At 44.3% G+C, this 71877-nt stretch overlaps 1 protein-coding gene and 1 pseudogene across 1 annotated transcript; one reads left to right on the forward strand and one right to left on the reverse strand.

Annotated features, from left to right (window-relative positions):
• Positions 1 to 7307: 7307 nt before the first annotated feature.
• Rab22a (RAB22A, member RAS oncogene family) lies at positions 7308 to 57887 on the forward strand. The gene is made up of 7 exons (XM_048349659.1): positions 7308 to 7643; positions 8518 to 8597; positions 37908 to 37989; positions 46623 to 46694; positions 46780 to 46886; positions 47477 to 47586; positions 55329 to 57887. Exons 1-7 carry the CDS (start codon positions 7608 to 7610, stop codon positions 55424 to 55426), a joined length of 585 nt encoding a protein of 194 aa, XP_048205616.1. The 5' UTR covers positions 7308 to 7607; the 3' UTR covers positions 55427 to 57887.
• Positions 48957 to 49067, reverse strand: LOC125354036 (annotated as a pseudogene).
• Positions 57888 to 71877: the final 13990 nt, after the last annotated feature.

Below are 71877 nucleotides of genomic sequence, written 5' to 3' on the forward strand. Positions count from 1 at the left end.
AGGAAATTCTATTTTTCTATTGTTGAAAATATCTCAAATAATCAAGCAAGGTTGACCAGTGACGTTGCTTGTCAGCTGACCACCCTGGCTGACCACGCTACTTAGGTGGTCACATTCCTCCCTGGAGGAGTGAACTGTAACACGGACCACAGAGCCCCTTTGTGGTTTCTGTGGCCACCCCACACCTATTCCCCTCTCCTCTTCCCTGCTGTCATTTTTCCCTGTCTGACTCCTGTCCCTCATCTACACTCTTATTTTTTTTTCCAATGAAAGCATAAGGCACAGAAAGCATACAGGTATGAATACGACCTGATAAATATATACACACTGAACCTGCCTGCAAAAGCAGCATTCAAAAAAAAGAAAACATTCGCCCAGCCTCTCCAAACGACCTGAGGGTCCCCTACTGCCCGTGCCAGCCTCGGGAGCCGTGCTCCCACACAGCCTTGGCCAGCTCTGCCAGACATACGCTGGGTACGGACAGAGTCACCCGTGTGTGCCCTTTTCAGTCTGGCTTTCTCCATGATTGTGACTGTCATTCATCTTGCTGAGTAGAACTGTAGACCGCTCATGCTATAGCTATAGCTATAGCGGCATGGTTTTCGGTTGTGATTACACATACGATGTTTGGGAACACTCCATTTCCTGATTCTAAGAAGGGAGCTACCATACGCGTCTCATTTTGAGGATGTATGTTCTCATTTTGTGGGGGATGGAAGCACAAGTGGGGCTGCTGGGCCATTGGAATCCTAAGTGCTTTGTTGTTGGTTCATTTTTGTTTTCTAGAGGCTTTCAGGATAAACGCAAAGAATACAGATGTGTTCTAGAATCTTCCATCCCTGCAGGGAAGCTTCTAACCCTGCTCCTCCCTCTTGAAAAGGATATGCTTTCTCCTCCTAAGCTGTGAGGCTCGCCCAGGAGGCAGTAACCTTCCCCAAAGTGCCGGATGCCCAGCCAGTGCCTGGTCAGTAAAGGACTCTTGAGAAAATGGACGAGGGCTACATCCCCTCGCCGCCCGGGAGGCCGCACTGAGCCAAGGCTTGCTGACCTCACCGCTTACTGACCCCTCGCTGTCCCAGGCTGTGGCTTCCATGTGGTCTGCAGGGCAGCCTTGGCTTCAAAAGCTGTGTGTCACCCCCCCCCACCCAGTCTCCTCCTCCTCTGATAAAAGACCAACAGGACCTCTGAAGGTCAAAACCATTTTCTCTTTCATTAGCTAGGTTTTGTTATGAATATTCTGTTTACGGGGATTTTTTTTTTGGTTAATTTTATATGATTTTATATTGTGATGAGGAGAGCCAATTACAACGTTTTCCCTGGGGACAGTATCAGGGAATGAGGCTCATCTGTTGGGCTCTCAGGACATGGACAATATTGGGCAACCAAAGTAAAAAGCAGCAGGTGGGAAGAGGGTAAGATTGACTGGGCCCAGGGCTGATGTTTGCCAGTAATCCTAGCTAATCAGGAGGCTAAGATTAGAGGATGGAGACGGAACGCCAGCAAGGCAGAAACGTCCCTGAAATTCTCATCTCCAGTTAACCACCAAAAAGCTGCAAGTGGAGCTGTGGCTCAAGTGCTACCGTGCTAGCTTTGAGCACAAAAGCTCAGAGACAGTGCCCAAGGCCCGAGTTCAAGTCCCAGTACCAGCACAAGAAAGAAAAAAAGCGAGAGAAGGAAGGAGGGAAGGAGGGAGGGAAAAGAAAGACTGGATGACTCTGCTCAGGCTTCTCCCAGTCTGGCTCTCTGCCTCGTCATTCTGCCTGAAGGAAACAGGTGCAAGGTTCTGGTCCCCAGTAACTATAGGAAAGATGAGCCACCAGGAGTGAGCAGTTGGCCTACGGTCATTAAACAAAGCAGGGGCAGCTCCTGCACAGCACTAAGCTCTGCTCACTAAACCTAGTGAGAGCTGCCTCATGGTGGCCTGTGGATCATGTTCAACCCACCACCTGTATCTGTAAACAAAGTTTTACCAGGACATGGCCATGCCCATCCCTTTCTGTGCCTGGCAGCAGCTTCCAGACAATGACTACAGAAAGAACAACTGTATCAGAGACCTTCAAGCCACTGTAACTATCTCATCCTTTCCAGAAAAACCTTCTGCCCATCTCTTATTGAGAGGAGTTTCCTATCTATGTCTTCAGTCTGTTTCTTAGGTATTAAAACCCCCCTCTAATTCCTATTCCTACTCAAAATTATTTCACTTGGACAGACAGATGCTTATAAAAAATATAATTGACATTCTTGGATTCAAATTTATATAATTCAAAAAAAAGTGCAATGAGCTAGGGGTGTGGCTCAAATTAGTAGAGTACCTGTCTAGCAAGCACAAGACCCTGAATTCAACCCCAACACAGACTGGGAAAAAAAAATAAAAAGTTCAATGCTTTTGTTTAGAGCTTAAACCAGTCTGGTTTCTGCTTTGGGAGTACGGAACGTGATTGTAGCCCTTGATAAGAACGTGGAACAAAGGCAGGTGAGATGGAAGGTGTCTTTCACTCAAGGTGGGCAGTCTCAGCACTAGGACAGGAAGAGCCTATCTGTATTCACAGGCTGAGCTCATCCTCTCTCCCCCAAATGCCCAGGCATCATTTGTTGGCACCTTGCTTTTCTCATAAATAGAAGCATGCCCCCTTCCAACTTTCTGTATAGATAGCTCTTGAAAACTAAGCATTTGAAAGAAATACTGTCCCCAAAATACTAATGTATTCCAGGAGTCAGTCTTTTGAAGCTAAATGTATCTTACAATAACTCTGCAACCAATTCAGAATTGAAATCTAGCCTTCCAAATGTTTCATCATATATGACACTTTCATCTCCTTCTTGAAAGCCTTTTACCGCAGGAATTTTCAGACATGCTAAAATGGAATGGTCCCTGGTAACTAGGTTCTACAAGGGTCAGCGTTCGGCTGCCCTTTCCCCACAGGCCTCTCCTTGAAACTTTTTGTTTATTATTCATTGGAGCATTTGAAAATACACTTAGCATCTCAAGTCATTTCACTCATGAATGCTTGTTTCTATTAGTTCTTCCTTTTTTTTCGGGGGGTGGGGTGGGGTACCAGTATCAGGGCTTGAACTTGGGGCCTCACACACTGATTTCTGTCTCAACTTTCTTGCTCAAGGCTGGTGCTCCACCAGCTTGGCCATAGCTCCACTTTGGGCACTTCGCTGGTTAACTGGGGAGAGAGTCTCATAGACTTCTCTGCCTGGGCTGACTTCGAACCTTGGTCCTCAGATCTCAGCTTCCTGAGTAGCTAGGATTATGGGTATGAGCCATAGGTGCCGGGCTTCTACTAGTCCTTTCCATTTGTACTAAAAAGCAACAACAACTGTGACACCATTATCACATCCAATACAATTAATAATTCATTTTTTAATACCCAGCTCATTATTTCCAACTGTTGAAATGTCTTTTTTCAGTACTAAGCTGAATGGATTCAGATACAACCATGATTCTATTTTGCTGACAGTCTCTTTGGTCTCATTATATTTGCATAGAGATTCCTCTCATTTTTCGTTCACCCATCACTAGCATCCATTAGATTCTAATTGGCCAAGCAAATCTTCCTGGCAGTAAACACCTCCTCCACCTCTACACGCTGTAAGCAAACCCTGACCTTCTACATGTAGTCCCACATGGAAACCAATAGCCAGACCTCCCACTCCCCCATACTCTGCTCTCAAGAGGAGGGATTTAGATTGCTTCAGCCAGCCAATTCTATAAAATTAAATCACTTCTGTACTGCAAAGGCCCGGAGACTCTGTGTGATTTAAAAACAAGGCATCGGTTTGTTATGGCTTCTTTTTGAAATTAGCCAAACTTAATCAACGATCACAAAGTCAATCAGACAAGCCTTGGAATCTGTTATGGTTAACAGTAACAACGTTTATTGAGCACCAAGATCGCATATGACATTGAGTTATAAAAAAAAAAAAATGGCCTGAGTCCCTGCCCAAGAAACCTAACAGTCTAAACCAAGAAACACTGCATCATTTAGATGAAATTGCCACAGAGACAAAAAACACAGTACCAGTCAAACTATCCCCCATGCCCCCACCACTGGGTTGAAAGTACTGAAGTCAATCTGAGTGTGAGATAAAAAGCAGAAGAGTCAGAGAAATGGATTCTGACTGTCAGTTCAACCTGATGAAGTCTTAGCATTTGTGACATGCAATAATACAATCTACCCCCACAGAGTAGCAGCTGTTAACACTGAATTAGAAGATTTTCTATGAAGATTCAGCAATGATAATGAGTAAGATGAAATTACTGAATGTAATACTGTGCCAGGCACTGGGCTCAAATGGTTTCCTTATGCTAGCTCACCTCCATACCAGTCCTATGATGTAGCTCCTATTCTTAGGCCAGTTTGTAGGTAAAGAAATTGAACTGTCAGTGAGTGAACCCCCCCACCCCGTCCTGCACTTATCTTAACACAGCAAGTACAATGATAAAGCCAAGGAATGGGGGGGAGGGGGTCAGAACTTTAGAGGACTTGATGTGAATGATGGTACAGTATTGCCTCCCAAATATCACTAGGGTGATACATGAGGTAAGGGATAGGTGGCATAAACTGAGGAGGGGGGAAGCTTCCCTCTATGGCTTCCCCATCAAGGGTATTTGTAACCTTGTAAAGCACAGCATCCTGTGCCTGCGCCTTCTGCCCACCCAAGAAGCCCAAGGCATGATTGCATTCACAGCTATACTGGTCACCTCCTTTCTTACTGGGGCAAGTCTTCAGCTGTCCACTAAAAAGCAAGCCCTGTTTTATTACAAGTCTCAAACGCTCAACATTTGTACAACTGGAGCCAAAACTGAAATCTTAAACTTTCCGGCACGCAATCTCTTACTTGCGTTTGGTACATATTCCCCAAAAGACTGACAGAGCTAGCTGCTAGCAAGGAGGTTCACCTCCTCTGTGGCCGCCATGATGTGAGAAGGCTGACAAGCCAAGAGGCCCTGGCAGACAGCTGAGGCCCTGACCAGCAGCTCCAGCAGATGTCATGGCAAACAGCCAGAACCGGGGCCTCCAGTGAAGAGGCACCGCGGACCTTCCACCTCCCAAAGGCCCAGCTGAAACCACAGAAGCAGGAGTGCCATCTCGTCAACCCACAGAACTGTGTGAAACAATAAAGTGCTGCTGTTTAAGCCACTGCGCTTAGGTTAGATAACAACAACAACAACAAAAACCAGATAACTTAGAGATAGCTTTTCCACCTAGGCCAAAGAGAGAGTCCACAAAGACAGGTACTTTGGTGGTAGATAAAGGTTATCAAAGAAGATGGCACATTTCACTGATTGGAAGATGACTGTCGACTGAAAGATTCAGCTTCATGAATTTGGGTATACACTATCTGGCTTAAGAATATCAAATATGCCAGGCACCAGCAGCTCACGCCTGTAATCCTAACTACTCAGGAGGCTGAGACTGAGGATCAAGGTTTAAAGTCAGCTGAGGCAGAAGTCTGTAAGATTCTTATCACCAATTAACCACCAGAAAAAAAAAAAACAAAACCCAGAAGTAGAGCTGTAGCTTAAATGGCAAAGCACCAGCCTTGAACAAAAATGCTAAGAGAGTTCAAGCCCCAGGACCAGCACACAGCACATACCACACATACACACACCCTCAACACATACAAATCCAAATACATATCAATAACCGTCCTATTGATAATAGCATCCAATACTTGAGGACGCTTCGTATTACACACTTTGTTCATTTAATTCTCACAAAAGTGTTTTGAGGGCTGGGGATATAGCCTAGTGGCAAGAGTGCCTGCCTCGAATATATGAGGCCCTAGGTTCGATTCCCCAGCACCACATATACAGAAAACGGCCAGAAGCAGCGCTGTGGCTCAAGTGGCAGAGTGCTAGCCTTGAGCGGGAAGAAGCCAGGGACAGTGCTCAGGCCCTGAGTCCAAGGCCCAGGACTGGCAAAAAAAAAAAAAGTGTTTTGAAGTGGGCTATCATTAGGTCACGAGGGCTTAGTGTGGCCCAGAACCACACCTTGTGATAAATAGCGGGCCAGGATTTCACCTGCCTGCCATTTGACTCCAAGTTGATCTCTAGCATTGACTCCTCCTCACGGGAGTCAAGCGCTCAAAAGAAGAAAAAGTCTATGGCAAGTTTTCAGTAAACACCAATGATTATCACTTGGAAACCTGCAGATGGGGAAAGGAAGACAAGAAGTACCAATAGAAAGGAAACCCTAACTCCCATCAGCCATTACAAGAAGTACCAAGTATGATTGGGACATAGAAAGGAAACCCCAACTCCCATCAGCCATTGTGGCGGTTTATACAGGAAGCACCCCTGCAGTTTGGTAATTCTCTGGGACAGGTCCGTTCTCCCCCGTGGCCTGCCAGATCCTGCTAGATGGTGACTCTTTCTGATTCATCTTTGTAAGCCTACATACAACTCAACACATGGCGGCCTGGGCATTAACAAGTAGGTGCTCAAAAAATGCCTGTTTAACAGAAAAGAAATATTTTATCTGCCACAAATTGGAATTTGCATTTCCAGGATGGCAACTATCCTAGCTATTCGCTCTTAAAATGATTTAAAAAAAAATTGGGGGGGGGGGGGGCTGGAATGGACAAGTAGGAAGAGATTGACCCCCAGAAAGGAGGAAGCAAACCAATGGGCCTTAGCAATGGGCAGCTGGCCCACAGTCCTCGACATCCCTCCAGTCCCAGGGAAAGAAGACAAGGTCCTGAGGTGAGTGGTCACCAATCTCTCTCTCACACACACCCCCCCACCCCACACCCCTCTCCCCGCCCCCCAAGGAGGCCAGGCTTCCTCCACCCCGCAGAGGGCCAGGGCCAGGTCAGTGACAGGAAGGCAAAGTTTCCAACAACAGCCCAAGTCCTGGGCCCGGGGGGGGGGGGGGCACGGTCCCCACGGCCACCAGGGAAAGCAGGCCCCGAGCTGGGGCGGCCCGGGCCGCCTCCGTGCACCCCGCGTCCCGGGCCGGGCACCCAGGGGGCGGGGCGCCCCAACTCGTACTTACAGTCGTCTAAGTCATCCTGCAAGTCCGCCAAGTAAAGGGGGGGGGCCCTCTGAGAACCAAGAGACACACGGGGGCCACGCGGGCGCGCGCGGGCCGGGGCTCCCGCCTCGCGGGGACCGCGGGGAGGGGGAGGCGGCCGCCCGACATCCTCCCACCCGCCCCACCCCCCCGGAGCCCGGCCCCACTCACCCGCCATCTTGGGATGGGCCGGGGCCTGGGCCGGGGCCTGGGCCGGGCCCGGGGGCGGGGCCTCTCGCGGCCCCGCCCCGCCCGCCCGCCTCTCGGCGGCCGCCCCGCCCTCGCAGCGAAGGTGGCTGCCGAGGTGGGCGGGGAGGTCAGCTGACCCGGCCGGCGTCCCAAGATGGCGGCGGCGGCGGCGTCCCGGAGGCCTTGGCGGCTTCCCGGCTGCTGAGGGGCCTCCGCGTGGCCGGCGGCCGACGGGCCCGACCCGGAGCCGGCGGACGAGCGGCTGCCGCCCTGTGACGGCCCGCGCGGCCGAGGCTGGGCCGTGCGGCGGCGCCGGGGGATGCTCCTGCTGGGCCGGGCCTCTCCCTCCTCAAGTTAGGGCGGCGGCGGGCCCGCGCCCCTCACTCCCGGGCCATGGCCTTGAGGGAGCTCAAAGTTTGTCTGCTCGGGGTGAGTGGCGGCGAGCCGGGGCCGGAGGCTGCGGGGCGCAGGGGGCGGGGGAGCCCGGGGACCCGCAGGCCGCCCCGCCCCACCCCGTCCCGCGAAAGCCCCGCGGCGGGGGGCCGTGCCGGGGCTGGGGGGGGGGGCTCCCCGGGCCGAGCGCCTCCCCGCCCCTCCGCCGGGCCGGCCGGGTGGGAACCCGCGGGCACCCCGGGCCGGTGGCGCCCGCCCGACTCCTCCAGGTACCCATTACTTTGGGAGTTGCCCAAGTCGCCCAAAGTGAAGCCGGCGCCGGGCTCGGGGGTTCCAGGGCAGCCTCGGGCCCCCCACACACACCCCCCCAGCCGTCGAGGGGACGTCTCTGAACTTCGGGGACGCCCCCCCACAGCTGTTGGCCCGACTTTGGGAAGTGGAGGCGGAGCAGGAGGTGGGGTGGGAGCCCGGAAGCCCCGAGGCTCCGAAGTCTGAAGCTTCCTGCCGTCTAGTCTGGGCGGTTTGGCCGTCTCGGGCCCTTCCCCAGTGTGGGTCTCCGAGGTGGGGAGGAATGCCTGTGACTGGAGGGCGTGGCTAGAGCTCCCCGGGGCTCCACCAAGTCCTGGAGTTGACTTGAGTGAGTTTGTAACTTCCCACTGGAAGCAGAAACTTGGGGTCATTCAAAACAAGGTCCTGGGGTCTCTTCACCTTAACAACTGCAGAACCCCATCCCCTTTGCTACTGGTTGAATCCCATCACCCCACCGAATGTCTTCTGAATCCACCTTTGCCCCCTGCACACGTGAGGCTGACTTTTTCTAAAATCTCAAACTTTAGGCCATAAAGTGTAGTGCTTGCTTGTGTGTCGACACAGTAGCTTTTCCTCAGTCACCCATCTCATTCTTTTTCAGGACACAGGTGTAGGTAAATCGAGCATCGTGTGGCGGTTTGTGGAAGACAGTTTTGATCCGAACATCAACCCAACCATAGGGTGAGAAATGAAGTTTATTTACCATCCTCCCAAGGCACACTGAAAGTCCTTCCAAGCAAAAAAGTGTTACAGGTGTTAGCCTGTGCACCTTGCACTCTGCCTTCAGAATGGTTGGTGCTTGGCATCCCCAGAAAGAACAAATACAGTAGGGTTTGGTGAATTACAGCTAATGAAGTAGGCTAGATACAGAAGCTTCATCTATAAATAGTTACGTCTTAAAGGAAGGCAGATGTACCCAGGTCCTGGTACTGTTTTTAAGGTGTGTCAATGAAAAGATATTCAGATGGTTTTAATCCTTCCTAAAAAGAAATAGAATGGGATCCAAACCCTTCCCATGCTCACATTAGTGTTAATAATGAATTTACGTTTTTATGTTGAAATGTAAAGGTTCTTTTCTGGTCTCTGGGATAATTGGAATGGGCAATCTATAGATTTTTTTTTAATTTTCTAAAACACTTTTCAGGGGATTTGCGTGTCTTTACTAACTCATGTCTCTAGTGTATATTAATAAGTTGAGCTTTATAGTTTGAAATACATTAAGCTGGTAAACACTAAGAAACTTATGCTCAGTTTTTAATTCTGAAACCCTCACGAATCAAATGGATTCCTCCTCTTGGTTCTTTTCTTTTGGTTTTTTTTGCCAGTCCTAGGGCTTGAACTCAGGGCCTGAGCACTATCCCTGGCTTCTTTTTTGCTCAAGGCTAGCACTCTACCACTTTAGCCACAGCGCCACTTCCAGCTTTTTCTGTATATGTGGTGCTAAGGAATCGAACCCAGGGCTTCATGTATATGAGGCAACTACTTTACCACTAGGCCATATTACCGCCCCCTTTTTGTTCTCTTTTTCTTCTTTTTTTGTGCTGATACTGAGGCCTGAATTCAGGGCCTGTGCACTGTTCTTGGCCTTGTCTGTTCAAGGCTGCCACTTAAGCCACAGCTCAGCTATATTTTTTTGCTGGTTAATTGAATTTTGTGAACTTTTCTGCCTGGGATTACTTTGAACCATTATACTCAGATTTCAGCCTTCTGAGTAGGATTACAAACATGAGCCAATGCTACCTGGTTGGATTCCTCCATTTATAGGAAAGTTCTGTGCTGTCCCTCATTAAGAAAAAATAAGACTTGTGCTTTGAATACACTACTTTTCATCTCATTGAGAATTGCTTTGCAGCCTGTGAAGGAATTCCATTATATTGTCTACTGAGAAATTATAAGTTGTTGTTAGCACCTGTGCTTAATTTGTTTGATACCAACTTTGGTAAACTGTGGGTTTTCTATGCATTGGAGGGCTTGGGAATGAAATCCACAACTATTTCTTGCAATTAAGATGTCTTTATTAAGCCGGCCACTGGTGGCTCCTCTCTGTAATTCTAGCTACTCAGGAAGCTGAGATCTGAGGATTATGGTTCAAAGCCAGCCCAGAGAGGAAACTCCATGAGACTTATCTCCAGTTAACCAAGAACCGGGAAGTGGCACTGTGATTCAAAGTGGTAGAGAGTTAGCCATGAGCATAAAAAGGTCAGACACAGTGCCCAGGCCCTGAGTTCAAGGCCCAGGACCACCATCAACAACAAAATGCCTTTTAATATCCTTCCAGCAGAAGGTAGGCGGGCCACATGTTTAAGTCATGGCCTCACTCTGCTCTGGTCTGCCTGTCTACTTGCTCAGGAAAGTGAAGTGGTAGGAAGTGACAGAAAGTAGTGCTAGTTATTCAGTGAGTGATATACTCACACTGAGTCAGAGCTGAAACTCCAGAACCCGCAGATAATGCAAATACCACTTTAAGTAGTCTTGGAAGAGGAGAGAGAAAAATGGATGGGACAGCATCTTGGGTCTCCGTAAGGCTTGTGGTGGTGCCCTGAGCTCTCATTCCATTGTTGTCGGTGGCTCCCAGCATGCCATGGGCTTGTGATCTGAGCTGGCCAGTTCCATCTGTACTCCACCAAGAATGTATCTTGGCTCAAACTGCACAAGAAAGAAGAGTACAAGGCTTTCTCATTTCCTTCCTGTCACCTACCCTTGGTTTTTTATTTTGTTTTGTTGGTTGGTTGTTTTTGGCAGTAATGAAATTTGATCTCAGGGCCCTATTGTTCACTTAGGTTTGCTTTCAACCTGTGCTTTACTGCTAGAACCACACTGTCAGCCAAATTTAGTGGTTATTTTGGAGATGGCATCTAGTGGTCTTTTCTGCTTAGGCTGTTCTCCAACCATGGTCCTCTGGATCTCAGCCTCTTAAGCAGCTAGAGTATAAGCATGAGCCACCAACATCCAGCCTATCCTTCTCCTTGTCTTTTTCCTTGACTTAGAAAGTGGCCTCTTCCCTCAGGACCAACTCCACACTTCGTCTCCAGACTCTGATGTCCCCTCCCGCTACCTTTATATTTATTTTCATGGGGCTTGAACTCAGGGCCTAGGTGCTGTCCCTGGGCTTTCTTGCTCAAGGGCTAGCCCTCTATCACTTTGAGCCACAGGCCACTTCTGGTTTTCCGGCGATTAAGTGGAGATAAGAGTCTCATGGACTTTCCTGCCCAGGCTGGCTTTTGAACCTCAGTCCTCAAATCTCAGTCTCCTGAGTAGCTGTGATTAATTACAGGCATGAGCCATGGGTGCCTTGCAGAACCCTCCACCTCTTTTTTTAAATCACTTCCCCACCCTTCAAACTTGTTCCCACTCTGCCAAACTACAAGTGAACTAGCCCTACTACTAAAAATCCTGGAATAAATTATTTTTCTTTCTCAACTGCTGCTCTCTCTCATCCCAATGTCATATCACTTCCACCCTTGATGCCTCAAAATTAATCTTTTTGGATATTTTGACCATCTCATGATCGACCCCAGCAGCATTTTTTCCTTAAGGTTCTTCAAGTGCTGGTGACTTAGGCTAGGTATTGGCAAATGATAGCCCTTTGTTCCACTCTGCCTCTGATGTTTGTAAATAAAGCTCCATTGGAAGTCACACCCACTTGTTTACATGTTGTCTATGTTGTGTTTAGACTACATAAGCAATTTAAATAGTTGTGATTAAGATCCTTTGGTCCTCTTGGCACTTCTCAAAATAAGTTTGCTGGACTCTGATGATTTAGACAAACAAAATCTCATGGAATTTGCCTGTAGACAAGGAGAATCATATTCTGTAACTAGTGTGCAATAAATGGCTATTCGGCCATACGGGGGCTATTGAGTGCAGAGTACAGACTGGCCTCATCCTGGGAATAACTGATTGCTATAGGGACCTGGGGAGAAGCCCTGATGTTTGAATATTGAAAATCAGCAGCTTATATACTTCCATAAATACTTAAAGACACAAGTATTTGAAGAGGAGAAGTATACAGGTTGTTGGTAGTTGCATGAAGGTGAGAAGAGGCCTGGAACAACCCTGGGGGTGCCAGGGACCACACTATAGAAAGGCAAGGCAGGAGGGAGGAGGGGCCAGGGTGAAGTGGACAGAGGACAGACCGCAAGCCTGTAGGGTGGCTAAGAAGGCTGCTGAAACAGCAAATGACCAGGCCATGGACCCCGTAAGATGAGAGAAGATCTAACTTGAGGGTGACATATTCTGCTGTTTAGAGTGAAGCTCCTCTGTCTTCCTTAGTTCCTCTTTATACCTGTGGCTGTGCCGCCTCCCTGTTGTCTTCTAGCCTCTCCTGCTAATGAGGTAAAATGTTGATGTACTTTAAGCTGTGTCCTTCGTTGTGTTCCTCAAATGTTCTCTCCTAGAGCTTACCTGTGAAGCTCACCTTTACCTCCAGGTCATATGACTCAAAATCAGCTTCCCCAGCCCTTCTCCTGGGGTACTTAGCTTATATCCCAACCCATGATTTAGATCTAACTTCCTGCAGAATTCCAAGTCAGTGATTTCTTGGCTCCTAAATGCTTCTTCACTTTGCAATTCAGCTTCTTTCCTAGTGTGCCAGTATGGTGTACAGTGGAGAAGAGCCTGAGCACAGGAAGAATCCACAGCTAAAATCAGGCCTCAGCCCTGAGATAGCTAGGAAAGCTTCCATGAAAGCAGCTTAGCTGCCCTGTGGGGAATGAGGTCAGCATCCCTCAGGCCTATGGCCTGATATTCGGAGAATTCATTGACTGGGCAGAGAATGAGTACAGGAAAATTGTGGTAAATGTCCGGTTGTTATTGGTTCTTTAACCACATGCTTTGATTCCATTCCTCTTGAAACACGTAGAACATAAGGCCCAAGCTCTACCTCTTTCTCAAGTATGCTGGGTAAAAGAATGATTCAGTCTGCATAATAATGAGTCACACACCTGGGGCACCAAATTCTGTCCTAAGATCCAACCTATAGATTGCACTCACCATAAGGCCTGTACCCACACATACTTGGGGTCTCAGTGTTGTGAGTAAGCTAGTGAAGAACTGGGAGGCTCGGACCACTCTTTGTAGACTCTGCAGTCTTCATTTAAGTCATTGACATGGGCATCCTTCTCAAGTTCTCCCTAACTCTCTTCTCCCCCAGCCAGTAGCAAGTCACTAGCTCCTGCCTGGTCCATTTCCAAAACCTATGCACCCCACGTGTTGTCTAACATGGAGACCTTCATCTTCTCTTTTTGGGAGTTTCTAGACTGCAGCTAGCCCTTTGCTGGTCATTTGAGTCCCTAGCAAAGTATGGTTCACCAGTGGACTGGCTCCATCTTGTCGGGAAAATTCTTTAATATAACTCTTTTAAATGCTTCGCCACAGGCCAGGGGTATGGCTGCTCAATAGATGGTAGGGTTTTTCAAAAAAAAAAAAAGAAAGAAAGAAAGAAAATATTTAAGTCTTAATTTTTTGGAGGGAATCAAGGAAGTGGGAATGTTTGTTTATTTCTGTTTTGTTTTTTGGTACTTATATTGGACTTGAGCACAAGGCCTGGGCAGTGTCCCTGAGCTTTTTAACTCAAGGCTGGCACTCTACCACTTGAGCTATGGCTCCACTTCCAGCTTTGTGGTGGCTAATTGGAGAGAGAGCCTCAGACTTTACTGCCTGAGTTGGCCTTGAAACATGAACCTTAGATGAGCTTCCTCAGTAGCTAGGATTGCAGGTGTGAGCCATGGGTGCTTGGCCTCTTGTGACTTTGTTTGTTGTGGGTTTTTTTTTAGGGGGATCTGGCAATGAAATTTCTGAGTGTGGGGCATATCTGTCTGTAGCATTAGTGGATATCTTCTGAGGTGCTGTTTTACTCCCTCCAGCATTGTGCTGGAGCTCTGACATTGCCTGTACACGGCAGCACTTGAAGAGGGTGTGCAGTGACATCTCATTCTCTGCTCTTTCTAAAACTGCCTAACAGTTTTTTGAGTTCTGTTCCCATTTCTTATTAGCATGTAATAACTGTACAAGAGTTTTGCTGTGATTTTCCATATGAGCATGTATCATACTTCTATCAAGTTAACCCTTGTTATTCTTTCTTATCCCCCTCTTTGTTGTACAGTGTTAGTGGGATTCATTATTCCCTTTTACACATAGATATAATGTGCTTCAGTATTGTCCACATCCCCTAACACTCTTCTTTTCCTTTTGCCCTTTAGTTTATATTTTTAGTCTTGTGCTGACTTTAGCCCAGTTGCTTTGATCATCTGGTCTCTGCCTCCCAAGTAACTGGAATCATAGACATGCACTGGCACAGCTGGCTCTTACAGGACACTTTTCTTACATTTATCCGTCATTTACGTATTAACTTTTGTAAAGTGCTGTGTGTGAATCTTGTATATGTTTTCTGTATTGTAGCCATTTGTTGTTGTTTTTTAAATTTAATTTTATTGTCAAGGTGATGTACCAGAGGGGTTACAGTTATATAATAAGGTAGTGAGTACACTTTTTGTCATACTATTGTAGCCATTTGTATGTTCTGCTTATTGAAAACATTTCCCCCACTCTGCGAAAAGGGTCTTTTAATGAAGGAGAATTCTTATTTTTAATGTAGTCCATTTAGTCAGCCTTCCTTTCTGATTACTGCTTCGCATGTCTTGTTTAAGAAAAATTGGCTTACCAAAATCATGGAAATATTTTCTTGTTACATAGTAGGAATCTTGTTTTGCTCTTAAGATTTTGATCTGTAATCTTAACTATACAGGAGGCTGAGATCTGAGGGTCATGTTTCAAAACTAGCCTAGGCAGACCAATATGGAAGACTTTTCTTACAAGTTAACCAACCCAAAGCTAGAAAGCATGACTCAAATGGTAGAGCACCAGCCTTGAGTGAAAAAAGCCAAGCAAAAGCAAGACGTCCTAAGTTTAAGCCTCAGTGCTACTGAGCACACACACAGATTTCGATCTAAAATTCACCTGGAAATGATGTGTGAATAAAATGTAAAGTATAAATTAGGTTGTAATCAGTTCCCAACATTTTCTTTTTGTAATGATCATTCATAACCCACTGCTCAAAGTCATTCTTGTCCTTAATTGCACAGCCATATTATTAAAGCTGTTTTTGCATCTTATTCTGTGTCTTTGGTCAGAGTTGCTAATTTATTTCACCTAAAGTATAAATTACATACAGTAAAATGCAACCATTTTAAGTTAATATTTCAGTGAAGTTTTACAAATTTGAGACAGATCATCACCATATTCAGTTTTATCACTTTTCTATCAAAGTTGATTCTGTTTGATTCCATACTTGTCCCTAACTCCAGGCAGGCACTGAAAAGTTTTCTGTCACTTTAGATTTGTCCTCTAGATTTCCATTTAAATGCGGCTATTTAGTTCAGTACTTAACTCCTTTTTACTGCTGAGTCTTAGTCCATTGTTTGGTATATTAGAAGTTGATTATTAAATTCACCAGGCGATGAACATTTGAGTTGTTTATAGTGTTTTGCTATTACAATTAAAACAATTATGAATATTCACCAGCATATATTTTCTTTCTGCTATCTAGGAGTACAGTTTATATGAGCTAAGTTGATATTTAATTTTGTAAGAAACTATATTTCAAAGCAGTTGTGCATCTTTATGTTCCATCCAGCAATGTATGAGAATTGCAGTTGAACTGGATGGTTTTTCAATTGATCTGTATCTTTTTCAACTCTATATTGTCAGCTTTTTAATTTTAGCCATTCTATTATTATACAATTATATCTCACTAGTGTGAATCATATTTTTTTAATGACTCCTGATGTTGCTCATTTTTTTCTTATGCATATTTGTATCTACTCAGTAGATACAAACTTAGTAGAGTTGTTTTCTTCCAGTCTATATTATATAGCTTTTCATTTTCTTCACAGTATCTTTTGAAAAACAGAGATGGTGCTTGTTTGTCCCTCCTGCTTTTGGTGGCCTATGTATTCAAAGTCAGAAAGCTTTTCTCCTCGTTCATGAATTGTTCTATTATAGCTTTGTCTTAAATTTGGGCCAGTCTATTTTTGCTAGCTTTTGTTTACTCTATATGGTCAAGGATCACTTTGTTCCACATGTTAATCTAGTTATTCCAACAGTATTTGTTAGTGTTGAATTCAGCAATTATTGTATTAATATGTTATATATTTCTGAATTTTCAGTTTGATCCATTGATCTGCTTATCTAGTGCAAGCCTTTTTTTTTTTTCTTGCCAGTCCTGGGCCTTGAACTCAGGGCCTGAGCACTGTCCCTGGCTTCCTTTTGCTCAAGGCTAGCACTCTGCCACTAGAGCCACAGCGCCACTTCTGGCCGTTTTCTGTATATGTGGTGCTGGGGAATCGAACCCAGTGCCTCATGTATACCAGGCAAGCACTCTTGCCACTAGGCCATATCCCCAGCCCCGCAAGCCTTTTTTGATTGCTGTAGACTTACAATTTTAAAAACTCTTAAAATCTGGTGGTCATCTATCTCATTGTATTTAAATTTTTTCAAGTTTGCTTGGTACCTCTAGGTTCTTTGTTTTTCTATAAAAGTTTTAGGCTCACTATGCTTAATTCCTGGAGTCTACTTGAGGGCTTGGTCAGGAAAATGGACTTGATTAATTTGGGAAAGATTGACATTCTAGCAAGGTGAGCTATAAGCTTAAGTCTATTTCCTTGTTTTTTAGGTCTTCATTGTTATCAAGGTTTTTTGCCCCTATACAGGCTTTGTGTGTATTTTGTTAAATGTGTTTCAAAGTATCTCATGGTTTTTTTCTTGTTATTTTGTTTGCTTGCTGTTGGTAGGGTGGGCTTGGCAGGTGGTGGGGCAGTACTGGAGATTCTTCCATTTGAGCAATGCCCCCAGCACTCATCTGATTGTTTTGTTTTATTTGGTTTTTGTTTTTTTCCATGCTGGTAATGGGGCTTCAACTCAGGGCCTCACACTATTAGCTTTTTGGCCCATGAGTGGCACTATTCTACTTGAACCACACTTCCACTTGTGGCTTTTTGCTGGCTATTTGATGTAAGGGTTACAGATTTATCTGTCCAAGCTGGCTTTGAACTGTGATTCTTTAGCTTTCTGAGTAGCTAGGATTATAAGTGTGTGCCACCAGCACCCTGCCCACTTTCATGATTACTGATGTTACTATAAGTGCTATTTCTATTTCAGTCTTAATTGTTTGCTAATACATAGACTTCAACTTGGTTTGTACCTAGTGAACTTGTTTACTTCACTGTTCTAAATTAATTACTCAGGCAGCTGTTGTTTTGGAGATTCCTTGGGATGTTTGCAGTTATACCATCATGCAACTACTGATTTGATTATTTTAATAGAGACCTATTCAGGCATCTATTTCTTCTTAAGAAAGTTTACATAGTTTGTGTCTTTCAAGAAATTCCTCTGTTGTTTGACCTTCTTTGAAGAGTTACTGTTCTTAAAGTTCATATTCACTCCTGTTGTCTTTTTAATATCATTAAGATCTTACAGGGATAGCTCCTCCTCCATTCTCAATAGCAGTAATTTGCCTTTCTGTCCAGCTATCAGTTTTATTGGTCTTCTTGTCAAAAGTTTTTGCGTGTTACTGAATATTAACCACAGAGCTGTGGGTTTTACTGGGACCATTTCCTACATGTACATGACCTAGTTGGTGATGCCCACTCCGTTTGTCCTTGCTGATCTCCTTCCCTTCTGTGATACTCACTTTCTAGTGTCATGTGTTTATCCTCTCTCTGTCTCTCAGTTCCACATATGCAAGAAAATAAGGAAGGGACTGTGATCATCTCATTTTCTGAGTAGTTAGGATTATGAGCATGAGCTACCAGTGCCCAAGTGTGGTTTTATTTCTTTTCTCTCTCTTTTTAAGGATTTTGACTCTTTCATAGATTTCCTTCCAACATGTTGATATGAAGATGTCAAAATTCTGGAAGTGTGCTGGGCGCTCACGCCCATAATCCTAGTTGATCAGAAGGCTGAGATCTGAGGATCGTGGTTCAAAGCCAGCCCAGGCAGGATAGTCCACGAGACTCTGATCTCCAATTAACCACCAGAAAACTGGAAGTGGTACTGTGGCTCAAGCGGTAGAGCCCTAGCCTTGAGCTGAAGTGCTCAGGGACAGCACTCAGTCCCAGAGTTCAAGTCCCAAGACTGACAAAAAATCTGGAAGTAGAGCTGTGGCTCAACAAAGCCAAGCAAGAACTCAAGGCCCTGAGTTCAAGTCCCAGTACCAGCATAAGAAATAAAAAGCAAGAATTCTTTATTAATACCCCTTTTTCATTTCTGGTAATACTTTTGCTTTTAACCAGCCCTACAGTATGTCTGTTCTCTATTTTGTTAATTTCTACTCCTATCTTTATGGTTCGTGGTCTGTCAGTGTACTGTTCCATTTCTAACTTTTTAAAATAGGTGTTTTGATGACTGGTTGTTTGATCTTTCTCAGCTGTATTTCTTTTTATTTATATTCATCTATTGACTTGGTGGTAGGGAGAGTTGAACTCAGAGTGAATCTGCTTGCTAGGCAGGTGCTCTACCATTTGAGTCAGACACCCAGTTCTATATTCCTCATATTTTAAAACCCTAACAGTAGCTTTTATTGAATCCAGCAAGTTACTAAGTTTAGTCATGTATTATTCAGTTCAAAATATGTTCTAGTTTCTATTATGATTTCATCTTTGACCCAATTGCCATTAAAATAGGTGTGTATTTTTCAATTCCAAATGTAAGAATAACTTTTTCCTAATGATTACTGACATAATAATTGTTCTAAGATAATTTAACTAAATCCTTTGAGACCTAACAGTCAGTTACGTGTTCCACCCTGAGGTCAGTTTTGACCACATTTTATTATTTGAAAATATTACATTGTCTTCACCTGCTCAGTAGTATGTTTAGTATGTTACATAAGTGAAATTAGGTCGCAACTATTAATTACGTTAGTTTTTTTTATATTATCCTTGTTAAGCTTTTGGCCTATCTGATTTTGTCAGTTGCTGATAGAAAAATGGGATAGAATCTACCACTGTGGTTGTGAGTTTCTCTGTTCCTTTTCATCATACTGTCAGTTTCATCTGTTTGCAGCCACATTAGGAAGTAACAAAACTTTGAGTTTTACATGGTACTGTCAACACAGCATTATGAAATGTACTCTTCAGCAATGGAAAAATGTTTTGCATTGCAGTGTAATTTACCTATTTTTGAGGTAACAACACTATATCCTTTGGTCAGTATTTGTATGGTGCATCTTTTTCCCATCCTTTCATTTTTATCCTTTGTATGTCTTTATTTAAGGTGGGTCTTGTAAGCAACTTATGATTTGATTTTGATAAGTAGACTATTATGTAACTACCACCCTAATCAAAATGCAGAAAATTTCCATTGCCTCAGAAAGTTCCTTCTTAGTCCCATCCCCTGCATCACCATTGTGGTTTCAATCATATAATTACCTATTATGAATTTCACATACATGAAATAATACAAAATATGGTCATTGGCATCTGATTCTTCTCCATGAATGGGGAAGTAATATTTTCCAGATGAAGCTTTGTTGCAGATATCAGAGACCTCTTTTAAAAAATTGGGGCGCAATTATTCTCTTATGTAAATAAGACCATAATTTGCTATCCTTTCTTCTGGTTGTGAACATCTAGACTGGTTTCAGCTTTCTGCTACTATGAATACAGATGTTGTAAACACTATTTTACAGCTTTCTGTGGACATACATTTTAATTTCCTTTGGGTAAATAAGTAGAAGTAGAATTGCTAGTTTTAGGGCAGATGCCTGTGTAACAAGACATTACCAGTCTTCCAGAGTGGCTCCGTCTTTTACAAACCCTTCTGCTAGTAATGTATGGTGTGGGGGACGTGCTCACCAGTATTTAGTGAGGACACAGCACATCCTAACACAATGCTTTACCCACAGTCGTATGCACACAATGATATCCCTTGTGATTTTCATTTGCCTTTTGCATATATTTATCATTCATATATATGAGTTGCTCTTCAAGTCTTGGGAGGGTTTTTTTTTAATTTTATTTCTTACTAACTTGTAGAAGTTCTTTTATATTCCAGATATAATATTTCTGTAAGTTATATTTATCATGACTCTTCTATTCAATAGCTTGCTTTTTTTAAGTTTTCATAATTATGTCTTCCATTGGGGTTGTGGTTTTAATGTCAGTTGTGTCTTTGCTTCATGGCCTTTTGGTCATCCCCTACGTAATCTCAGCCTGACATAAGGTCTCAAGGATATTCTATGTTTTCTTCTAGAATCTTCCTTGTTAACTTTGTGTTTAGTTCTTTGGTCCATCTAAGATTAGTTTTCCTTGTTCTGTGAGATGGAGATCAGATTCATTCTTTTCCTTGGTATCTCTCCAGTTGTGGTAGCCTCACTTGTTCAAAGACTTTCCTTTTACCATTGACTAGCACTTGAGTAAAAAATACAACACGATTTGAATCTCTTTTGATTCTTCAGTGTATTGCCTTTCTCCATTTACTTAGGTGTTCTTTATTTTCTGTCTGTTATTTTGAAGTTTTTAGTGTGAGAGTTTGTTTAAAAAATTGTAAAGATTAAATATTTTAGCTACTGTAAATTGAATTACTTTTTTCATTTCATGTGCAATCATTTGTTACCTATCTGTAGAGTATCATTTTTTTATATTGACTTTGTATACTCTTAACTTTGTTAAATTTGTGTGTTAGGATCTGTCCTATAGAATCCTTAGGATTCTTTATTATATAATCATGTTATCTAAAAATACAGTCTTTTGAAATTTTTAAGTTATTTTTAAATGTTCTTATTTGTTTATTTGGTCTTGTTTTTCTCTTTTTTGTATTTGTTTTTTTTCCCCAATTCCTTGGTCCAGTGGCTAGGACTTGCAGTATCATTTTGAAAAAGAAATTCTAAGACCCAAATTCTTTGCCTTTTCACAAAAACCCTTACATGGGAACCATTTAATGCTCTATTGAATATTTCCAACTGTATAGAGTATAATGTGGGTTGCCAGTGGCCTGTTAGTAGGGATGGCTCTTTCCTCCTATGGTTAGTTTTTTGGTGGTTTTTTTTTTTCTCTTTTATCAAGAATTAGTCATGAATTTTGTCTTAGTACTCTATTGCATCTTAGATGACAATACTCTCTTTTCTCCTTTGTTCTGTTAATGTAATGAATTACTATATTTGTATACTATTTGTAACAGGTTATTCCAATACTTGGCAGCTTGAAACAATGAGCATTTGTGATCTCTGATTTTCTGTGGATCTGAACTCAAGTAACCAGGGCAGGTGTGGTGTGGCTCATGGTCCATCATGGTGCTATAGTTGATGGTTAGCCCCAGTGCTCTGGGTACCTGAAGAGAAGCTGTTCTGAGCCTCTCCCTCCTTCCAGCTGCTTGAGTATCCTCCAGAGGCCATTAACTTTGCTAGGAGCCAGTGATTCCCAGAGAAAGCTAGGAGGAGTCTATATTTTCTTTTATGAGTCACCTGCTGTGACTTCCCTTCGTTGAGGAGAGTTGCCACATCCATCCTAAACCCAAGGGTTGAGAGTGAACTCCACTCTGGGAGGGAGAGCAACACACACATACACACACCCCACAAATTGAACTTCAACTGTTTACCTTTTCTTGCAGCATAACCCACTTTTTAAAACTTTTTTTCTTTTTTGCCTATAATTTTAAGAACAAATGAACCTTAGGTTTCATATAGAACCTTAGCCCATTAGAAAGAAGCCATGTAATAAAAGATTATTCAAAATTACAGTTTAAAAACATTCATGAAACTCAGAGTGTATCAGAGCCATTCCAGCAGTTAATGCTATATATACTCTGGGTAAATCAGACAAACCCAAAGTGAGAAACACTTGACAAAACAACTAGTTTTTAACCTTCTCACGTCTGAAGTCTGAGGTTACAGGTCAGCTATTCCAAAGACTGAGGAGTCCTGGCAGCCACAGGCAACGGGGACAGTTAAGGAAATTCAGCTGAGTGGGGAGTAATGATCAGTATTCATTCCATGATTTTGGTCTTATTCTGCTTATATAGTAAAGTAGTGTTACTTAGAGGAATTGTGCACTAATTAATATTCAGAGGAAATAAGGCAAATGAATCCTGTCAAATGGTTCAGAATAATACTCTTTTTTCTGTCATGTTTTTTAATATATAATATTCTTATGCTTGAAACTCATTAATGAGTTGATGAAAAAAATCTTTGTATTGTACTAGAAACTTCTGTAAATTGGAGATGGTTTTAGACTTCATTTTTTCAAAAATGGCTATTTCACTGTATTCTTCTACTCCATTTCAGTATCATTAAAAGACAACTGGCTGTTTGATATAAAAGTAGGGCTCAGAATGCATCTCAGTGGTAGAGTGCTTTCTACGCTGCTGAGGCTGGTGCTTTGATCCTGGCATTCCATGGATGGATGGATGGATGGATAGGTGGATGGATGGATGGATGATAGATGATAGATAATTGCTGAGTCCATCTTCACAGACCAACCTCTATTAATTAGCCCAGACCAACTAGATTACTCTGCCTGGATGGGTAATGCTTACTCTGTGTAGTCTTTGATGCCTCTTTCAGGGCCACTGGAGCCCTGTCCATCCCCCATCAAGAAGAATTACCTCTCTAATGGGGACTTTTGAACTAAATACTTACTCAGAGCAACAAGAAAAGAACAAATACTATTTTACACATATATTACCATTTCCATTGCTTTTCATTTCTTCCTACAAAAGTGAGTTTTCCTTTAATGTCATTTTCAGTCTGAAGAACTCAGCATTTCATGTATTCAGGAATACTGGCGACAATTTTTTCTCAATATTTAGTATTTTCTGCATTGGAGCTCTCTGCCTCCTACCCCACTTCCAGGACATGTGCCATGTTTTACTTACATTTTAAAATGATTAACTATAGTGCTGGGGGAATGTTGCTGAGTGGTAAAGTACTTGCCTAACATGAGCAGGACCCCAATTTGAGAATATTAATAGCAATAACTCCATTCTCAAAATGTATTTATCTATACATCTGATTCTTTTTGTTGATTTTGTTTAAACTTAAATGCATGATTTGTTAAAGACTGTAAACAGATATTTAGTTGTCCATTGCATGTAACACATAGGAACAGCTTTTTAACAAAAATTTATTAGCCCCTTCCAACATTTTATTATACAGATACCAAGACAATCCTGAAAGGCTGTAGATTGTACCTTAGTGGTAGAGGACCTGCCTAACAAGTGTGAAGCTCAGTTCAAACCTTCATACCACCACCCTACTACCCCACCCAACAAAAAAAAGAGAAAAGAAAAGAAAATCCTGAATATATTTTTGACACTACTAGTAGTCAGAACCCACACTGCTTTCAATTAACACTGTGGCAGTGTTCATTGTACCTGCTATTTTAAACGTCAACCTCTGCTCTTTCACTAAATAAGATGGATCAAGCATGCCTTTGTGTTTTCCCTTCTTGAAATGTTACTTTTCAGAAATGTTTCCACTGCCATCTAATACTTTGTCATTTTTCCTCTTGTAAACTTATACTCTATTTCAAGTACACTAGCTGTATGACACAGTGACTTAATGAAAGAGAAAGAAAATTTGTGATACATGAGAATGTAGGTGTTATATTTTTGTTCCCACACAAGCCTTTTATTTGTCACTATTAAAATCTGAATTTTAAACAAATTCTTAGACTGGTGGTTTGTATCCAGTGGCACATTCAACTTTAGCAACCATCTCATCCCCAGTAGCTTTTCTCAAACTACCACCTTCACTACAAAGCTCCCTGAGTTTTCCCAACTCAGACTTGAGCTTCTTTAACAGTTTTACTTTTCTAATGAAGACATCATGAAGTGGATAAGTGCAATGGCAAGCCTTTCCTATGTCTTTGCCAATGCTGTCTGGAATCAATTTATTAAGTACTTTCCAGTCATTTGTCTGCATCATGATTTCCATCTTTTGGGTTTGTTGGACCTGTTGGTGCGAACACAGGAGGTCTTGTTTGTTTTGTAGTCTTCACATCAGAGCTTCAATTGTGGCCTGCCACTTTTTAGCCATGAACCCATCTTGTCTTGGGTAACATCAGTGCTATGGAAGGCAGGCAGTTTTGGCCCCAAGCATTCTCAGTAGTAAACTTGAAGTTTCTAAATGCAAATTCATCATGTTGCAGATCAGCAAGGCTCACTCCAGACCCTGGCCCTTGATGCAGTTTTGGTTCCTTTCCTTGAGTCCATGTGACTAGTGTCTTTCCACTGTTTCTTAAATTGGACATGGCTGGTGATTTCACAGCATACCAATCTTTCTTAAAAGATAAGTCACCCACTTTCTTCTTGCCACCTTTTCATTGACCTTTTGTAAGGTACTTGTTCTTGCTGATAGCCATGGTGCTGCTCAGAGAGCCACAAGGCTGTAATGTATTCTGTCTAGCTCATGTTATCAGCTGGAACTATTGAATTTAAGTGTAGGTATTTTTGTGGTGTTTACTCAAGACATATGGGGAAACAAAAACTTGATTTAAGGTAAATTTGAGATTTGCTTGTATCATGTTCCCCCTTCCTGCTGGGGACTGAAGCTTCAGACTTTGTTTTGATACTTGATGTATGACTTCAGTGCTGTATGATGAATTGTATCATCTTGCTGACATTGGTCCACGGTCCATCCTGCTGGAAGTAATGATTAGAATATTAATTTTTGTTACAAGTCTAATGGAAAGGTTTCTGTGTGTTAAGGTCCTTTTGCAGCTTTTCCTAATGTTTTCCCTTGGTGGCAAAATAATCATGCCTAGCCATCTTGTAAGTGTGATATTTTTATCACCTTCAAGCTAATCCTACCATCACCAACTCTTTTTTGCCTCTTGAAGTTGTTCCAAGTGAGAATCACAGGATACTTTTAACTCTAATGGAGGCCGCTGCGCACCTCTGCGGCACTTCTCAGCAGCTCTCTCCACTCCGCACTTCAGAAGCATGTCTTTACTAGTTGGTTTCTGAGTGTTGCCTTTTTTCTTTGGTTTGTTTTTCTTTCCCTTAGCACTTTATGTGTGTTATTCTGTTCTTTCCTGGCCTCCATTGTTTCTGTGGATTGGCTGTCATCTGTAACACTGCCAGAAGTGACACATTTTTTTTTCCTTCTCTACTTTTGATCTGCTCTTTATCTTTTGTTTTCAGCTTACTGTAATATGCTAAGTGTAATAAACCCAAGTTTGTTGAGCTTCTTGAATATGAAACTTGAATTTTTATAAAATTGAGGACATTTGCAGCATGGATTTCTGCTCCGTTCTCATACCTCATACTGCACTTAGGGGATTCTGGTTGGACACAGGTGTGGGGGCTAGGTGAGCCACTAACGCTCTGCATTTGTTTTCCCACCCCATTATTTGCATTCTTTTTCTTAGGATCATATAATTTCTATCAATTTAGCTTTAAATTCAATTGATCCTTCAAACTTAGTGTTCTGTTCAGTATATCCACGTGAGGTTCTTGTTGTTATTGTTTTTATTTCTTTGTTCTAGAAATCTCATTTGGTTCTTTTTTCTTTCTCTCTCTCTCTCTTTTTTTTTTTTTTTTTGCCAGTCCTGGGTCTTGAAACTCAGGGTTTGAGTACTGTCCATGGCTTCTTTTTTGCTCAAGGCTAGCACTCTACCTCTTGAGCTACAGCGCCACATCCAGCCTTTTCTGTTTGTATGGTACTAAGGAATCAAACCCAGGGCCTCATGCATGATAGGCAAGCACTCTACCGCTAAGCCACATTCCCAGCCTCTCATTTGGTTCTTATATATGCTTAGATTCTCCATTTGCTCTCTCAATGTGACTCATTTTCTTTAGGTCCTGATGATATTTATATAACTTTTTTCATTCCCATTATTTCCAATACTGGGTTGTCCATCTGAGTTAGTCTGCTGGTTTTTTTTGTTTGTTTGTTTGTTTTTTAAATTAGTTCTTCACCCTATACTAACTGAATTATTTATGTATGTATTAGCGGTGCTTGGGTTGAAGTCAGGTCTTCACACTTGCTGGGCAGGTGCTTTACCTCTGAGCCATGGCTACAGCCCCTCTCTACTGTTTTTACTTTTGATGTTGAGTCACAGTTTCTTTGCAGATCTACTTTGTACACAGGGTGTTGCAGAAGATAAGTTAATATAGATTTTAGATTCTCTTCTGTGAAAAGTATGGTTTTGTTTTAACAGGAAATTAAACTTGGGACTGATAATCTTGAGCTTGAAGAAATTGGGCTTTGTTTTATCCCGAGATGGTTGTGTTGGAGTGCTGTCTTTATCCTTGTGGCAAAGCCTTCTTTCTGGGATCTTTGTCTTTACTTCTGAAGTATTGCCTACCTGGGTTTTCATTCATGGTGTACAGTGTGTGCCTCTGAAATTTGGCCAGAGTGAAGTCAAATTTCTAACCTTTGTCCTCTATTCTTGTTAGCCTTCCAGCAGTAGCTGTCCGTTAGACTCCCTGGAACCTCCCAGTTGTATAGTTGTACATGTCACAGGGTACCTGTGGATTTTGGGAGTCTGGGTGTAGATTTGCAGTCCCTCCTCTGCAGCTCCTTGCTGCTGATATGCCCTCTCCGTTTCCAACCACACTGTAGTCTCGGCCTCATCGTCCAGCCACCTTGACTTCTATATCTTCCTACAGTTCAACCACAGGTACCATCTTTCCAAACCCCTGGTATTCTCTTCCAGGTTGGGCTTGGGATTTACTTGGTACTTAAAACTGTTAGGGTTCATTCCAGAGATTTTCTCCTCCATCTCAAATTCCCAGTCATTGTCACCACACAGCAGTTCCAGGTGGTTTTTTAGTTTTATTTTATTTCATAATGTGTCACCATCGACTTGTTTACTTGCTTATTGTCTGTTCCAGAACTCCCAGTGTTCACTCTTGTAGAGGAGAAGCCTTATGGAAATGATCCACAGCCCACCATAGATGCTAAATTAAAAATATGTGGTGTTTAGGATTTTCATAATTATATATACACCATAGTCTATTTCCTAACTTCATCTACTGTGTGCTGTGTGTGTGCATGCACACACATACCAGTCCTGGGGTTTGAACTTGGGGCCTGGGCATTATCTCTGGGCTTTTGTGTTCGAGGCTTACACTCTACCACCTGAGCCACAGCTCTACTTCAGCTTTTTGGTACCTAATGGGAGATAAAAGTCTCAGACTTTCCTGCTTGGCCTGGCTTTGAACCATGATATCCTCAGATCTCAGCCTTCTGAGTAGCTAGGATTATAAGTATGAGCCACTAGTGCCCAACCTTAGATCTGCTTTTAATCCTCCTTTTACCCACTTCTACTCTGATCTCACTGAAACCATTGCCGTAGAGTTCCACATCAACTTGGAATACAGATAATTGTTAATGTATTTGTTCTTTCTAAAAAGTATCTGGTGTTTTCCTGATACCTTCTTAGTATCATTTCTTTTTCCCCTCTTGTTACGTGGGATTCAGCTCTGGTCTTCGTACCTTCCAGGGAAGTCTTCTTCCTCCTTTTCCCTGGTCTCAGTGTCTAGCCCCAAAATGTTGAAGTGGTACATAATTATGCACCTCTGCAGGTGATTTAATGCACTTCCACAGCTGTGAGGGCCACCTCCAGTGACTTCAGGTGATTCTTGTTTGTTTGTTTGTTTTAATGCAGGCAGATCACCAACCTGTTTGCTACTGACCTTCTCTTTCCACCTCCCAACCCTAGAGACCTGGGGAGCAGTTGACAGTCCCCCCTGAGTGTAGGTACTGTCACTATGAGGACCAGCTAGCAAAATCCATCAAAATATAAGTAGCAGTAATAATAATGTGCTTATTATGATCTTTAAATGTAGTGATTCAGTCCTTGAATCAAGCCTTTGTGTTTTCTAGGTCAGATATAAAAGTCACAAAGACTCATTCACATCCAAATAACCAAAACAAGCAAAGTACGTTTTTCTAAGTCCATTAGACACTGAGCATACAAAGAAACCTAAATGAAGTAAACTTCAGAAGGTGACAGGCCTTTCAGAAGAGATTCCTCACTGCTTTCTTCCACTGAAATGGAGGGATGGAGAAATCTTCCATAGATGGGAACAGTCAGGCTCTTCAGTGGAGACTTCAGGAAGGGCAGAGGATCTTACTGCAACCTCTCCACACGAATCACTGCTTTCTCATTGGGTGACTCAGCCAGTACACAGGAAGCAGGAGTAGGTAGGCCAAATAGCAAAGAAGGTTCCTTAGACTTTGACCCCATTCACTCCTGTCTCCTCTCCTCTGTCCATCTGCTATGAAGCTCATCAAATAACATGCCCATTTTAAAATTGGGTCAGTAGAAGATACCCAAAGTGAAACACGAAGAGAAGAACAGATCTTTTATTTTTTAATCCAAGAGCTGTCAGACACTGTCAAGTCTTACGTGCACATAATAGACTTCAAGAAAAAGAATTGATAGCAAAAACTTTCCAGAACTGATTAAGTGAGCAGGGTACAAATCCAAGTATATATACAAACTCCAATCAGAATAAATACAAAATAAACTATAGCACAGGTGTGTTAATAGAGTCAAACTGCTAAAAACCAAAAAATAAAGCGTAAATCTCAAAAAACAGTCAAAGCTGGGCATGGTATGATGGCCTTTATTCCCAGAATTCAGAAGGCTTAAGGCATGAGTATTGCAAGTTTGAGGCCAGCCTAGGCTACATGGCCAGATCCTTTTTTTTTTTTTCTTTAAAATACCTGCCATATACATGATTACATGGATTTTCCTCTTATTTATTTTTTTTTTTTTGGCCAGTCCTGGGCCTTGGACTCAGGGCCTGAGCACTGTCCCTGGCTTCTTCCCGCTCAAGGCTAGCACTCTGCCACCTGAGCCACAGCGCCCCTTCTGGCCCTTTTCCATATATGTGGTGCTGGAGAATCGAACTGAGAGCTTCATGTGTAGGAGGCAAACACTCTCGCCACTAAGCCATATTCCCAGCCCACTTCTCTTATTTCTAACATTTCTGTTTTTATAGACTTTAGCTTGTCCAGAATAGAGACATGAATTAGCTAGAGATGAGCACAAGGGAACTTTTAGGGACATGGGAATGTTCATCTTACTTTGGGTCATAGTTACATAAGAATATGAAATTTCAAAAATCATTGGACTCTAGACCTATATACTCCATTTTAGTGTACAGTTATATCTAAAATTGTACAAAAGTATCTAATACTATTACACCTAAATTAAAAATGTGTGTATGGGGCTGGGAATATGGCCTAGTGGTAGAGTGCTGCCTTGATACATGAAACCCTGGGTTCGATTCCTCAGCACCACACATATAGAAAAAGCCAGAAGTGGCGCTGTGGCTCAAGTGATAGAGTGCTAGCCTTGAGCAAAAAGAAGCCAGGGACAGTGCTCAGGCCCTGAGTCCAAGCTCCAGGACTGGCCAAAAAAAAAGGTAAAAAATGTGTGTATGTAATAAAGCCCCATTATATTACTTAGCTTTCTAAGACTATAATGAAAAAAGTGCACTGGTGGTTTGGCTCATACCTGTAATTTCAGCTACCCAAGAGGCTGGCCGTTCCTAGCCAGCTTGGGAACAACAGTCCATGAAATCCTTACCTCAGTTACCAGCAAGAAGCCAGAAGTGGAGCTGTGGCTTGAGTGATGGAGCACCAGCTCTGAGGGCAAAGGTTAATAAGCAAGAGCACAGAGCCCTGAGTTTAGCCAAGCCCAGTAGCAGTACAAAGTGTGTGTGTGTGTGTGTGTGTGTGTGTGTGTGTGGCTACACTTATATGCATATATATGTATGAATATGCAAATATGCACATATGTGTGTGAATATACATACATAGATGTGTGCATTTATTTATACATCCTTATCCAAATAACCAAAACAAGCAAGCTACATTTTTACAAGTGCATTGGACAACTGAGCAAACAAAAGAAATTTAAATGAAGTGAGCATATATATGGGCGTATATGTATATACACACGTGTGTTTGTTTATATATATGCATACACACAGATACACATACACCTGAGGCAATTGACTCACAAAGCGGGAAGTTTTGCTTTGGGTCTCAGTTTTGGAGGCTCTGATTCATGGTCTCCAGGCACATTGCTTTGACCTATGAAGAGAAGCATGTCCTGTTGATGATTTGGGGAGCATGTGGTACACCAAACTGCCAACCTCATACCCAGAAGCCAACAAGACCTGGGATCCCACAGTCCTCTCAGAGGGCATATCCTGTGGCCTGAGGACCCCGTTAGCACTTCCCCATAGAGATAAACGGGACCAAGCTGTGCACACACATACCTTTGGAAGACACTCAGGAAGCTATTCCCAGACCTGAGAGAAGAGAACTGAGGTACAAAGACATTAATTGACTTTTATACCTAGTGGCACAGTTGATGACAAAATTAGTAACCCAGGCTGGGGAGGCCCTTAGAGGTCTTCCTTCTTGCTCATGTGCTATAATCTCCTGCTGCCTGGCCCAGCTGTTGTGCGTGTGGGACTGTCTCCTGCAGATAAGAGCCCCTGAGTTGCCAGATACAGGTTAGTAATTGCACAGAGCTAATGCTTGCAGCACTGTCACATAGTAAGGTCTGGCCATCTGAATTACAGTGCACTCACTCAGTATTGTTCAGTGAAGGGAGCAACACCTGAGGAAACTGTGTTCCTGAGGATGAATAGGTAGAGAGTGAAGAAATTCAGTTTGGAATATATGCTACCATCTTGTTGAAAAATAGAAGAGTGGAAACCAGTGGCTCATGCCTGTAATCCTAATTACTCAGGAGGCTGAAATCTGAGGATCACGGTTTGAAGCCAGCCCAGGCAGAAAAGTCCATGAGACTCTTACCTCTAGTAAACTACTCAGAAAAAGCAGGAAGTAGCACTGTGGCTCAAGTGGTAGAGTGCTAGCCCTGAGCACAAAGAGGCTCAGGGACAGCACCCAGGCCCTGAGTTCAAGCCCCAGGACCAGCAGAATAAAAAAGGAGCGGGGGGGGGGGGGGTCCATATACATGGACTTGTAATTCCAGTTTGGAAATGGCTGCAGTGGCTCATCACACATTGCCTGCACTCACAGAGACCTGCCTCGCCCAGGACATACTCTGTGGCTTCCGCATCAGCCTCAATGCCTTTTTTTTTTTTTTTTGGTACCAGTCCTGGGCCTTGGACTCCGGGCCTGAGCACTGTCCCTGGCTTCTTTTTGCTCAAGGCTAGCACTCTGCCACTTGAGCTACAGCGCCACTTCTGGCCATTTTCTATATATGTGGTGCTGGGGAATCGAACCCAGGGCTTCATGTATTCGAGCCAAGCACTCTTGCCACTAGGCCATATTCCCAGCCCCCTCAATGCCCTTTTGTCCCTTCCTACCCACCAAGGCTGCCTCAGCTTCATCCGGGATCTTCCTAGGGGCACTTGCTTCCTTCCCTTGCTCCTGATCTGGTCTTTCCCAGCCACCTACCCAGTTGTTCTCACAAGTGTCTACCCAGTAATTCCTGCCTCGATCTCTTTTGTTTTATAAGATCCCACTGGCAGTGAAAATAGCAGAGTGGGGAGTTGCCTTCTGAAGTAAATCAGATAGCATTATCACTTCCTTCCCCCACAGTGGCCCTTCCCTTAGTTGTCGTTGCCAAAGCATTATATGTGGGTGATACCCAGGTAAGCACTTCATAGTTTTTATTGATTAGGTATCTGTTGGGAAAAGTAAAACTATGAATCAGGTGGGCCTTTCTCAGGCTTGTTTTTAAATTATTTGTTTTTTTTTTTTTTTTTTTTGCCAGTCCTGGGCCTTGGACTCAGGGCCTGAGCACTGTCCCTGGCTTCTTCCCGCTCAAGGCTAGCACTCTGCCACGTGAGCCACAGCGCCGCTTCTGGCCGTTTTTTCTGTATATGTGGTGCTGGGGAATCGAACCTAGGGCCTCGTGTATCCGAGGCAGGCACTCTTGCCACTAGGCTATATCCCCAGCCCTTGTTTTTAAATTATTAAGTGGCTGTACAAAGGGGTTACAAGTCCATAAGTCAGGTCAATGCTTCTTTGTCAGTTGTCACCCCCTTCCTTTGTTCTCTCACATTTACCCCTGACACTAGTTTTTTAACTTTACCAATATTATTGCTTAGGGCTCATTTTACAGAGAAGTGGTTTGTTAAAATACTCAGTACTACAAATGGAGCTGGTACAGCAGAAAGGACAGCCATGAAGTGCTGGCTCATCACAAGGAGTGCTCGTAGCCACCTGTTCCCCGCCGATTCCCCACCTGCCTGGAGTTTTCTCTGTGGCCTCCTGACTGCGCATACCACCCTGCCAATCCCAGCGCTGCACCATGACCAGGCAGCTTTCTTATACATTCATAATTCTCTTTCTTGGTTCCTGGTTTTACTCTTTGTAGGTTGTGACCCCTGGGATCCTTGCCTCAACTTCCAGGTCAACTCCACAATTCACCTCTTCTCTGAAGTTACGCTGGAGTATTCATTTCCTCCTGCTACTATGACAGATCCCAACAGTCATGGACAGACATAAATTTACTTCTTTACTGTTCTGGAGATGAGAAGTCTAAAATCAGATTCACTAGCACAGTTCAGTCTGGTTTCTTCCAGAGGCTCTGAGGAGAGAATTTGTTTCCTTTTCTCTCAGCTTCAACTGGCTGGCTGGGCTTGTGGTCTCTTCCTCCATCTTCACAGCCCATCATTCCATCCTCCACTTCGATCTCCTAATTACCTTTTCTAGCTCTGGCTCTTCCTTGTCCCAGTGTGAAGAGCTTTATGATTACATCAGGCTTTCCTTAATTGATCCAGAATGTTCTTCCAACACAAAATTCTTACATAATCACATCTGGCAATCACATCTTCTGTAATGGGAGGTCACCTGTTCACAGGTTGTGGGGTCAGGATGTGGCCATGGAGGGGGTGGCCTGCCTCTTATGACTGGCCTCACCCTCTCCTTTGCACTTAGACTTGACTTTACCTCTCTGCCCTTACACCTTCCCTGAATTCCTGATATCTCCCAGAGTATTTGCCTTGTAATGGTATGTTTACATGGCCAGTCCCCCAGTGCCAGCCTCTCAAGAGCAGCAGTAGGATCTTGATTCTCGGCTTGAATGCCCAGTGGTCCTGCCTTACGGTGAAAGGGCAAATGTTCCAAGGAGAATATTGTTGAGAGAGTGGCTGGGCCCAACTTCCTTGTCTTGCATCCCAGCAGCTCTGCTTACTGCCTGGTTCTTGTCCATGCTCATTTGTACAGTAATGATGTAAAGTTGAACCTCACTCTGAGAACCCAACAACAATGGGCCTTGAGTCCAAACAGATGGTTTTCTTGATTGTGTTGCTTATGATGCAAAAGGATTATGCCTCTAAGTTTTGCATGACAAACTTAGGAGAGGGGAAGCTGAACACTTGTGTTAGTTTGCATTAGTTACACATTTGTTCCACATATGTTCACAATATATTACACATGAATCCCATCTCCCTTTCCACAACAATTTCAGCAGGTTTCAATGCTTTTTCATAGGTGCAAACAATCCATTCTGATCATATTCATCTTATTTTCATCCTTGTTAGCTCAGTGCCCTCCCATTGCCCCCAACAGAGCCTATTATGGAGGCTAAACCCTTTATTTAGGTAGCTTTATGTTTAAATAGTGTACCAAAGGTTTTATGTGACTATAATGTAGAAAATAATACTTGGGATATCTGTGAACCTGGTGAACAATCTGTTGTGCACCCCTGTCAGTAGTGACCGCTGAGAAGAAAGTACTGTGCAGAGTAGATAAGTTAGATCTGACTAGTCTCAGATGATAAGAGTTTACTGAAAGGATTAAAGATGTGTGCCTGTGGAACACAAACCACATAATTTGGTCTAATTGATTTGATGGTATCTGATGGTGTTTTATCATTATATACAACATAGATGGTGTTAAGTGTTTATAAGTTAGTTCTATTGCTAATATTAGGATATACAGAGTTGTTCCTCCTCAGAACACAACAATATCCATGTGCTATTCAAGGAAAATAGAGGTTCTGTGGTAATATCAGTCATACCTGTGTTCAGAGAGAGTTAAACAAGTTCCTGCCATTAAGAAAAGAAAATTTTAAAACATCTTGTAGCAAGTATTTTCATTGGGAACACGTACTCTGACTGAAGATCGTGACTACTTGGTGTGCATGAAAGTCATATTTTTAGAATGTCATGAAAAATGGAAGAGCATATGAAAGGCATTCTGGCTTTAGGAAATAATGCTGGTAGGGATTTTAGATTAAAGAGGTAATAAGATCTGCCTAGGCAGACTGAAGAGAGTCGGTTTAGCAGTGAAAAATAAGGTTATCAGACAAGTAAATGGCAGGCTGAAAAATAAAAATGTATCATTTGAATGGCAGGGAACCATTGCCTGTTTTTCAAAAAGCAAGATATTGAAGTTATCATACCCTCCACATGATTTAACTTGAACGTTACAGGAGTGATCCTGGAGTTCAAGCCATGATGAGAAGGGAATTATAGTAGACCCGCCCAAAGATTAAGGTTCAATTTGTAAATTCATTTCAGGGATTGAGGTTCAAGTGTAGATTAAATATAAACTGAAGAACCAGCAGCTCTACTACAAAATCAGACACAGTAACAAAGACAAAGAATAATTGTACACTAGTTCTGTCCTGTGAAAGGCAGACACTCTGGAAACTTTGAATTTGGTGTGTTATGGGTAAGACAGAAACAAGTGAATTATCTATATTATGTAGATTTGGAAAACTGCTGTCCTCTGCAGGGAAAGCTAGAGCTAAGGCAAGAAATCCATTATTGAGTCAAGCAGGTGCTTCTATCTTGGGGCTAGTCCCAGGTTCACTGGAGAACACAAGAGAAACGAAAAGCAGCACCCACTCCCCAGTCTGACCTGCCCCTACATAGGGGAACCAAATCTAAATGCTAAGATGAAGTATTTCTTACAGATTTGCTAGGGCAAGCTTTTGGTCTCTTAAAAATCAGCAGAGGTGCCTGTTACTCTTGGGAAAGACAGGGGTCCAGAAGAGTAGGGGTGTGATCATCTCAGGCACATGAGCTGGGACTTGGAGCAGAGGAGTCTCTGATTCAACCCGTAAGTGAGCAGCAGAAATGCCCCATAAGATGCCATGAGAGCTCAAGCATCAACAAGGCAGCGATGGTGGGTGCAAGAGTTGAAAATGGAAAGCATAGCCAGTATGGAAAAAGTCATCTGTTCTAGGTTGGGAGTGTTCGCTGGGGAGCTTGTTGGGAGCCACAAGACTTAAAATCCCTGGTTGTTTGTATTTGTTGTTGTTTTTCAGGAAAGGCTGTGAAAGTGGGTTTCCTGAAGAGCAGGACCGTGGGATAGAAAAGGGCTAGAGAGCTGGTGTCAGAATGTGGCACAGTTGCTGAGTGGAATGAACAATGCTCTAAGAGGCAGCCCAGTCAACACAGAGTAGGATCTTAGTGCTAGTCCAGTAGCCTGGTGATTTTCCTCCATCAAGGCAGCTTGCCTCCTACTGGGAGATGTCATTGCTGCCTTTCTTGGTGTTTGAGACAAGACAGACAAGATTGCTGAGGAGCTGGTGGCACTGTCTGGTGAAGTTGCCACTACAAGTCAGTGGACACACCCAAGAGAGCTTTGGGCAGGAGAGAACTGGAAGGCAGATGGGAAGATAGGAGTAGTGCTAAACTAATGGCGTCAACCCTTCAGGACTCTACCTCCCACTATTTTCTGTGAAGGTGAAAGTATGTCTTTATTAAAGGGAAATGATTGGCCCATGGGTTGGACTTCAGTCTTTTCTGATCCTATAATGAAACATTTCCTTTGTCAGCCTTTGGTGGACCTGAAGCATACTTCCAGTCCTTCAGTAATCATTGTCTACATATTGCATGTCTTGTTCCATCAAGCAGCCTGCGGGGGGGGGGGGGGGGGGGGCTGTTGTCACTATAGTGTGATACCACAGCCATAATTGATGGAGGTTGCTTTGTATGCTTTTAGGACTAATTGCAAAGTAAACTCAAAACATTTCCTGGGGGCTGCCTTTAAATACTACTACTACTAATAATAATGATAATGCCATTGTGCATACACATAGTGCTTTGCAAAGCACTTGCACATACATCAACCCATTTAATTATCTCTATAAACCATAGTTTTTAAATGCTTAGGTTGTTCCTAAGTGAGAAATCATGTGTCACATCTTAATCAGTCACAAAGTTCTTGATAGAAATCATTTATTGAGTACAATAAAGGCTATCTTGCTTCCTGTTTACTTTCCCATCATCACAATCACTATTTTGGAGGCTACTTGCTATTCCATCACTTTATATAAATATTGACAGGAATTCATTGTATCGAAATTGGAGTTTATCTGAAAATGTGTAGCATCGCATTCATTGTCTTGTTTAGAGTGATTAGGTTATGATTCAAGAGTACCACCCCAGCCTGCTTATTACCTAGTAGAAAAGAAGACAGGGATGCTAGAAGAAGACTTGGAGACAAGGGACTTCCTGAGCTGGGCATGGGTGGCTCATGCCTATAATCCTAGCCACTCAGGAGACTGAGATCTGAGGATTTCAGTTCAAAGCTAGCCCAGGCAGAAAAGCCTGATACTCTTTTTTTTTTTTTTTTTTTTTGCTGGTCCTGGGGCTTGGACTTAGGGCCTGAGAGCTGTCTCTGAAATTCTTTTGCTCGACACTAGCACCCTCCCACTTGAGCTACAGCACCACTTCCAGCTTGTTTTGTTTATGTGGTGCTGAGGAATTGAACCCAAGGCTTCGCGCATGCTAGGCGAGCACTCTACCACTAAGCCATATTCCCAGCAAGTCTGGTACTCTTATCTACACTATGAACTACCAAAAAAGCTGCAAGTGAAGCTCAGGCTCTGGTGATAGAGTGCTATCCTTGAGCAAAAAAATAGCTTAGAGACAGCACCCAGGCCCTGAGTTCAAGCCCAAGGACCTGCCCCAAGAAAGGACTTCCTGCCCAGGAAGCAGTCCAGGAGGAGGAGGAGCAGAAGGTAGTGCTGGAGTCAGGCTTCCCTCATGGCGGGACGTCTCAATCTGTGTCCTGGAGTTCCAGGGCATCTACGCATCCGCCCCCCTGCCCTATGAGTCTCCTCAGAAAACAAGGGCTTAGAGGGCTTACTCAAGAGCCTCCAAAACTATGGTATTCCTAACAGAGGAGGGAACCCCTGCTTCCAAGCACCTTGGGCAGAGTGCCTTCCTGAGAGTGGAGACAGAGACCTGAGAACCACTGTCCCTCCCTTGGCGCTGAGGAGGGCATGATGGTGATGGCTTGAGCTCAGGTCCTCACGCTTTCACTTAGGTTTTTTGCTCAGGACTGGCAGAGGGCAGAACCCCGGAGCCACACCAGAACCACACCCACCTCTGACTTTTGGGGGGTGGGGAGGGGGCTGTGTAATTGAAGATAAGATTCACCTGGCCCGGATCCTTGATCCTCAGATCTCAGCCTCCTGAGTAACTAGAATTACAGGCATGAACCACCAGCAAGGCTGTTTTATAATCAGGACCCAAATAATTTCCAGGGTGCTGTGCAAGTCAGGCCACCCCTGCACAATTCCCACATCTCCCATTGATCCTTGTTGAGTGTCTTAATTTATTAACTCCAGTGTTACTCTAGTTCTTACTCAGATGTTTATGTGGGCATGTGGCCTGGTAATTGGGGAAAGTCAGCCCCAAAATGGCTTAATATTTTTATGGTGCACAGATTTCCTGAACACACTGATCTTAAGAGTTTTCAGAAAGTTTTCTCCTGATAAGATCTTTTAGGTGACAGCTTCTTAATGTTTTACTAGGGAGGCTAACATCTGGATAACCAAACCATGTCTCGGTTCTTTTGATTTTACTTAGGGAGAAGTCTTTTTTGTGTTGGACAGCTGTGTCTAATGCTTTATTTTGACAGAGACCATGCAGCCAGCATCTAAGTATCTCATAAATACTCCAGAGAGAAACACTGTTAGGATATAGTGCAGAGCTGGGAGTTTGAATGTTAAGTCTAAGTGATGTTTCCAACTGGGGCTGGAAACGTGCTTTAAATAATTGTATTCTGATCATTTAGGTCTCTCTTTATAGGGCATCTTTTATGACCAAGACTGTCCAGTACCAAAATGAGCTACATAAATTCCTAATCTGGGATACAGCTGGACAAGAACGAGTAAGTCACTCTTTAATTTACTATATGTGTTTCTGAGGCCCAAACCAAATTAAAGCTCCAACTAAACTGTCAGTGTTCCTGTCATTTCATGTTCCTCACTTCTCTCCCGTGCACCAGAGACACATTTATTTCCATTTGCGTAAGCCAGCCTTTTTCTTTTCAATTAGAGCCACAACGTCCTCTGATGGAGAAAGTGATAATGGGCACTGAGGGCATTTTTATACTTTTTAGTGTCTTCAAGTAAATGCTGACTAACAGGCCTGATCAAATCCCACTCGAGCATTGTGTATAATTTGAGGCTCCATCCTCCAGTAAAGATATAAAGGAATTAGTGGTAGGAAGGGAGAGTTAAGCACAAGTCATTTATAGCCGCCTTTTAAAAGCTAAAGAGGGAACTTTACAGCATATAAAGTTTGAGATTTAAGTGAAATGAATGAGCTAACTAACACCAGTGCCTTGCCAAAAGTACTTAATAAATGTCTGGTGGTAAAATTGATCCGAAGGGTTATTCGCCTAAGGAAGAGCTGGACCAGGCCGAGACCAGCTGCAGCAGCCCAGGTCTTCTGGGATTTGAGGAAGCCAACCCAAATAGGAAGGCAGTGGGAAGGGGGCAAACACATATCTGCTGTTTGCCCTCTCCTTTGGGCACCACGTCCACTTTCCCTGCCAAGGTGCCTGTGGCAGCTACCCCATTATTCAGCTGCTGTTTAATTTTGTTTTCAAGCAGTACTATCAAAACAGAACATCTGATGGATGCACAGTGCTATCTTAAGCTCTTAAAAGTATACCAGAAGTAATCAGGAAAAATAGTCTGTCATCAGGGTCTTATCTAAGACAACATAGATACTGTGTATGGTACAAAACCTGACAAGAATCATCACAGACAAATGGGGGAAACAAAACAAGCCATTACTGGTGCCCTAGATGTAGACACTACATTTGTACAGATTTAATGTCTTAAATTTGTTCTTTTTGGTTTCTTCCATTTTTTTAATGCTGGATGTCATGCTCCCTTGTAGTTAGTCATCTGAACTATGTCTCCTTATGGCCCTCCATTCCCCACTCCCTCTTCCTGCTGATGTGGACGTCTAGAATGGGGCTCTTAGGGCAGTTGGACCGCCACTCACCATTACCCTCCTCCTCTCACATATGTTTACATATAACTCGGGTCTGTTCTATTACCCATGAACTGATGCTCTTCTCCCTACTAGCAACATATCTGCCCGTCCACGAAGTCCCAGGTTTCAGTTATGCCTCACTTCAACTTGATGGTGCAGCAAAGCCCTCATCATAAAGAACCATTCTGGAATGTCGACCCCATTATGCTTGCTATCAGAACCTGTCCCATGGTACACAGCAGTATATAATCTTTTTACTGAAACATGAAGAAAGAAATAACCAGGGGTGTACGCTTCTCCTTTCTGCTCAGCTGCTGTGGTATAGAACTGGCTGGCTTGACTGCCTCTTGTGTCTGCCTGCTTCGAATTGCTTTTTCAGCAGGCATAGTTGTTCTGAGATAGGAACCCGCCTCCTCTCAAGGGGTGTGGCCCTGTGCAGCTTCAGCTCGGCATGAGATGCCCATTGGAGCCAGGCTGAGGGTGAGCCCTGACTAGGAGACCCTTCATTAGCGTCAAGAGAAGAGCTCCACTTAACAAGCACTGCTTTCAGTCATTTGTTGCTGGGCAAGCACATGTCCAGGATTACCAGATTGCACGACTTAAGAAAAGGTAGGCATCTGATAGCTCATCACAGATTGTTGGAAATGCAGGAATCATCACACAAGATGCACCTGTAGACCTGTTCTGGTTCAAGGACACAGTTGTCCTGGGCAGAGCCTTCAAGGCCTTCAGTGTGCCAGCCACAACTAGACTACATTTTTAAACCCTCCAGCACTCTGCCCTCTAGTTGCAACCTGCCCGTGGCTCTCCAGTGTGCCTCCTAGTTTAGCCCTCCATACCCTTCCACCCTTTTTTCTCTAGAGAACTATTAAGCCTTCAGAACCCACCTCTGAGAATTCGAGACCTGCGGAATCTCAGACGAGATGCTGGCCATACACCTGTGTTGCTCTAACCCAAATCCAAAGGGTTTCTTGGGTCCCTTCTGACCTCTACACTGTTCCCTCCTTGTGTCCTGGGGACTCCATTGTCTTAAATGTATCTGTCTCCACCACCATTACTGGCACCGTGCTCTCAGCCACCTTTCACTGTCACTCAACTATCCTGCAGCTTTTTTACTGGCCTCTACTTTTCCCTCTACTCAGCCCAACCCTGTCACTTGTGCTTACGAAGCGTCCTTTCGGAAACCCTGCATTAGTCCTCCTCACACTCTATCTTTGTCCTCTGGCCTTGTTCGGAAGGGGTCTGCAGAGTCCACATGCCCCTCTCCACTGCTGTCCTCGGTGCCTCCTTTCCACTGAGGGTCAGGCCACGGGTCCAGCCCGTGGGTCCTCACACACCTGTCATCAGCCCCCTGCATGTGTTAGTCCTTCTCACGGAAACTTTGCTCTGCTCTCCATTCACAGGCTCCTTACTGCTTTTTTGGTCCCAGGTTAAAGGTCACTGACCAAGGAGTTTTCCCTAATCCTCTGTACCTAACCGGGGGTCTCAATTCATTCTCTCTCACTGTCTTTATTCATTTTCCTCAAGACACTCATTATGAAGTATAACTAGATGTCTTTCTACTTCACCTTGACTGAGCGTCTCTCCCTTTGTAAATTGGGAGCTGACTACCATGTCTTGTTCTCTGCTTAAGCCATCCCTAGCATCTCCTTGATGGAGAGCTGATGTCCACGTAGTAATTAGGTGGACAAATCAGCAAATTAACTCTTGTGTATTCTTAGCAGTCTTTGTCCTCTTCTGTATGATCATCACCTGTCGTCCTATTCATCTGCCTTCCATCAGACTGAACTCCTTGCAGGAAGTGGCTCTCTCTTCATATCTCTGATCTCAGGCCCTGGCACATGGTGTTGATATCAATAAACTTAGGTCACCTGATGGCTAGCCCTTCTTAGGCATAGGTAAGGATAGCCTCTCTACCCACATTTACCATGTCAGGGATGCCATTTAGAATTTTCCAGCACTCTACGTGTTCATTTGGTTCTGTACAGGGATGAGATTCTGTTACAGAATAAAAACCCTTTTTGATGAGCTGACATCCTCCCCGTTTTGCCCTAGCATCTGTTGCCTCTCATGGCTTTGACACAAGTTATTGTTGTAATAGTCAAGTTACAATGGACTGTAAAGTGATACCCTTAAGGGGTTGAAAGTGGTTTTAAGAGGATCCAATATTGATATTATGTTTTGGTCAGTAGGGATCTCTTTATACTATGTGAGAGAGAAATGCGGATGGGGATGCCGATGTGTATGAGCTTAGTAAGTAGTCCTGTGTGTATTGAAGGGTTAAGAAAAGCGCCTCAGTAAAGCTGGCCAAAACCTTCAATCGTTTCTTGTAAAAGTTGTCATTTTTACATTATACTAGGACTGTGAGAATCAAGTGTGCAATGGAGGATTTTGTATTGTGCCAGCATATCAGATGTTTATCCGAAGATTCATAGCCAGGTTATCAATTAACTTGCTTCAGTGCTCATCTAAAAAATTAGATCCTGGCTATAAAAATGAGCCTAGGCCTTTTTTCAGCTGCAAGGTAAAATGAAGCTTGTTTTCATGATTTTACATTTATTTTCTCAAGACAGCCTTTGTGAGTCTTTTTTGTCCCTATTATTCACAGTTCTGAATGAGTTCATTTAGTCACCTTTTCTTACCAGTTATCCTTCCCTGACGGTGTGAGTGTTGAGATGGCTATAGTACTGCATGAATGAGCACTGGTGAATACGTGTCATAAATAAACAGTAAATGTAGAGAAACGTGTCAGATGCTTACCATCTGTACGTGACTATGTAGAGGAAAGCATTTTAACCTCGTCTTTTAGACACTACAGCCAGATTTAAAGATTTACATCCCTGTGTCATCCCATGGTTCTTCCTGGTGGCCTGAGCTCTGAAGAAACATTCTCATTTATTTTAATAGCAGTCATGGAAGGAACTATTCACATGTTTAAAATCAGGGACAAGTATAGGAGCTTAGGGACACCTAGAGCTGGGGCCAACAGACTGTGATCTGTGGACCAAACCCAGCCTATTGTCTATTTTCTTATAAATAAAGCTTTATTTTCATGACTATACTTGTTGTTTACATTTTGACTGGATGCTTTTACTCCACAATAATACAAATAAGTACAGAAATCACATAGCCCACAAAGCTGAAGCTATCCCTTGCCAGAAAAATTTTGCCTCCCCTAATCTGGATCCACCTAGAGCACAGATGTCCTGCCATCTTTTGAGTCCCTTCATAGGTTTCTGTCTTCTCCTTTTACACCAAAAGAAGAAGGGAAGAGTTTCAGTGTTAGTAGCAGAGAGGTTTATAACATCCCATAAACCACAATTATATATAAAATATTTTTAAATGACCATTTGAAGGTCCTGCACAGCAACCAAATAGGGACTGAAAAATGGGCAGTATTGGGTGCCATATGCCTTTTTCTGTATACTGTCCCCCATCAACCTCAATCTGTGGAACACTAGGTAGCTAGGAGTTGAGCTGAATGCCAGTTCTTTCAGCTTGTGGTATTTGAGCACAGAATTTGGGGCTGCTAGAGTAGTTGGAAGAAGAGGAGACAAATACCAGAAAAGATAAACCCAGCAAGGAGAGCAGCCTGAAAATCTCTTTATAAATCCTCTCAAGTCTTTAGTTGTCCCCAAGACAGGAAGAAGACATTACAAAACCTAATAGAGGGGCTGGAAATGTGGCTTAATGGTAGAGTGCTTGCCTCGCATGCATGAAGCCCTGGGTTTGATTCCTCAGCACCACATACACAGAAAAAGCCAGAAGTGGTGCTGTGGCTCAAGTGGTAAGAGTGCTAGCCTTGAGCAAAAAGAAGCCAGGGACAGTGCTCAAGAGTTTAAGCCCCAGGACTGGCAAATAAAAACAAAAATACCTAATAGACACCACCAGAGTGGTAACAAGACTGCACAGAGTTCACGTGCTTGCCTGCCCAGCAGAGCCTGGAGTTGAGGCCAGTCCATTGAAATTTCAGGAGGGCCAAATCATACCGGAGAAACTAGGACCTGGGGCCAAGGACAGACCCAAGTAGACCCACCCAAACTATGCAATCAAAACTAACCTCAGATCCATTAGCCACCCAATTAACCTCAGAGAAGTGACAGAAACCAGGCCCATATTGTTGTCGTGCACACCGTGGCAGAATTGCCACACTTAGGAAGAAATTGGAGAAGGAAACCGAGGGAGTACTCAGTCCCCAAAGGTGCTCCTTACTAGAATTTGTGGATATAGAATAAAGGTATCCAATTAAAATAAGTTCAAATAGGTTTTGTAGGTAGTCATAGTCTTAATCACATTTTAAATCTTATCCAGAATGGACACTATTATAGATAGAAAATCAAATGCAAATGCTGGACTGAGAGCCCCGGTATCTAAGATGAAAAGTTCACAGGATGAGTGGTAGGACAAATTATAAAAATAAGAAAATACAAACACACTCAGTACCATAGAGACAAAGTTTAACATGTGTGAAATTGGAGAGTCGGGAGGAATGAAGAGAGATGGAGATAGGAAAAAAAATACATATTTCAGTAAATAATGGCTGAAATCTTCCCACATGTGGTCAGACATCAGCTCACAAATCCAAGCAGTTCAGAACACAAACAAACATGAGTGCTACAAAAATCCATCTAGATACATCATAGTCAAACTGCTGAAAACCAAAGGTGAGGAGAAAACCTTAAAAGCAACTAGAGATAAAAGATAACATCATATTCAGGCGAATATTGTAAATAATGGCTGGCTTCCCACAGAAGCACTGGAGAACTAAAGCTTTAACATGCTGAAGCAAAAAGCGAAGGAAAGCACAGCAGCTGTCAGCCTACCAAAAGGATCTTTCAAAATAGGGCCATTTTCAGAAAAACAAACAGGAGGCATTGAGCAGCAGCCGTCTCAAAGTTTTTCAGACCGAAGGGAAGTGACAGCAGCGACACTCAGATTCCCCAGGAGGAGGAAACAAGCACTAGAAATCTGTCATTTCTTTTTCTTGTCACCTTTAAAAACAGCTGGGCATTTAATGTGAGTATTACAACACTGAGCTGTACAGTGGAGTAGATGTACATTCTAAATATTTGATGACAACAGCAGAGCCTGGTAGGATAAATGGAATTTGACTTTTGTAGGGTTCTGACATTTTACATGAAGACTCTTAAAAATAATACAAGAAAGCATCACTAAAAGCCAGTAGAAGAATTAATGTATTGAAATTGAACGCAAAAAAAAAAAATATATATATATATATCCAACCGATGGAAAAGAGAGGAGGAATAGGAATTTTTAATGTAAAACAAATAAAATGGTCACCTACACCCAAGTGTAGATGAGAACATAAAATGTAAAAGAACAGCACCTCACTTAAAGGGCAAAGGTAGTCAGGTTGCACCAAACAATAGGACACCGCGCGCACGCACACACACACACACACATACACACCCCCACACACACACACACCATGACACATAAGATTATCTGACTGATGAAAACAAAGAAGCCTTGCAGTGGTGGCACTCACCTTTCATCCTAGCCGTAGCTAAATCTCAGGAGGCTGAGGTCTAGGGGCTGCGGTTTGAACCAGCCTGGGCAGATAACCCTTGAGACTCAAATCTCCAATTAACTAGAAAAAGCCAGAAGTGGATGGGGTATGGCTGAAGTGGTACAACACCAGCTGTGAGAAAAGCTGAGCAAGAGCGCAAGGCCCTGAATTAAGTGGTGGGGGGCGGAGGGGGGCATGCACGCACATGTACACACAGGCACACATACCCAAAAGATAGTTTGAAAGTAAGAGCATGGAAATGAGTATTCTGTGCAAATAATAAGCAAAAAAATACTGTTATGGTCATGTTCATGTTCATGTCAATAAATAGTCTGGAAGACAAGTTATCACAGCAATCGGGATGTTGCAGAACCTGTGCTGACAGAAATGTCTTCTGGAGAAAATTTCTGGGAATATACACATTTGTTGATTTATCAGACTGTACAGTTTAAGGTCTTTGCTTTTCTTGAACTCAGGGCCTGAGCACTGTCCCTGGCTTCTTTTTGCTCAAGGCTAGCACTCTTACCACTGAGCCACAGCGCCACTTCCGGCTTTTTCTATGTATGTGGGGCTGGGAATCGAACCCAGGGCTTCATGTATACAAGGCGAGCACTTTACCACTAGGCCATATTCCCAGCAGGTCTTTGCTTTTCTTAATGGAATTTTTACCTTACAAAAAAGAAAACAAACACAGTCCTATAAAGGACATTGCCATTAGAAGTACATCAAAAACAGAGGCAATGATTTACTTTGGTTCCACACTCTACTCTGGTTCCATTTCCTCTTAAGCTGTGGAAGACAACAAGCCAACATCCTACTGTCTTTTTAACTTAATGATATCATATGTTTTGTAGTGCTTTGCTGCTTCAAGTTCTTTGTTTTCTTTCTCTCAAACTTGATGCTTTATTGGAAGTTAGCAGGCTTTTGCCCAGGGATAGGTATTTCTCTCACAGAGATGACTAAATTTCTGAACAGGGACACCTGGGTCTGACATTCAGCCTTGCCTTACGCATATATTCTCATTCATTCATTCACCAGCTCTTGATCACCAAACTGCACTAGGCGCTAGATCCTAAGATAAAAGAATGTGCTGTGCATACCTGCTGTCTCACTCTTATTTAACATGAAAGTTTAAAGGTGAGAAGTTTATAGGCTGGTAAGCCATTGCTAAGAAGTTACGGGCCAAATTCTGTATGTGGATTCTGCATATGTACCACACACTCTGCTTTAAAGATGGCTCCTATTTGTATATGGGGTAAGCCACCACCAATGGGGTGGCTCTGTGCCATATAGCTACGTCACAGGTCAAATGTGGGTAAACTTGGCTTTAAATATTGACATCCCATTTGGTGTGACATATGCCCAGGAACCAAGTTTTTCTTTTCCCATTCCTTCTTGTTCCATCATTGCATGTGAAGGGGAGAGTCACAGACGCTATGCGTGCTCATGGGAGCAAAATGAGACCTCATCTTAGGAATTGCATGGAGACTTCCAAAAAGCAAGCTGCACTCATTCAAACAGTGGTCTTAACTGTGTGCTTAGGCCAAGGAAGGTCCTCATCTAGATTTCAGGGTGATCTCTGACACCCCAATGCAGCCACTTCTGCAGAAAACTGTTTACCACATTATTTTTATCTCCCTTATTGTTTGAGAAGCCAGAGTTTAAAGGGCTATTGAACAAATGAATTTGGGAATTACAACATTGAGTTCAATTAAAAAGCCTTTTAAGCTGAAACAATTGCTTATAGCACCATACTTAACTCCTATAAAACTGTATTCTAAACTATCTTCTGAGAGACATTTTGGTGTTACATTAGAAGTTTTTGCCTCTTGTAATTATGGTTTCATTTTCTTTAAAGCATTATGTCATCTTCTGTGGCTTAGGAGAAAGATTACCTTTTGTGGGGGGATAATGGGCTTAAAAGTCTAGTCAAAGAACATGTTTAACCAGTGTCCCCAATTCTCTTGTTTATTTTCCCTCTGCAGTTCCGAGCTTTGGCACCAATGTACTATCGAGGGTCGGCTGCGGCTGTCATCGTTTATGACATCACAAAAGAAGTAAGACTTTAGCCCCATTTTCCTTAGATGCCTTTGGACCCGCTTAGTTGATCGGGTCTCCAGTCTCCCTCCCTCTTTATTACAGGAGACGTTTTCAACCTTAAAGAACTGGGTGAAAGAGCTCCGGCAGCATGGCCCACCTAATATTGTCGTTGCCATTGCAGGAAATAAGTGTGATCTTATCGATGTCAGGTGAGTTATTACAGCAAGATTACCATGCCGATTATGTGTTCCTTCTCTTAATGAGCAATATCCAGTGTACGGATCTGGCTTCTGTTTTATCTGTGACATTGAAAAATTCCTTTTGTTATATGGTTGGAGTCCTGACATTTCAAACTAAAATTAAGACTTCAGGCATTTGAAACTAATTGTATTATATAAAGAGACAGGTGTGTAATTTACTTAAACATGGGTCGCCTCACACTTGACATTGTCTAAGATCCGCACCACCCCCCAGGCTCCTGTGATACTGAGTTACAGAACACAGAAAGCAGGTTATTGACAGTACTTCGGTCCCGCTGATTCCCAAAACAAGGGCTTTTCAAGGGATGGGAGGTAAAGGTTAGGAGGCTTGCCGTTCCCCAGCATCCATTGTATTCTTGGTTGTTTAAACAACAGAAGTGGCGTAATTAGAAGAAAAAAACCACATGTCTAGGCTCACCCCCCTCACCCCAGCCACTTGGAATATCCTTTGGCATCCTATATCTGGCTAACTCTGTAGGCAGGGCTAACATTGAGATCTTAATGTGTAGAATTTCTGATTTGCAATTGTTGCCTTCCAGAGAAGTCATGGAGAGAGATGCGAAGGACTACGCTGACTCCATTCATGCAATTTTTGTAGAGACCAGCGCAAAAAATGCGATAAACATAAATGAACTCTTTATAGAAATTAGTGAGTATCTCTGTGCCTCTCGGGTTTCCTCTGTGTAGAGCAATTTCAGACAGCATTCTCTTCCTTGTTAGAATCTCTCCTTTCCTTGAATCTCCCAGTCTCTGAAGCCGTCCTCAGTGAAGTGAGACTTCAAAGAGGAACGGCCGGCTTCCCTATCATTGCTGTCGCTGCCGCCCGATGACTGTTGCTCTTCTGTAAAGAATGTTCCTGCGGAATAAATAACTCACAGGGAGGGCCCTGAGGTCAGAGGAGCTGGCATCTCTCATCCTCTCTACTTAAATGCGTTTCAATTATCCAACCAAGGTCATCAAAAGCAAACAAAATAAATTAAGGGAAAGGAAATGCAGGTGTAATTTCAATGTAAGACACCCTCAAAAATCAGTACCAAGCAAGAGAAAAGGTAGGAGCGCCGCTCTCCCAACTGCCAGCACTTTGTAGTGTGTTACTGTGATGATGGCGGATGAGAGGGGCGCTGCAGGCCTTTGGATCCTCTTACAGATTAGATCTGTGTTTATTTGTTTCATTCAAATTCATCAAAATATTTATTGGGAACTGTTCCAGACTCGGGGGAGATAGTACGAAGAAGATAGACACAGCCCTTGCTCTCTTGGAACATAGTCTGCCAAGGGAGACAGGCGTAAACATCAAATGAGTAGGATCATTTCAGATAATAACAAGAGATATGAAGAACATAATGAGGATAGGATGAGAGCCTGCCTGCAAGTGGTCAGGAAAGTCTTCTCTGAGGAAGCAGGATTGGAACTGAGACTCTTAAAAGCAGGCCCTACAGAGGTGTGCTGGGATTGGGGGGGTTCACTTTTGAGACATAGCCTTTGGGCTAGGCACCAGTGGTTCAAGCCTACAACCCTACCTACTCAGGAAGCTGAGATCTCACATTCATGGTTTGAAGTCAGCCCGTGGCAGGGAAGTCTGTGAGACTCTCATCTTCAATGAAATACCACAACGCTGGAAATGGAGGTGTGGCTCAAGTGATAGAGTACCAGCTTTGAGCAAATAGCTCAGGACAGTGCCCAGGCCCTGAGTTCAAGTCCCCAGAACTAGTAGCCCCTCCAAAAAAAAACACAAAAAACTACTCTGATTGAGATCTAAGATAGTTGAAGCAGAAAAGCCTCTTCATCTTTGTGAAGAAGAATGATCATGAACTTTAGTTCCCACCAGGGCCAAGGGAACACTGCCCCAGTGAAGTAGGCCTGGGGAAAGAAGCCCTAGGGTGTTAGGATCAACTTTAGCAATTGGGATCCTGGTAGAGTATAGGCCCCTAGTTTCCCTGTTGCTGAGGTTGTTTTGTATGTGTGTGTAACACATCTATCCATTGATCTGTTGTTGGGCTCCTCAACTGATTCTGTTATTTGAAATCATGGTTGAATGGCATGCAGTAGGGGACAGTGTCTTAATCATATGCACAGCCTCCTCCACCCTTGTCCAAGGAATGGTTAACCTTCTCTCCTTCCTTACAACACCATATCCAGTTCCTTCCCATTGAGAGGAAGTTTCAAGGTCTTTTCCTGCCCAGACTGTCCTAGAACATGAATCTGCCCAATCTTAGACTCCCACACAGCAGATAAGACAAGTCCACACCAGTGAGCCCAGCTGTTTGCAAAGTACTCTTGTGTGTGCCCAAGCTGACCTTATGCCATGATCCTCCCTGATTGCAACCTCCCACGTAGGATGGATTATAGGGGTGAGCCACCAGCACCTGGCTGGGGTCTGGATTTTTTACGCAATGTTTCCATTATGATTTAGCTATTAATCCTTCTCAAGAGCAGTTTGAAGACACAATTGGTGGCCAGTGGCTTGCTGGTTACACTTGGCTAGAAGGCTGGAAAGCATAATGTTCATTGTTTCCCTGGATGTAATTAGCAGGTTTGTCCTTAAAAAGCAGCATATAACCAGTAGGGAGTTTTTAACATTCTGGCTAATATGTGCATGTTTTGGATGCTGAATCTATTGCTATTTTTAAAATATAGAGGAGTATATCAATATGAAAATTGTCCTTTGAATTTTTTCCTTTTTTGGTAGTTCTAGGGGGTGGATGAATTCAGGGCCCCAGACTTTTAGGCAAGAGCTCTACCACTTACGGTAGTCCTTTATATGTTGGTTATTTTTTAAATAAAGCCTCACTTTATGCCCAGACTGTCCTGGACTGTAGTTTTCCTATTTGTGCTTGCTCTCATTCCTAGGATGACAAGCACCAGCTACTTCATCTGCCATTCATTAAGATGGAGTCTCAGGACTTTTGTAAAAAAAAAAAAAAAAAATTATCTTAAAAAGTACAAATTTAGGCCTGGGAATGTGTCTTAGTGGTAGAGTGCTTGCCCCAGCATGCACGAAGCCCTGGGTTCAATTCTTCAGTACTACATAAATAGAAAAGGCCAGAAATGGCACTGTGGCTCAAGTGGTAGAGTCTAGCCTTGACCAGGTCCTGAGTTCAAGTTCCAGGACTAGCAAAGAAAAAAAAACAAACACCAATTTTATCATTATTTTAAAGTGTTGTACAGAGGGGTTACCATTTCATACACCAGGTAATGAGAACAATCATTTTTTGGACACAGTCACACTGTCCCTCAGTTTGCCCCTCCCTTCCCTGCCCACAATTTGCATAGCTTATTTTCTACATAGTATATACTGAATATCATTTGTTCACCCTTCCTCCCTCCCTTTCTCCGCTTTGCTCTCTCTAAAAAACTAAAAAAGAAAAAAATCTGAGGATCTTGGTTCAAAGCCAGCCTGGGCAGAAAAGTCCAGGTGAGACTCTTACCTCCAATTAACCATTCAAAAACTGGAAGTGTTGCTGTGGCTTAAAGTGATAGAGTGCTAGCCTTGAGCAAAAGTGCTCAGGGACAGCACCCAGGCCCTGAGTTCAAGTCCCATGACAGACAAAAGAAAAAGGGGGGGAGAAACACATACAAACTGCATCCCCACCAATATAAATAACCCATGTTTTAATTTCCTGGAATTTGTTTTGATAAATAGTATTTTAAATATTCATGGGAGTTACACGTATGGGTTTGGCTCCCCTATTGGTATCCTCCTCTGGTGTGATTCGTTGTGTCTGAATGCCTAGAGTCCTGTATAGATTACATCCTGTAATTTTAATTGTAGCTTGCAAATGACATGATCTTATTCTTTCTAATGAATGAGTAAATTCCAGTGTGTGTGTACATATATTTATGTAAACAGCATCTGGGCTGTTTCTTTTATTTGGATATTACGAATAGGGCAGCAGTGAACATGGATGTGCAAGTGTTTTTACAGTCTCCTGACTTGTAACATTCTGAGTAGATGCCCAAGCGTATGACAGCCGCGCACCTGTAGCTCACGCCTGTAATCCTGCCTACTCAGGAGGCTGAGATCTGAGGATCATGGTTCAAAGCCAGCCCGGGCAGGAAAGTCCATGAGACTCTTAGCTCCAGTGAACTGTCAGAAAACTGGAAGTGGCGCTGAGGCTCAAGGGGTAGAGATCTAGTCTTGAGCTGAAGAGCTCAAGGACGGTGCCTAGGCCCAGAGTTCAAGCCCCACAATCAGGGGAAAACAGTATGACAAGGGGTTCAGATCAGTGTTAGAGCACCTGGCTGCCATGCTCAAGGCTCTGGATTTGATCCCAGGGAAGGGAAGGAGCTCATTTTAACTGCACAAGCTGTGTATGTTCATAATCTTTAAAAATGGACAGCATGCAAGTTTTGCTTATTCCCTGGGTGTTGTCATATAGCATGAGCACAGTACCCATGACACTGACTGTGTGTGGAAGTATTATATACACACATGGAAAAGTGTGCAGTGTTCATCAAGAGGACATGAAGAAGTAGAGCCTGTGCTCAACCCCCCAGGGTGAAACATGGCTACTCCTCAGAGGGTAACCCCATCCTGTGTACCAACTATTCACGTTTAACTTACATATATTTTGTACTTGGTGTTTTGTTTTTTTTAAATACTCTTCTTTTTTTGTGCCAGTCCTGGGGCTTGAACTCAAGGCCTGTGACACAGTGTCTCTGAGCTCTTTTTGCTCAAGGCTAGCACTCTACCACTTGAGCCACAGAGCCATATCTGGCTTTTTCTTTGTATGTGATACTGAGGAATCAAACTCAGGTCTTCATGCATGGTAGGCAAGCACTCTACCACTAAGCCATATTCTTAGCCTCTTAGCATACTCTGGCTTCATGCCTGGGTAAGTGCACGTGTGTGTATTGGTGGGGAGGGGAGTAAACATGGGTTTGAACTCAAGGCTGAGCCTACTGTTCTACCACTTGAGCCATAGCTCCCCTACTAGCTTTTTGGTGACTAATTGGAAATAAGTCTCATGGACTTTGCTGCCTTGGCTAGCTTCAAACCGAAATCCTCAGATCTCATCTTCCTGAGTAACCCATGAGCCACCAACACCTGGCTTCTTGTCTTATTTTATTTTGTATTCCATCTTTAGATCATCCATATTGTTGCATTAGCTGTAAAATGTGTATGTTCATGGTTGGTATGTATTAATGCCAAGCTCAGGGTTGAGGAGGCAGAAGTGGGGATTACCCATAGTGTAATGATCATTCTGCTGTTGGTGGCATTGGGATCGTTGTCTCCAATTTGGAGCTATTACAAATAGTACTGTTCTAAACGTTCTGGTGAACATCTGTATACTGTTTGGTTAGGTATCTTTATACCCAGGAGAAAAATTGCCTGATCATTGATTTGCATTTGTTCAGCATGGCTTTACAGCCTGTTTGCAAACTGCAGGTTGTACACCTGACACCACAGCAATATTGGATAAGATTCCATCCCTCTCTGTCTGTGTTTCCATGACAGTGATAAATTAAGCACCTGCCCAGAGACTTATTTTCATCTCTATAATATCTGGTTCTCTTCATGAAGGTACTGTTAAGTCTTTGGCCTATTTTTCTATTGGGCTACCTGTGTTCTTTGTGTTCTTTGTGCTTTATTTTGGATATGTTTTTGGTTGACTGCATATTGGACAAACTTCTCTGTAGCTTGACTTTCATTTTTTAATCCTTGGATGAACTGAATTTCTTAATGCTAATTGAATCCAGTTTGTCCTTATTGTCCTTTATGGTCAACATAAAGGCTTTTAGTTACTACTTAAGAAAGATATCGAAGATGTTATCTTCTTCTGAAAATATTAGCTCTAAAAAATTATGTCACAGTTGTCTCTGTGATGCCAGCTGTTTTCCAGTTTCCATTTAGGGAAAAGACACAATAAGAAGCTGCAATCCGGCTTCAGTACAGTTGTAATTTATTCACACCAGTGTCTAAAAGAGTATTTGAAAAGTTGTAGAACACTTTCTAGTTGGTCTAGAAACCATGCACCAGTGGTTCACACCTGAAATTGTAGCTACTCAGGAGGCTAAAATCTGAGGATCACTGTTCGAAACCAGCCCAAGCAGTAAAGCCCATGAGACTCATCTTCAAATAGCTACCAAAAAAGTCAGAAGTGGAACTATGGCTCAAGTGGAAGAGCACTAGCCTTGAGCACAAAAGCTCAAGGACAGTGCACCAAGACCAGCACACACGCACACACGCACACGCACACCCACGCCATAGTGTGCACTACCCTCCCAGGTCACAGACTGCCCAAAATAGTGGACATTCAAGACTTGGCAGCCAAGGATGTGAGAGTTGTCAGATCCCCTTTCATTCTTGTTAGTGTCAAGAAATGTATCTATCCATTCTTTCCTTGTTTACAAAATGCCTTTGTGCCAGGTACTATGCTGAGTAGATCTTGGACCTTACAAGGCCCTGGTACCTGATGGGATAGGCACGTGTGCTTCCTGTATGGTTCTTGTTGGCCACCTGTGCTTATCTGCCTATATTGATAAATTTCTATAGCCCACCAATGATTTTATAAGTATCTGTATGGGCCTTGGCAGTAAAAAGACTCCCTGGCCTAGATACAAATATGTTTTAGCATGAACCAGATGTCAGTGGCTCACATCTGTAACCCTAGCTACTCAGTAGGCTGACATCTGAGAATTGCAGTTCAATCTGGCCTGAGCAGATAAATCTGAGACTCTTACCTCCAGTTAACCAGCAAAAAGCTGGAAGTAGAGGTGTGGCTCAGTGGCAGTGTACCATGTTTGAGCAAAAAAGCCAAGTGAAAGCACAATGCCCTGAGGTTAAGTCCCAGTACCAGCAAATGTGTTGTAGTGTTCTTCTAGGATCCTGATGGATCTTTGAGTGTGAGGTGTTCAAGTTTGGAGGTTGTGGGGCATCTGGAAAGCCTTTGTGCAAGAAGCGAGCCTTGAGTTATCAGCCAGGAAGGTGGATGGGTGATTTAAGATTTCTCTTGAAATTGACATTATGCTTCACAGAGCAGTAAAGTGAAGCCTGCTCATTCTCATGCGTTGTTGGTGACACAGCCTCTTCAGAGAGCAATTTGGCAGCATCTGTCAAAATTTAAATTGCACATCCCTCTTGCATTTGTGCTAGGTAGACACCAGGAGTACAGAATGTGTCAGACAAATGCTCTGGGGCCGAATAGTGCGGCCTGGCACCTCCTTTCTCTTCGCCTTCTATCTCTTCACCTCCACTCTCTTCACCTTTCCTACACCCACATCGGTGTTAATAACATGGCAGCATTATGAATAAAATAAGCATTCATCAGGAGAGGGAGAGGTAAACAAATTCCAGAGCCTGTTATGGATCTGGCAGAGTAGCCGCGGCTCCTCGCTGAGAGAAGAATCCCCATGGTCTATCAAGTGGAAGCCGGGTGGCCACAGGGCAGCAGGGCATCTGTTTGCTTCCACCTGTGCAGCCGGAGGCCGGGCTTGGGTGGCCGGAGATGTACTGTGGGGTGCGTGCGTGCCTGGCTCTGGAAGCTATGTCCTAGGTCTGGTGGCTTTCGCTGTGAGATGGGTGTGCGTGTTTTGATGGAAGCTTTTAAAGGGAATGTGCTTGCTACACAAAACAAAGTGTCTTTAGTATGTAAGGGTTTACAACTGCTTGCTAAATGCTGTGTGGTGTCCTTGTTTGCATCCTGAGACAACTAGGACATTAGTGCACTGGTCGCCTCTGCAGCACACACACTAGAGGCGGACTGGTACAGAGAAGATGAGCTTGGCCCCTGCGCAAGGAGGATGCATGCATACAGTCCAGATTCAAAGACAGAATGACAGGGCAGGTGGGCGGGAAAGAGAGAGAGAAGACATGAGGAGCAAAACTGGTGAAACCTAAGGGACGAAGGGAGGAAAGGGAAAGAGAGAAGACTGGGAAAACTGATACCTAAAGACTAAGTCTGGTGCTCCGGGTGGGCTGGTGCCTTCCTGCTTCTGACAAATGTCTTGGACATGGAAGACGTCAGCCTGAGGGGAGATTGGATGAGGACCGGTGGGCACTCTATCCCAGTTGTCTTCGCACTTATCCTGTCCATTATTCCAATGTCAAGTGTTCACTCAACTGCCTCACTGTGATGAAACCTGTCCATTTTTTTTTGGCCAGTCCTGGGCCCTGGACTCAGGGCCTGAGCACTGACCCTGGCTTCTTCCTGCTCAAGGCTAGCACTCTGCCACCTGAGCCACAGTGCCCCTTCTGGCCGTTTTTCATATATGTGGTGCTGGGGAATCGAACCGAGAGCTTCATGTGTAGGAGGCAAGCGCTCTTGCCACTAGGCCATATTCCCAGCCCCAAACTTGTCCATTTTTATCAGCAAAATTATTGTGTATGAAAGTCAGCAGATATAGAAAGTTGGCGCTCATTCTCTCCTCTCTCCCCCTGGTTGGTTATAGGTCGAAGAATTCCATCCACTGACGCCAATCCGCCATCTGGCGGCAAGGGCTTCAAACTCCGAAGACAAGCGTCGGAGCCAAAGCGAAGCTGTTGCTGACCAGCCAGCCACACAGTAGGTGGTGGTGAGTGTTCGCAGGAGGGTGGGCCCTGGCTCTCCACGTCTGCCTCGCACTCCCGAGTCTTCTTCACACAAAAGGACTCAGAAATTGACAGTTCCCTTCTCCCTTTGAAGACGAACATGGTGGGGTTTCCACTTGTCGACTTGTAGTATGATAAGATCCTCTGGTGTGCAGAAGGACCCCTGCATCCTTGGCTCTTGATCTTGGTGAAGGGACATCTGATTGTACGGATGACAGGACTCAATTGCTGGGTGGTTTTGTAATCAAGATTTTATGTAACATTTGTAAAGGGAAAATTAGCACTTTTGTGGTTCTTGTTGGGGAACAAGCCTTTGTGAAGATTGTAATTTTCTTTATTTCCATTGCCACTGTTAGAAGAAGTGGTGTCATTTAAAGTGAGGTAGGGCAGTGCAAGCAGGTGAATGGCTATTGCTATCTGAAGCTGAAGTGGATTATTCACAGGATGAACGGGAACAGCTTCTTGTCCACATCTTGGAAAGCACTGTGCTTGGAAAGCACTGTGGGTCAGCAGCCAGAGCAGCACTGGGGGTTCACCCTGGGTCCCACCCTGGGTTTGTTCTGACACTGTCATGTGTGTGTCACCAAACACATTGTTGGCACCTTCTAAAAGAAACTCGTGATCGAGGTGCTCTAAGCTGCCTAACTGGTTTAAAACGGAGGATGAGAAAAGAACATCGTGGAAATGCTGACCGTTTTCTGTTTAACCCAAGGAAGTATTTTGGAGGGAAAATAAGGACCTGTTGCTTAGCATATGTAAAGTTGTAGTCTATATTTATGAGACCATCGCTTAAAGATGATAAATTATGTAAATACATTAATAAATTCTAAGTTTCATGCAACACTCCATTTAATCTCGCACCCAGTCTTGCGTATGTGCCCGCCCATCTTTCAGCCCGTCCACAGGAGACTCTGAAACACATTTATGTAGTTCGGAGGCATGGAGCGCTTAGCTTATAATCTTTCCAGCCTTCCCTGCCTCTACCCCCATCTCCTTCGCTGCACATCCCATCTGGAAATGATAATAAAGACATATGCCACGTTGACAAGCCTGACTCGCCCTTCCTAGCCAGAGGGGAAAGAATCAAGTCCAGGCGCTGGTCCTGGTCCTGGGCTCAGCCCTGGTCAGGAGCCGCTGGGCTTTTCCAGAGACCTCGGCCCAGCTGTTTGAAGAGAGCTCGCCTTGTTAACAATTTAGCTTGTCTTTCCGTTTCCTTTCTTTTCCCTTGCCTCTGCTAGTGGTTAACTCTCTTTTCCCTCAGGGAGCCTAATGAGGTTTTTAATATAATCTAAAAATAAAGCACTGAAGAGAGGTTGGTGAAAATTTGTTCCTGGTCTAATTTGGCACCCTTCCAACCTGCCTATTGTAAGGGAAGGAAATTTACAAGATTAAATAGGAAATGAAACAGCTTGAATTTCAAACTAAATTGTGTTTTCAGAGCTATCCTTAACTGAACAGTCCAAACTTTTAGAAATAAATGTTATTTTTTTGTAGCCCCTACTTGAAATGGATAGATTTGTAATGAAGAAATTATATCTGAAGCACTTGAAATTATTTTATTCATATTGAAGCCATTATAAACAGAATACAGTTAGTAAAAATTATAACACTGTTTTGTATAAAAGTCATGCAGACTTCAGTCTTCCTAGCATCTTGCTTCTAACCCCGCTTTCAAATAGTAAACGTCTGGAAAATATTCCTATGCTGAACTCCTTATACCCACCTGAAGGGGGCTTGATGTGATTTTATATACATTAACACCCAGGGCCCTGGTATATGCAGCACTCCTATTGCTGGTCCTCTTGTCTCCACAGCAACAAATTTAAGAACAGGGGTTAATTGACTCATTGTGGAAGAAGCAACGTTGGGTGCAGCGGGGAAGAGAGCCTGTCCTATTTCACCAGAAAATGACACAACTCCATAACCTTTGTCTGTAGATGCGGGCGATTAAGTCGCCTCTTGGTGCCCAGGTAAGCAGGGTCTTGGGAACCTCATCCCAGGGCCTCGGGCCCCACTGTGATGTTGCCCTGCATTGATTGGGCCCTGGTGGCCAGCTCACCAGTCCTGACAGCTCGTGTCAGGTTGGTTTCTCACACTTCTGCCCGTAGGACAGGCGATGGGGAACTGTGCTTCTGCATTTCTTGAGTCTTCTCTTCTTCCACATTTTCTTTGGCCTACCAACAACAGATACCTATTTCAGACCCATAATCTGAACTCCATGAAATACAAAGGCACACATTAAAGTGAGGAGCCATGCTTTGTTTTGAACACATTTTGCATGAACCTAAGTAATGATCTCTAACACCCATTTTGTATTTTCTTTCTTTATGCTTAATGAGTAAAGGCTAGACTCCAAAGGAATTGAGACAAGGCCCATCCATAAAAATCTTTGGTTCCTTTATGACGCAGAACCATTTTTTTTTAAATGTTCAGGACTGAACAGAAAAGAAAAATCATTCATTAGCTGAAAGTGAATATTGATTCCTTTCTGAGAAATTGAAATAAGCTCTTTGCAGGTGTCCAATCCTAGAAACCATTGGTCTCTAGATCTCTCCTTTTACATAAGTGTTTTTCTGATTCTGTGATAACTAATTAACTATCATTTGGTGATTAAAAGAATATAAAGTAAGAGTATGATTAAGTGTCCTTCATGTTAAACTCCGTAAGAAGTGATTAGGAAGAAGTACCTCCTGCAAGCCCTGCTGGCTCCCAGGAGACTTTGGTCACCTGCTTGTCAGTCCCCCTCCCCCCGCCCCCGGGCTGTTGTTGCACAAAGCTTTATCCCTTTGGAAGCCCCCGTGCGCCCTTCTTCTCTGCTGACAGTGGCATCTGAAGTACCTGCCTCCTCTGTCACTTGTCCTGGACACCCACGCGGGACTTCATCTTCTCCTTTAAGTGGGCCAGTGCCCTTCCTGATGTTTTGCCATGGTCTTGGTTTCTGAATGCAAGAAGAGAAAGAAAACTGCATATGATTTCAGAACTTAAGTCTTAGCTCTATTTCTTTTCCTCAACTCGAAAAATAGTTTAGGAGGCCTTGTAAGACTCCGGGAGCTACAGCCATGGAAATGTCCTGTAGGTAACTGCTTCTGGGCATTCCTGGAACCATCGAGCCGGAATGTCTTTTTTTATGACACTGTATTTAAATAGACAGGTTAGATTCAGACTACACAGCACTAATTGGCATGTCAGTCTCCCAAGCTCCAAGAGGCCCTTGCTCATCGTATATACATCTTTTATATTCTAGAGCGAGTTGTGCAAGGGGTTACATAAATTCTGTTTAGTGCTTTTTCACTCCTTCCAGAATACACCAAGAATGTGATTCCTGGGCCCACAGAGTACAAGTTACAGGCACACAGTATGTGATTTAGATTTATATAACAGAGCCCCCAAACACCCACATCTCCACACAAGCCTGTGTGAGTAATGGCAGCATCCTTCCCTTGCCTTCCAAAGAGGCCCTTGTCTCTGATGCCTCCCGTGCACCTGGCTCGCAGCCCTGAGAGCCAGGCCTGTCGCCTGCACACACAGGCTGGCTCTCCTCACTCAGCTCCAGGCTGTGTCCAGTGATAGGGGTGAGCTCCGAGGGCTCAACCTGTGAAAACCTTCCTCGTTTTTTTTTTTGTTTTTTTTGTTTTTTTTTTTGGCCAGTCCTGGGCCTTGGACTCAGGGCCCGAGCACCGTCCCTGGCTTCTTCCCGCTCAAGGCTAGCACTCTGCCACTTGAGCCACAGCGCCGCTTCTGGCCGTTTTCTGTATATGTGGTGCTGGGGAATCGAACCTAGAGCCTCGTGTATCCGAGGCAGGCACTCTTGCCACTAGGCTATATCCCCAGCCCCACCTTCCTCGTTTTAATTGATTTGAAAAGGATGAGCGAACACTTTGCTGTTTACTTTTTGACTTCAAGAGACACTCTACCTCCTAACAGTTCATCTTTCTGAAGGGGAGAAACGGAATGTACCTTCAAGAACCAAGCTCTAACTGTATACCTGCCTTCAAGCAGCTTGGCCCGTCAAAAAGAATTTTTTTTTAATATTTCAAGGCAGTGTTTAAGGTATTCCATGGTGTTAAATGATTTTTGAAAAATCAAGAGAAATTAGCTAGGAGACAAGCAGAACCCTGCCTAGTTTTAGAGAAGGAGGTGGTGCTGGGGTTCAGCCTAGGACTTGAAGAAACCGCTTCTGCAAATTCCTTTTGACAGCAGAGTTGCTTGTCCTGACTTCCAGTAATAGAAAACCAGGCAATTTGATTATCCGATTTGCAAGAAATGTTAATGGAATTCCAGGGCATTTGTCCTGTTTTATGTGCAAATGAAAGTCTAAAAAATATTAGAAGGGTATTGCATTTTTCAGGAGCCTCCGTTTTTCCATCTAAGAGAATGATAAGTGAGAGACCTGTTGTGATGGAGTTTCATTAGACATAATGAGAAAAGTGAATAAATAGAACCAAGAGTCATCATCTTTCTCAGTTTGTCCTTCAGGATTCTCTTAGCTTATAGGAAAATGATTTACTTTCTGAATCTAGAAGGACTTCCAGCAGCATAGATCAAGTTTAATTTGATGGTCTGTACCATCAGAAATAACTAATATCTGTGTTCCTTCCTTCCAGAGTATAATCAATTATAAATATGCTAGAATATTTTTGGCTTCAAAACAAAAGAATTCAGAACTTCAATAAAAAAAAGAATTACAAACCTTCCATCTTTAGATGGTAAGATTAGAATATATGAACAGTAGACGATGAAATTAAAACCATGATGACTAACAAATTTAACAAGCAAAAATTTTAATTTGTTGCAAGTTCATTTTTAGATCTGTACAGTGCCCAGTGTCTCATCAAAAATACTGCATAATTGCAACAAACAGAATTCTGGGTAGCTTTCCACGAACAAGAAAACAGGACTTCAAGTGCCAAGTTCTATCTTCCAATTAATGGACAGTCCTAAGATAGTAATGATTTTTTTCTAGGAGCCTTTTTAATTGACAGTTTTAAACTGTAGACTTTAATGGCCTCCTTAATCATGCAGCAGAAACAAAAACATGCAGATTTAGTGCCAATGCCATTCCTTGATTCAGGAACTTTCCAGTGCTTGGGGAAGCAAATTGTTCCGTGAAGTACATCAGAGGAAGTTATCTGGAAGACAGCATTTTGCACGGAGGGCCCATCATGTTCAGTGGGGACTGAAACCGCCCCTCCCTAGTCACCTCTCTGTGATCACCTGGTGAGGAGCAGGGCCGCCGCCCCCTTGAGGCCTCCACACCAAGGCCAGGGGGCTGCGCTAGGCCATGGGCAGCCCAGCCCCAGTGCTGTTTGCTTTTCAGCCTAACTCTTAACTTACGTGGCCATTATTTTTCATTAAGCTGATACTTGAATAATCAGTTTTTGCCCCATGAGAAAAACTCTACAGTCGTAGGTGAATTTGTTTGCCTCTACCAGCTGTGTACCTGAAATTGGAGTTTATAAAACTTTGTCACTGCACATGGCGTCAGAAGGATCAGTCAGCTCAGCGGGGAGGAAAAATGATTGGCAGCTGGCTAATCAGAGCACCTGATTGTTGGCTCTGTTTTTAGACCATTTGTTGTGCTCTGTGGACAGAGCTTTATTGCCCTGGAATAGACCTTTTTTTAATTTTTTTCACTCTCATCCAACTCCCATCTTTTCGTCATTTCACTAGCGGAGTCACATACACATCAGTCATTCCTCTGACCCTCTTCCTGCTTACACTTGCCTTCTCTGTGATCAAAGCAGACGTCTTGCCTTACTTCTGTTCTCACTTTTCTGTGGGATCGCCCCTAAAGGCGTATTGCCCCAGCCGCCGCCTCGGTGCGCATGGCATGACCAGCGGCACAGTGGCAGGGGCTTAGCCCACTCTGTCAGGCTGCTCCTGATGCCAAACAGGTGCAAAGCCGGCTGGGGGTGAGGAGCTCTGGGACTTGCAGAGAGGGAATGGGAGCACTCGATCATGTGGGAGCACCACCGCGTGATAGGAAGTATTTTGTGACTAGTGATCGGGTAGTATAAATGTCAGAACTTGGACTTTGTTGTATAACATTTGCTAAAGTGTGTAAAAAGCCCAAATCAAAAGTCTGGAAGAACAACTATTGTGGGAATGAGCCTAGACCTAAAAGAAAAAACAAAAAAGCTAAGTGGTTGTACCAGCAGTTCTTACTTCTCCCAAGAATGTCATTCCTTGTCGAGATCTGGTACAAGGAGGAAGGTATTTGTGCCTTTTTATAATAACTTCTATTATGAAAAATAACTGAGTATACTCAGCCTAGATTTTTAGCTGTGGCTCCACAACGCATCACTTACCTGTAACGAATATGGCAGCAATGGTTGGCCAAGCTTCTGTGATATCTGAAGACTTGTATTTTTTCAGTCTTGACCTTGGGCTGGACCTAAGTCTCTGTAAACCATATGATGTCTTTATTGTTTGTCGATGCTGAAAAAACTAGACCTTTTGCTTTTCTTCATCTGTCTATGCTGGTAGCGGATAGTCTGCAAATAGCAGTAGAGTTGGTGTATTTTTCAACTATGTTGTTTTAGCTGGAATAGTCTATAATATACTTTTACAGAGTAGGACATGCTAAATCACAATGAAATTTTGTTGTAAGAAGGGTGTGAACATTTTGTTAATAAAATGCTATGTTTACAGATAAATGTATTTTGCCTTACAGTGGTTTCTCTTTGCAGTATTATTCATGGTATGTTCTTAACTAAGTGTTCTGAAGTCATTTCAGAAGGATTTGGGGGACTGGTAGCTGTGACAGTCTCTCTGAGCAACCAGGTGTTTGTTTCCAGCCTCCTGCATTCTGTGGGGGTGGGGAGGGCGGGTGCTGAGGCTTGAACTCACAGGCTGGGTGCTGTCCTTGAGCTTTTTTCCCATAGCTCCACTTCCAGCTTTTTGGGTACTAAATTGGGATAAGAGTCCCATGGACTTTTCCTGCCCTGGCTGGCTTTGACTCTTATATCTCAGATCTCAGCCTCCTGAATAGCTTGGATTGCAGGCGTGAGCCAGCAGCGCCCATCCTGCATTCTTCATTGCACACTGGCAGACATGGGTTTGAGCCTCACCTCCATCGTTGCGCGGAGGCTGAGTGTCCCGCCACAGGCTCCCTAAGCGCTCTTAATCTGGATTCCTCCTCCTTCACCAGGAGCAGAGCTCACACCTGTTATCCTAGCTGCTCAGAAGGCAGAGATCTGGAGGTCCATAATTTGAAGCCAACTTGGGAAGAAAAGTTGGAGATCTTGTCCAAAATAACCAGTGCTTTTTTATATATATATATATATTTTTTGCCAGTTATGTTCAGGGTTCCACCGCAGTGATCGTGTCTTCAGTGCCCATAGGTGTTTTTCTCTTGACCATTTACCTGGGAATGAAATGCATATTGTGTGTTTTATTCATTTCTGCATCATAACAGTGCAATTTCCTAAGCCTTAATGACCAAGTTTAGTGCTTAATCTGCCAATTCACTTCAGCTCTATCCTTAAAGTCTGAAAGTGTTTCTTAGGACTGAGGCTTGGATGCCCAGTACCACCTTTGTCTGCTACTCCATTGTGAACTTCTTTATCAGGAGTATGTGCATTTTTTTTTTTTAATGAAATTGACTCAAGCCAGATGCCAGTGGTTCATACCTCCAGTCCTGGCTACTCAGGAGACTGATTTCTGTGGATCATGGTTTGAAGCCAGTCCAGGCAGGAATGTCCATGAAATTCTTATCTCCAATCAACCACCCCCCCAAAAAAAAACCCGAAAAACAGAAGTGAGGCTCTCACTAGGCCAAGTTTAAGCCCCAGGTCCAGAAGAAAGAACGGAGAGGGGGGGAGAGGGGGGGAGGAAGGGGGAAGGAGGAGGAGGAGGAGGAGGAAGGAAGAAGGAGAAGAAGAAGAAAGAAGAAGAAGAGGAGGAGAGAGGAGGGAGAGAGGGAGATTGGCTCAATAAGAACACTAAAGTTGCACCTGTCCTTTTTTTTTTTTTTTTTTTTTTGCTCAAGGCCAGCACTCTACCACTTGAGCCACAGCACCACTTCTGGCTTTTTCTGTTTATGTGGTACTGAGGAATTGAACCCAGGGCTTCATTCATGGTAGGTAAGCACTGTAACACAAAGCCACACTCCCAGCCCTATTTATTTTTTTCTATATGCTTCAGTTTGGCCCAATGGGATCAGTGAACACACAGAAGTAGAGAGCATTCATAGCCTGTCCGTAGTGCTGTGGTGGAAGGAGTAAGTCTCATTCACAGATGCCAAGTAAAACTACATCAGCCCACACCAGAAAGAAAACCAACAGGGATGTTGAAAAGATGTGTGCAAACATTTGCACAAGTGTGCAAGCAACTGGTTGCCTGCCTTACAGCAAACAAGAACTAAAGTAATCTGAAAGTTTATTCTAAATGCTCTTCATTAGAATTTAAGAAGCGGGCTGGGGATATGGCCTAGTGGCAAGAGTGCTTGCCTTGTAGAATTTAAGAAGCAGATTTCCATTGACACAGCAAATTATAAAATAAAGAGCCTTAAACTTTTTCTGTTACTTTTTTTTCCAGTAATACTTGTCAGCATTGATCTCAGCATCCTAGAGTTGAAGTACCTAGGGGTATTGAGTTAACACTGTGTGTGTGTGTGTGTGTGTGTGTGTGTGTGTGTGTGTGTGCGCACACGTGAGTACTGGGGGCTTGAGCTTGGGCCTGGGCCCTGTCCCTGGGCCTTTTTGCTCAAGACTAGCTCTCTGCCACTAGCTACAACTCCACTCCTGGCTTTTTGCTGGTCAAGTGGAGCTACGAGTCCTGTGAACTTGACTGCGCTGGCTTGGAACTGTGATCCTCAGATCTCAGCCTCTTGAGAAGCTAGGATTTTAATCATGATTCACTAGTGCCCAGCTTTTGTTTGTTTTGCTTTTTGGTGGTACCAGGCTTTGAACTTAGGGCTGTGTTTGCCAGGCTGGTGACTGGTAGAGCCGGTTAGACTGAAGAAGGGGAGAAAAGGAAACTTTACAGCTGACACCATATTGTAGACATTTAGTAATTATGACCTTAATCAGACCTGCAGTGACTTAGCTTTTTTATTTTCAGCATCTCCCAGACAACAGGAACCCAGAGGCTCTCATCTAAGAGGTACATGTCTCGGATGCCACTGTTAATGGGAAAGAAAAGAGCCAAAGGGTCCATTTCTCCTTATTAATATTCCAGCCTCTGAGTAACAAAATGGGAAACATAGCACTCCATTAGCAAAGGGCATTTTAATTGTGGATCAGTGGTGATAGCATAGCACACTGAACCTGTGTGGGTGGTATACCATCATCAACACAGAAATTGTCAGCAGTGGGAAGGTAAGCTTAGTGGTAGAGTGCTTGTCTACCATGCATGAAGCCCTGGGTTCGATTCCTCTACCACATGCACAGAAAGAGCCAGAAGTGGCGCTGTGGCTCAGGTGGTAGAGCGCTAGGCTTGAGCAAAAGAAGCTCAGGAACAGTGCCCAGGCCCTGAGTTCAAGCCTCAGGACTGGCAAGGGAAAGGAAGAAGAAGAAGAAAAAAAAAAGAAAATTGGCAGCAGGTACTCAAATGGTGGGGGTCAGGTCAGGTCTTGTTTGCACATCAATGAGAACATATCAGAGCTTAAAAAAAAACAACAGCAGCAAATGCAAACAGCTTCACAGCAGATGGATAGGGACAGCAGGGACTTGCCTTGCCAGCCTGCTGGGCTTGCAGTTTGAATCAGCTGGTAATGGAATCATGAAAAATGCCCTGTTGAGGTTGTTTTGCTTGACTTTGGGGTCTTTGTTGTTATTGTTTGTTGTTGTATTGTCAGTCCTGGGGTTTAAACTCAGGACCTGGGCGCTGTCCCTGAGCACTTTTTGCTTGTGCTTGTTTGTGCTCGCTTGTGCTCTAGCACTTTGAGCCACAGTGCCACTCCCGGCTTTTTGAGTGGTTGATTGGAGACAAGAGTCTAACGAGGACTTTTCTGCCCAGGCTGGATTCAAACCACAATCCTCAGATCCTAGCTTCCTGAGTAGCTGGGCTTACAAATGTGAGCCACCCGTGTCCAGCAATTGTGTGTCCTAGGAGACAGGAGTGTTGGTAGCCGAGAGACTTAAACTAAATGACTTTGTGGGTGTTGAAAGGACAAGGTTTTTGGGGTTTTTGTTTTGTTTTGTTTTGTTTTGGCCAGTCCTGGGCCTTGGACTCAGGGCCTGAGCACTGTCCCTGGCTTCCTTTTGCTCAAGGCTAGCACTCTGCCACTTGAGCCACAGCGCCACTTCTGGCCATTTTCTGTATATGTGGTGCTGGGGAATCGAACCCAGGGCCTCATGTATATGAGGCAGGCACTCTTGCCACTAGGCCATATCCCCAGCCGAAAGGACAAGTTTTGAAGCCTCTTACATGAGGAGGATTTTTTTTTTTTTGGGGGGGGGGGTCAGTCATGAGGGTTGAACTCAGGGCCTGGGTTCTGTCTCTGAGCTTTTGTGCTCAAAGCTAGTGCACTACCACTTCGAGCCACAGCTCCACTTGTGGTTTTCTTGTGGTTAATTGAAGATAAGAGTCTCACAGCCTCTCCTGCCTGGGCTGGCTTTGAACCAGGATTGTCAGTTTAGCCTCCTGAGTAACTAGGATTACAGGTATGAGCCACCAGTGCACAGCTAAGGATGATTATTGAACACATCGTCTCAGCCCAAGTGGTAGAATGTCTGTTGGGAAAGCTGTGGCCCTGAGTTCAAGTCCCAGTACTGCCATAAAACAGAGCCATTAGAAAGAATAAAGTAAAGGGGAGAAGGGATAGGACTGGAACAAATCATGTAGCCCCGTGCCAGTGGCTCAAGCCTGTAATCCTAGCCTAAGCACCTCTTCGGATGTATATAAAATAAAATTCCTACTGAAACGAACTCCTAAGATATATGGAAACAGAGGGCTTGTTTTAGTTTTGTTTCTGGGGATTCTGTGCCATGCCTATCAGTGGGGGCGCAGCGTTAGAGGAAAAGGGTAAATAAAGCACGGCAGTGGAGCGCACGGGACTCGGGTGGGGAGACGAGGGAGGAAGTGGGGGGGAATGAGGGAATGACGACACTGTGGGACAGGAAGTGCACTTAATACCCGACTCGTGTAAACGGAACCCTTCTGTACCTCACCTCTAGCATAGCCGTGCACTTTTGACAGCCTTTGAACCAACAGTGATGAAAGCCCGTTCAGCAGTAGCTGCATTTAAATGATGTGCAAGCTGGGTACACCTGTGGTCCTAGCTTCTCAGGAGGCTGAGATCAGAGGATTGCAGTTCAAAACCAGCCCAAGCAGGAAAGTTGGTGAGGCTCTTACCACTGAAAAAGCCAGAAGGAGCAATGTGGCTCAAGCGGTAGCACCAGCCATGAGATTTTGAAAGAGCCCAAGGGGCAGCAACTGAGTTCAAGCCCCAGGATGGGCACAGGAAATAAAGTGATGTGCAAGTTTTAAGTGGTCCTAGAGTCTTTGAGGAGGACATTTAGAGAAGTGGAATAAAATGGTACTCGGCATAGTCTCAGAAAAATGAGTCAAGGTCATTGTTCAAGGGGACTGTCAGGCCCCCGAAGGACATTACTTACAGTTGTCCTGATCAGTGGATGTCTGAGTTGGTGTGTTATTTTGTTTGCCCATGGGAAATGCTAAATCATGGCAATCAGTCAAGCTATATAAATCATATAATTCATTGTATCAATAAGATATAGATCCCATTATTAGCCCCAGTATACAAGTGCTTAATAAAATTGTATGCACTTAGATTTTTTTGCATTTCTGTACTGGTCCTGGGGTTTGAACTCTGGGCCTGGGTGTTGTCCCTGAGCTTTTTTTGCTCAGGACTAGCACTCTACCACTGGAGCCGCAGCTCCACTTTGGTTTCTTTGGTAGTTTATTGGAGATAAGCGTCTCATGGGCTTTCTTACCCAGGCTGGCTTTGAACCACCGTCCTCAGATCTCCTGCGTAGCTAGGATTACGGGCGTGAGCCACCGGCACCTGGCAACTATGTGTATTTAGTACCTGCCTTTTCTACCAGGGGTCCGCTGGGGACTAATTTGTTTCTGTAGCAGAGCCTAAACAACATAAAAGTTTGTCTTCATTTTTCATAATGCTGTTTTTTTTTTTAAATCGCCCACATATGGATATGTGTACACACACAAAATGAAGAAAAGACAAATGACTTGAATGGCAAAGTAAAATGAGAAAAAGACAAAAGATTCTGTGTAGGAGAATAACAGGATGGGAGGAAAGGGTTTCCTCAGGAGACCTCAGGCCCAGAGCAAGCAGAGGCGCTGGGAAGGGCCCCGGACAGCGAAGGGGTGGAGAATCCCTTGAACTGGGCAGATGGTGCCCCGGCTGACTGCAGCCCAGAGCCGAAGGTCGCCCCTCCTCGGTACCAGCTTTCCTGTGCCAATCCATCACCATTTGTTATTTGTATTGTCAAACATTTCTGCCACTGCAGAACCTTGCCTCTCTGGCTCAGAGGAATAAATAAATGACAGATCAGGACACGGTTTGAGGGCCCAAAAACACACTCTGCATTATCACAGCACAAAGAAATCAGGGCCTCAGTAGGGAATTGAGCTTTCTGAGACATAAGGAAATGACAGACAGTTCTTTTGTGACCTCCCTTCCCCTTAGGAGGAAGAAACAGACGGTATTTACTCCATTTTCCTGTTCCCCCGTTGCTACAAATTAAGAATCATCTGCTTTTACTTAGCTTCATTTAAAGGCTTGGGAGAGGGTGATGTCTTCACCGAGTTACAAAAACAAATGATGGCAGTGTTTCTAAAATGTCGGTCTGTTTGGAAGATTTCCAAACCCTGGGATGAACACAGGTCCTCACAAAGTACCAAATGACCAAAAGACCCACCGTGCTGGTGTGCTCCGGTCCTGAGGAGCCCCAAAGCTCGCCCCAGTAGCTGACACAAGCAAGCTGGGCATCTCTTTAAAAGCCTTGGTGATGAGACTGAATCCGCCACACTGCACACGTGCGCGTGCAAACACACACACACACACACACACACACACACACGGTGCTGAGCACGTTCAGGAGTTCCCTTTCCTGAAGGGGAAACCAAAGCCCAGAGCCTGGTAGCCAGAGTCCAGCCGGCCTGGGGGAGCTCTGCCCTGTGGGAGCTCAAATCACACAGGGCCACGAGTTGACTGATGGGTGATGACGGACATGGGCTCTCCACAGCCACATCCGAGCCCAGACGAGACCACGCTGCCCACGGCCCAGCACAGAGCTGGCAGCGGGTGACCTCGTGCCTGCCACTCGGCCAGGGGCAGCTGAGGACTTGCTCTGGGGACCCAGGCATAGCTCGGCTCCAGGTCCTCACGGGGTCGCAGCCAGAGTCGAGTTCTCCGGGCCTAACCCTCCCTCGAGTCACCTCCCACTGCCCCGCCCCACCCAGCCACCCCGTGTGCCTCTGGGCTCCCCGTCCAGACCACATTGCCAGCAGCCTAAACAGCTTAGCCGGTGAGGGACTGTGAGTCCCCGTGTCGCTGCCCGGGGTGGCTGGCACCCCACGTCCGCCACTCCAAGGAGAAGGGCAGCTGGAAACGGGGCGTGGCAGAGGAGCACCTGCCGCACAGGCCTCCCCCAGTTCCATCTCCGGGACCACCAGGTGGGAGCAAAGCCAGGACGCGAGGCCCACGCGGGATCCAGACGCAGAGCCCCCCAGGCCGTGGGTTCCCGGAGCGTGCCTTTGCACGCGCTGCGGTCCATGTGTGAGGATCCCTGGGTGGGGAGAGCGGGGCCCAGGGCAGCACACCCTCTCGCCCCCCGCCCCCCGCCTTTCTGTCTGTCTGTGATCTGTTGCCCTTCCTTCCCACGTGGAGGCCAGAGACCAGCTCTCTACAGCTTCTGTTCCACGACCACCGAGGGGGCGGAGGGCACGGAGCTGCCTTGCAGGGCCAGCACGGGCTTTCAGTCGCATCAGTGAAAACAAGCGCCTTTCCTAATGCCGCTTGCACTCACTGCTTGCGGAACCCTTTTTTTAAACTTTTATGTGTTGATATTTCTTTGGAGTGCTTTGGGGACACAGAGACCATGGGATTGGGGGGAGGCCCCCGCTCCCTGGCTGGCCACGGCAGGCCATCCTGCTCTGTTTTGTTTCCGGTTAGACATGGGGGTCAGTGTACCATGTATGTGGGGGTGCTCAGCCTCGTGCCTCTCCTCAAACCATGGCTGACAAATGAAGGTCACCCCGTGGAAAATCACGAGCACGCAGACACACAGATGGACATGGGTGCTGGGATGCCCCCCCACCCGCACCCCAGCCCCTGGGCAGGTCTAGGGGGAGCTGGAGAGCTCGCCCCACCGTTAAACAGGTCCTCACCCACTGTCCCATCAAGCATTTATCGTGGAGTTCTTGGAGGTGTGGAGGGCGGACCAGGAGGTAAATATGTCGCCCTGACCCCTGAGGAGAGCAGAATCTAATTATCTCCTAGAGCTCCTTGGGGGGATCTCCTTAATAAATCAATACGAATGATTTGCAATGAGAATATCAATTATTTGTATGCAAATGTGGCCTTCTAGGTGCTTGGGGACAAGTCCTAAGGATTGAAAAGACGTTCTCCTTCCACTCTAGTCCTTAATTACATTATTTCCTTCCTTCATCAAGCATTCATTGAGCACCTTTTGTGGGCCTGGCACAGACAGGAGACCTGCAGGGAATTCCAGCCCTCCTTGCTCAGAGCAGTAAAGAACCGGAGGACTTCATGGCCTTGAGAAGAGCGTTTTGGGGAGGAGAGGGGTGCGATTCCAGTGCTCAGAACCCCCCTAGGGCATGGAGACCCCCAGCTAAGGAGGAAGGCCGACTCCTGGGGCAAGAAAGCTCCGCGCAGCCCCCCGTCACCCCCAGGTAGGTTAGGAGCTGCTTGCTGGCTCTTGGGCAGGTGTTTTTTTGTAATGAATGCTGTGTCCAGGCTTGTCTGGAAACTTCAAGCCCTGGCACCCCGCATCCTTTTCTCTTTCCTTCCTTGCCCTCCATCGACAGTCCGTGGTGTGCCGTGGGCCCTTGCTGTGGGCTGTGCTAGGGTGGCGTGTTAAAGCAAGCAGACGTGGCTGGCACGGGTACGCATGCCTATAATCCTAGCTACTCTGCTGCCAGCCCAGGCAGGAAAGCCCACGAGGCTGCTCTCATCTCTGATTAGCTACTAAAAAAAGTCAGACGTGGAGCTGTGGCTCAGCTTTTGAGGGGGGAAAAAAAAGCTGAAGGACAGTGGGATCGTGTCCACGCCCAGGGTTCAAGCCCCAGCACGAGTACACAACAAAGCGAAACAAGCAGAAGGGGCTAAACCAGCTCCTGGCGAGACCCAGCTGCACCAAATCGGCACACACCCCACTTGGAGGGACGCTTCTCCGTGCTCCCTCCATCTCCAGGTTGTCACTCCTTTGGGGGAAGCGACTGACCTTCCCCGTGCCTCAGTTTCCTCATCTGTGCACCAAAGCAAGCCCGAGTGTAGCTGCCTTGTTGTGGTGAGAGTGTGCGGTTGTGCGCAGGACACGGGCCGGGGTCCCTGGCAGGAGCCGCCCATGAGGGCGGCTCTGCTGTGGTACTGAGTCCTGCCTCAGCTTCCAGGAAAAGCAGCTTGGAAAGACATAAATTGGTCAATGCAGCGTGGTCCCGTCAGCTCCCGGAACAGAGTCCAGTTAATGATGTCCTCACGTTCATCTCCCTATGTGGACAGACAGACGTCCCAAGGTTAGAAAAAAAAGATACCATTAGAGGGCCCTGCGTGAGGGATGTTCTAGAACTCTCTGTGCTGTGTTGTCAACCTTCCTGCAAATGTACAATTACTGTAAAATCAAAAGTTTATTTTAAAAATATAGTGTACCCTTTCAGCTAGTACTGACATCTTCCAGTAATTCCAGAAATGATGAGCACGGAGGAAAACAGAAAAAGCACTGGATATATGTTCTCTTGGTCTTTTACAAAACATGGAGTGGATAGAGTCAGCTATTCAAACCCACCAAATGCTGTTTGAAACGGGGGCCCGGGGAAAGGGAGCTAAGGGACTCAAAGGACACCAGAGGCTCTCACCTGCAATCCCAGCTGCTCAGGAGGCTGAGATCTGAGGATCGAAGTTCAAAGCCAGCCTGAGAAGACAAGTCCACCAGACTCTTTGTCACCTATTAACCAGACACGGACGTGTGGCTCAAGTGGTACAGCACCAGTCTCGAGTGAGGAAGCTAAGGGAGATCATGAAGCTCAGAGTTCGAGTCCTGGTACCATGACCAGATTTCAAGGATAAAATCTGGACTGTCCAGCTCAAGGTAGAGCCCTCTGACTGGCCCCGAGCCTACCCTTGCCCATGGCCTGGCCCCGCACCCAGTCCGCTCACCTGCTGCTTCCCCTGTAAACCGGAAGTGTGTGTAGCTGAGTCCCTGGTTGGCATCCCAGAGCCAACACCGGCCATCCCGAAGC

This window comes from Perognathus longimembris, chromosome 6, assembly GCF_023159225.1.
Source record: "Perognathus longimembris pacificus isolate PPM17 chromosome 6, ASM2315922v1, whole genome shotgun sequence".
Classification (NCBI taxonomy): domain Eukaryota; kingdom Metazoa; phylum Chordata; class Mammalia; order Rodentia; family Heteromyidae; genus Perognathus; species Perognathus longimembris.

Coding starts and splice junctions, on each gene's coding strand:
- Rab22a (XM_048349659.1), top strand. CDS start 7,608: ATGGCCTTGAGGGAGCTCAAAGTTTGTCTGCTCGGG. Junction 8,598..37,907: donor AACATCAACCCAACCATAGG/GTGAGAAATGAA, acceptor CTCTCTTTATAG/GGCATCTTTTATGACCAAGA. Junction 46,887..47,476: donor TGTGATCTTATCGATGTCAG/GTGAGTTATTAC, acceptor GTTGCCTTCCAG/AGAAGTCATGGAGAGAGATG.